The sequence below is a fragment of the Octopus bimaculoides genome, chromosome 5 (genome assembly GCF_046866305.1).
Source record: "Octopus bimaculoides isolate indiv1 chromosome 5, ASM4686630v1, whole genome shotgun sequence".
NCBI lineage: Eukaryota > Metazoa > Mollusca > Cephalopoda > Octopoda > Octopodidae > Octopus > Octopus bimaculoides.
In genome coordinates, this window is record NC_142932.1 from 77,649,288 (window position 1) to 77,721,376 (window position 72,089).

A 72,089-nucleotide genomic window follows, 5' to 3' on the forward strand; every position below is an offset into this window, starting at 1 on the left:
ATATTCCAGTTATTAACATCACATGATTCCATGTGCTCTCCAGCAACATTGTTGAGAACCTTAAACATTAGATGTATGCATGTATGTATGTATGTTGTTATTCAGATTTATTTTTAGATATCTTGCCAATGAAAAAGAGTCGGTTTCTCATCTAGATCTAAGGCTCCTTCATTGGAATTTTAAACAATTTCAACAAGGTTACTCATGCATGTTTTGTGTGTAAGTGTGCAATATTTGTAAGTCAGTGCATGTACAGATTTGTATTTTGTTTTATGTATGTATTCTCATGTACATAGTTGCATGTCTAGACATGTATATATGTATTTAAATGTTAAACTTGTGGTAAGTGTTGCATATTTTTACAGTTCCATTGATGACTTCTATCTATAATCTTCTAATAAACTTTCTTCTTTCCGGTTTTAAGAAGCCTAATTTCTCAAGATTGGTACTGAGGCAGCTTGTTACATATCCTAGAGTCCAAAATAGTTACGGGTATAAATCTGACCTAGTTAGTAAATCTGAACTTGTGAATAGCTGTAAATGCCTCAATATTTTAGCGTAGGTAAGGCAGTGAGCTGCCAGAAACGTTAGCATGCAGGGCGAAATACTTAGCGGTATTTCGTCCATCTTTACTTTCTGAGTTCAAATCCCGCCGAGGTTGACTTTGCTTTCATCCTTTCGGGGTCGATAAATTAAGTACCAGTTGTATACTGGGATTGATCTAATCGACTGGACGGATCTTTTTTAAAACGGGGGCCACATTTTTCATTAACGAAACACTTTGAAACTTGGAACACTGGTAGAATGTGTCATATAAAACATCTTTTTCTCTTAGTCTTCTTAAAAAAAAAAAGAAATCCATAAGTTATTCCATGTTAAAGTTGTCGTATTTCTGTAATTTCAACCAATCACTGACGTCCATTCAGCCGATATACATTAAGGGCCGACTACATAAACAAACGATTCTGAAACAATTAACCCTAACCCTAGGGTTAGGGTTAGGGTTAAAGCAAATTTAAAATGAAAAAAGCAAATAAAACGAAGGTATGGAGATTAAATACGTTTTACATCGCTTAATCAGCCAAAAGAGTAAATATAAACAACTGAATACTTGTCAGTGATTGGTTGAAATTATCGAAATAAGACAATTTTTTACATGAAATAAATTCGAATACAAAAATATTTTTCTGTTCTATAACACAAAATAGATAAGTATACGAAGTTTGAAAGTCTTTCCGTACCAAAAACACTACGTAAAACATTAATGAAAAATGTGGCCTCCGTTTTAAAATAGATCCGACTGGACCCCTCTCCCAAAATTTCGGGCCTTGTGCCTAGAATAGAAAAGAATATTTTAGCGTAGGTATTTTCTTTTTCGCTGATATTTCTCTTTAGGTTGACATCTGGTGGGCAACTAATTTCATTACTCTTCTCTGTCCTGAATCACTATATCTCGTCTCCAAACCACTATGCCTGGTCTACGTGGCACCTTTATTTTTAGATATTGTTTCTGTTGAAGTGAGCGGATCTTCTTGAGTACAGCAATGCATCACATATCTCGGTCCTACGAAAGAGAGGACCAAGATACATGTCGCATTGCTGTATCCAAGAAGACCCACCCACCACAACATGATTAATATCCTAAAACCAAGGTACCACGTAAAATGCCTTGGTGTGGATGCTAGCGCCACGTAAAATGTACGTAGGAAACTATGTAAAGTGTTTGGTGTTAGGAAATTAATCCAGCTGTAGAAACCTAGCCAAAACACTCTATGGAACTTGGGGCAACCCCCAGCCTTGCCAGTTCCTTTCAAGCTGTCCAACTCATGCCAGCATGGAAACCGGACGTTGCTGATGGTGATGATTTTACTGAGGTTGTTACTGAGAAATTCCGCCTATACTCTTTTTATATTACGAGTGGCTATGGTCTCTACCATACAGTGGGTTCTTATCTCTTAGATCACAGGATTATCTTTCCGACAGATCTCATTGTAGAGTGTGTTGGCTACAACATTGTTTCACCAGTAGATATTAATGTGATGACATTTTTGGACAACTCTGAATTATATTTTCGTATACACACACACATATAGGTAAGTTTTCGGTATAAGTCTATGACGTCATGAGTGAGTGTCTGACATTGTCCTTCATCTGCTCGACAGAGCTGAACAGTTAAACACGTTCGTATACACACTCACTCATAACTGACGTCATGTACCAATACCAAAAAATTACCTATGCCTATGTATCTATGTGTGTGTGTGAAGTAGAAAAAATGCTTTGTTTATAATAGTTGACTTTTCCCAAACAGGAAGTGACCTCACATTAATGTCAACTACACCCACTATATTTCATCTGCATTAATTTCTTTTCTAAACATCCTACTCAGCAGAATTTTCTCTTAATTTCATACCAACTATTAAAAGTACTTTAGAAGAAATTGCTCTATCAGAAAAATAAAAAAATTAAAAATTAGCTTGCTGAGTCCACGGATCATTTAGTTGCAATTTTTTTTTAATTACGACCCTCCTCCATACACACTTACATACACATACACACCCATGAGTATGTAAATGTGTGTGTTTGTGCCCATGCGATGTGATGTTCAATTTTGTAGGGGATGATTTAAGGAAATCACAAAATTACAATATTTTCTTGAAATATTTAAATGCAACGCAGTCCCGAAGCCGGAGATAATTTATAATAAATATAGACCCGCCAAGCGCAAGCACTCTTTTAGTCCAACACACGCACAGTGATGTGCACACATTGACACATAGAGGCATACACAATAGCGTAGGCATAACCAACAATAATATTTATTATACATTTTTATTTATTTATAGTTAGTATATTTTCACATTTTCTCAAAAAATATCTACAGATATAAAAAGTAGTAAATAATATTACTGATTAAATTTTTTTTATTTATTTTAGCTTTTTCCGCCCAGCATGCATCATTCCTTGCTTTGCTAACATTCGAAATCAAAATGGCTGATTACGATGATCAGATTTCCGACGGCGAAAAGGTAACATTTTGTTAACATTTTCCTTTTATTTTCATTTAGTATTTATCTTGATAAAGAATAAGAATTTTTATTATATTCCAATCTTTCCCCCCAAATTTTTCAGGTTATAACAGTATTTAGTTGCGTGTAATAGGAATCAAATGACATGGTCTTGGTGGATGTCACACACATTCGTACATATGTATATATATTTATGTATAACATATATATCTGCACATGACTAGCTAGTAAATATTTAATATACACATGAAAAATGGACATGTATATATGTGTGTGTGTGTGTGTCTGTAATATGTACATTCTTATAATACACATACATAACACTTGACCATGTTTACTGTGCGACCCCTCCCTTCATCTTTTAAAAATCCAATTATTTCAGTTCGTTAATTCATATATATATATATATATATATATATATATATTATATAAATTTTTCGTAAGTATTTCAGTGGAATAACCAGTAACATTATTATTATTCTAGTGAATAATAGTTTGATGTTACTCTGTCTTCATTTTATTTCTGCTCAACACCGCCCTCAATCAAATAATGATTAATTAATTCTAACAGGAACCACCTGAAGATTTTAACCCCTCAACCTTCCTAATGTTTTTTTATTCGTTTTGTGCCTTATTTCATATTTTCATTCTTCGTCAATGCACTTTGAAGAGGCATGAATGATACAAGTTCCTATTTCACAGCATTAAAAAAAAAGAATCTGGGCGTCTTCTTGGATGAAGGAAGCTTATTGGCAGTAGAAGTGGTAGAGTGTGTGCTGGTTGGCTGATTCGATGCTTTTACGATATTTCGTTAGCTTCGTACCCTCTGGTTTTGAGTTCATATCCCATCAGAGTCCACTCATTGTTTAGATTCTGTTTGTCTCGAGTAATAAAAGAAGCACCAGTTATATAATAAAATCGATTCGACAACGTCAGCTATGACTCCTGTCCCACCTAAAAATTGGTCGTGTTTCATCAAACGGCAGCAATATATATATTTGGCATTCTTTAACTGCAAAGAACTATCCTATGTAGAACCGAAAAAAAATAAAATAGTTTACAAGGATAGACAACTAGATTCAATTATTATATCGCTTCCCTTTTAACAAATATGGCCTCTCTCCTTTTACTCAAAGTGGTTATATATATAAATATATATATATATATATATATATATATATATATATATATATATATGGTGAAGAGATTGACGTAAACAACCTGCACTTCGATTGTCAGTTTGTATTGTTTCCGTCAAAATATTTTGTAAACAATTCTAATAGGTTTGACTTTTAGATGTCTTTTTTTTTGTTGGCTGCAAGAATGTCACCTACTGCGATTCGTCTCTATTTTGATACACACACATTATATATATATATGTAAAATTTCACTAGTGTTCTTCGCGATTTTTACATCCTGTATTAAAATTGAAAGATTATCATCCTGAAGAGTTGCAGCCCATATTAGACAAGCTGTAGCGATTATTTATAGCTATTTGCTGGTGGCACTAAATATTGTAATACATTAAAAAATAATTTTTTAAATGTAATGATTTATCAGTTCTTTTTCTTCTAAGAGCTAATCAGAGTACAATATTACTCCTGTATAGTAACTTGTGTTTATAAATCGAAACACTTCATTTGAAATTATCCAAGTCACTAAGCATATTGCTTTCTTTTTTTTTTTTTTGTCTAAAAGTGACATTTTATTAGCATTTTCTAACACCATGTTCGCTTAGCACCCACCTTCAAATGCAATACCAACATTTTTAAATGTCTGCTGTGTTTTCGGATATCCTTTGGCTCATCATAAATTTAAGTTGTCGATAGTTGTTGGGCAGTAGGTGTGCACAGTGTTTCTGATCCATAAAGGTTTTTTTATATGATTGGTGCATGTGTGTGTGTGATTAAATAGACAATTTCTTATGTAGATGCTTCCCGGAAACATTTACGAGGGCGATAAAAAAATAAGAGTCTTAAATGATGTTCAAAATCCGGTCACGTACTTTTCATCCATCGCCGCCGATAACTTCACCATTTTATAAAGAAAACTATAAGTTCCATCATCATAGCCACCATATTACCATCGATAAATACCGTTATTAAAGACGAGCCGACCATAGAGCTTTTACATATTTGCTAGAAATATCAAACAGATCTCACTCATCTATACTGATTGTGTGAATAAAAGGGAAGAACATAAATTAAACCTCAGATATTCGGTTTGGGGGTGGGGATGGCATCGGTAATATCTTAGATCACAAGACTGAATAGAATTGACCTGGAGCTTATGAGCAACTACTTTTAATATGAAATCTAAACTGCTGGTACAAAGGTTTAAATTTGATGGAACTGAAAATGTATAGGATTCTATCGACCGAGCAATAATTTTATCGATCTTATAGGCATTGACAAATACAGTCGATTCCAACAGGTTTTGAATTTAGAAACTAGAACGAGTAGAACTTAAAAGAGAGAGAGAGAGAACGAAAAAATACCGCTGTAAGGCATACCATTTGGCACTCTTTCAATAATCAGTATCATTGTAACAAAAGCTTTCCTTTTCGACTAAAGCATTAAGTGAAATATCGGTTAAAGAATTTAGAAAACTATCGATAAGTTTTTGTTGCTGTATTTAAATATAAAACAGAAAAGAGTTTGTTGACCCCCCAGTTTTAAAGGATAAAGAATCAATACGTTTGCCACGCCCTCCGTAGGCATTTTGTTACTAATACGAAAATACGGAAATTGCTATTACTTGTATTGGCTATTACTTGTATAGACATTGTTGTATTAATTGTTAGTGTTTATTACATGAAGGAAATATTTATTTGCAGAATTTTTTTTTTTTTTAGAGGCAAAGTTATTTTTATCTTTCTCAGACCACCATAGCACACACACACGCAGCTACGCAAACATTTATACACACACTCAGCTACGCAAACATTTATATATACACACACACACACGCACAATGTTTCTACACAGTTTTATTATCTGCGAGCTTTGTAGTTTGATGTCCGGTTGAAATTACATTCGCGCAAGGGATAGAGGAAGCATGTAAGAGAGAGAGGAAGCATGTAAGAATTTTGAACATTAATTTCGAAAACTTGTGTATCCGGTAGGCGCAGGCGTAGTTGTGTGGTTGAGAAACATGCTTCCTAATCTTGCTGTCTAAGGTTCAGTCCCGCTGCACATCTTTGGCAAGTGTCTTCCACTTAGCTTCAGGCCAATCAAAGTCTTGTGTGTGAATTTGGTTGATAGAAACTGAATAAAAACCCGTGTCCAACGTCTATCTGTCTGTCTATCTGTCTGTCTATCTGTCTGTCTATCTGTCTGTCTATCTGTCTGTCTATCTGTCTGTCTATCTGTCTGTCTATCTGTTTGTCTATCTATCTATCTGTCTATCTATCTGTCTGTCTAGCTGTCTATCTAGTTTGCTAGCTAGCTATCTAACCTACCTACGTGTCTGTCTGTCCGTCTACCTAGGTACCTAGCTACCTACATAGCTAGCTAGCTATCTACCTACCTAGCCATCTAGCTACCTATCTATATAAAATCTGTCTGTCTAGCTGTCTGTCTAGCTGTCTGTCTAGCTGTCTGTCTAGCTGTCTGTCTAGCTGTCTATCTATCTAGTTTGCTAGCTAGCTATCTAACCTACCTACGTGTCTGTCTGTCCGTCTACCTAGGTACCTAGCTACCTACATAGCTAGCTAGCTATCTACCTACCTAGCCATCTAGCTACCTATCTATATAAAATCTACATAAGATATATAAACATGGTAAATTTAACCATTTCTCCATAGACTGAAAAAAAAATGATCAATCTTAATCAATTTTAGAATCTTATCAGGTTCTCATCAAAGTGGTCCACATCACGTAACCAATCTCAGAATTAACTACCCTGTTGATATACACAACAAATCTAGTAGCCTCACAAAACTGGAGCTTCTAGTTTGCACACCATGTTTAAGACTTTATATGTATATATAATACACACATATATATATATATATATATATATATATATACATACATACATACATACATACATCCACACATCCATACATACATACACACATAAGTGCAGGCGTGACTGTGGTAAGAAGCTTACTTCCCAACAACATGGCACTTTGGACAAGTGTCTACCACTATAGCCTCAGATCAACCAAAGCCTTGTGAATGGATTTAGTAAATGGAAACTGAAAGAAGCCTGTTGTATATATGTGTGTGTGTATGTATATATATATATATATATATATATATATATATATATATATATATATATATATACATATATATATTTGTGCGTCTGTGTCTCTTTGCCATTGCTTGACAACCAATGCTGGTGTGTTTATGTTTGCATAGCTTAGAGGTTCAGGAAGAGAAACCTATAGAATAAGTACTAGGCTTACAAAAAATAAGTCCTGGGGTCAATTTCATCTAAAACCCTTTAAGGCAGTGCTACAGCATGGGTGCTGTCAAATCACTGCAACAAGTAAAAGAATATATATATGTATACACACACACACACACACACACACACACATATAATGTGGACTTCCCTGCCCACCCACCTTTCCTGACTCTCTAGTCCTATTCTCCCTCTTTCCAGCTGGGGAAGCTATATATCTTCTCTTCAGCAAGGCACTTCTTTCTGTCTTTCTATCATACATTCACCTTCTTCAATACTACACCCTTACTCAGTTGAAGGAGTCTTATCTTGTGAGATACTCGATGGCGTCACTAGTGCTGGTGCCACAAAACAAAGCACCCAGTATACTCAGTAAAGTGGTTGGCATTAGGAAGGGCATCCAACCAGTGACACCAAATCAGAGCAGATATTGGAGCTCAGCACAGTCTACTGGCTTGTTGGTTCCTGTCAGACTAACCAGTCCATGCCAGTCTGGAAAATGGATGTTAAATGATGATGATGATATATGTGAGTTTTGTAATCCATTATTACACGCACATACACTAGACCAGTGCTGGGGCAAGGGCTTTTGAATTTTTGTATGGGAGAAACACATCCATGTGTGTGTATATATATATATATATATATATATATATATATATATATATATAACCTCATCATTGGAGGCGCAATGGCCCAGTGATTAGGGCAGCGGACTCACGGTCAAAGGATCGCGGTTTCGATTCCCAGACCGGGCGTTGTGAGTGTTTATTGAGCGAAAACACCTAAAGCTCCACGAGGCTCCGGCAGGGGATGGTGGTGAACCTTGCTGTACTCTTCCAACACAACATTCTCTCACTCTTTCTTCCTGTTTCTGTTATACCTGTATTTCAAAGGGCCAGCCTTGTCACGCTGACTATCCCCGAGAACTACGTTAAGGATACACGTGTCTGTGGAGTGCTCAGCCACTTGCACGTTAATTTCACGAGCAGACCGTTCCGTTGATCAGATCAACTGGAACCCTCGACGTCGTAAGTGACGGAGTGGTCAACAACAAAACCTCATCATTGTTTTAACATTTACTTTCCCATGCTTTCATGGGGCAGACATTGGTTTTAGCAGACTTTCTACAACCAGATGTTCCTGTTCTTAAGCAAGGTAGTATTTTACTCTATTCCAGATGTTTTCACTGCAGATCGCAAATGTTACTGTTGGTATGATGAAATTTTTTTACAATTATCATCTCAACAACTTGTCCAAGGTGCTTTGCAGTGGGACCGAACCCCAAACCATATGGTTGGGAAGCAAACGTTTTAACTGCACAGTCACCCTGTACCTCACAGCCACATCTGTGCTATGTATGATAGATTGTCTGACATGTTTCATGGTCTTATCAGCTTTCAACTAAAGACTGGGTCTTTCGGTTTCTGTGCACTGCTTTTGGGCAGTAATAACTCCTTCATTTCCTCTCCTTAATTGCAGTTAGCCAGTGTATTGATCATGGATGACTTGGTGGGACAGGTTGTGGGACAGCCAGCCGAGAGGTCACTGGTATCTTGCCTCTTCCAGCAACTATTGCATTCATGTCCATCCACTTGCCTTAAATGGTTTAAATCACTTTATTGCATATATATAATAATATGATGGTAAGAACTGTATGTGAAGCAGTGATAACTGTTTAAAATTGACATACAGTTTGTTAGCTTGTAATGCACAGAGTTCAAGTGGTTTTGATGGCTCCAGCAGGCTGATATGTTCAACATATATAAAGTCAGATCCTTCAAGTGCTACTTGAATGATCCATTTGTTAAAAGGGCTTACTAGTCACTCTTTAGATAAAAATGTGCGTGTGTTTATATATTTATATATATAAGCGCAAGTGTGACTGTGTGCTAAGAAGTTTGCATTGTAACCATATAATCTTGGCTTCAGTTCTGCCACATGGTACCTTGTGTGAGTGTCTTTTACTATAGCCCCAGGCCAGCCAAAGCCTTGAGAGTGGATTTGGTGGTTACAAACTGAAAGAAACCGGTCGTGTGTGTACATATATATATATATATATATATATATATATATATATATATATATATATATATTTGTGTGTGTGTTACTGTCTCCTTGCTTTGACTTTATGTGATTGCTGTCAAGGAATGTCACTGACATGCAAGTGGTGTCCTTCATTTCTTATCTTCCTTGAAAAATGTCTGGTCATGAGGAATATTACCTTACTTGGAAACAGCTAAGGGTTGGCAACAGGAATGACATCCAGCTGTAGAAAATCCACCTCAACAAATTCTGTTAGACCCGTACTTGCATGGGTTGCACAATTAAACAACAATGGTTATTAAATATTTTTCTCTATTGACTCTGAGCTGTCTCAGATCTAACCTGTAATGAACACTCTGTTTTAACAATGAGTAACTGTGTATTCAGTTACTACCTGCTGTTAATTTAACAAGTATTTGGCTGAAACATTCCACTGGCACATGCATAATTTAGATCTCAGGTTAAATGGATGTGATACTGTGCAACAAGCCATGCTAGTTGAAGTACAGGTGCAATCCATCTGTTGGGCTTCCACATTGTTTCCATTTATCCAATTTCACTCATGAAATTCGGGGTGACCTGTGAATTCAAACTTTGTATGAACTTTAAATATTTTGGACACATCTAAATTATAAAATTATAGATGCAGTACTCCATCTTCATGATATATATTCTAAGGTATATCAGCTTGATGAATGCTGCTCCTCTTCCTGCAATGAATTGCACCGTTTCATGGTACCTATAAATTTTTACATGAACTGGTTTCTTGGCCACCAATTTTCTAAAGCCCCAGGGAAGTTTAAAAGCCAGTGCTTATCCCTGGCTTCATGGCATTAAGCAAATGATGATAATTATTCTAATCTTGATTTGAATGCTAATCTTTAAAGGCAACATTCCTAGAAAATCATTGGACCATACTTCTGTGAGTTGACTTTTTGTATGTATTAATTTATTTCTCTAATTTAACCCTTTAGAATTTAAAATGGCCATATCTGACCCAAATATTCCACCTTTTTTATGTTCAAAGTAGCTAAATTCTGCCTTTCACATCTACCTTGCTATGTCAGTTTAAAAATAAGCAATCACATCATCAAAATCTCAATGCTATGAAATAATGGAAAATTAATTCTAGACAGTGTAAATAATTAAACATTACATTTAACAGAGTAACCTGAATGCTAAAAGGTTAATGTAATTAAGCTGTCAATTTCACAGCCATATCATGTTGAAAACACCTATTCTCATCCAATCACTGAGATTATGCAACATCAAGCCTAGTTAGTATTTAGATGGATTACTGCTTGTGAGACCCAAGTATTGTAAGCAAAACTTTTAATGGCAGTGCCCATTTTGTTAAAAATAAGTGCAGGTGTGACTGTGTGGTTAAGAAGCTTGCTTCCCAACCACTTGGTTCTGGATTCAATCCAACCGTGCGGCACTTTGGACAAGTGTCTTCTGCTATGGTCCCAGGTTGACCAAAGCCATGCAAATGGATTAGGTAGGTGTAAAACACAAACTGAAAAACACATACTGTATATATGCGTGCGTGCGTTGTGTGTTTTGTTGTCGTCTTGTCTCGATATCATGTGATAGTTGCGAACGAGTGTCACCACCATGCAGCAGTATCCTTCGTTTCCAATCTTATGTGAAAACATGTCCAGCCATGGGGGAAAATTTACCTTATTTGGGAACAGGTGAGGGTTGGTGACAGGAAGTACATTAAGCTATAGAAAATCTACCTCAACAATTTCTAGCCAGCCTATGCAGGCATGTAAAAGTAGACTTAATGTTGATGATGATGGTTTTGTCAAAAAGAAATGGGTGGAATAAAGGTTTTACATTGACTATTCTGAAATATATGTGGCTCTGATTGATCTGATTGATCTGAAATATATGTGGCTCTGATTGATCTGATTGATCTGAAATATATGTGGCTCTGATTGATCTGGGCTGTTGTCGTTATCATCATTGTTTAGTGTCTGCCTTCCATGCTGGCATGAGTTGGACAGTTTGACAGGAGCCAGCACCAGACTTCTGTGTTGGTTTTGGCATGGTTTTTACAGCTGCAGGCCCTTTCTAACACCAAGCACCAGTAGAGTGGACAGAGTGCTTTTTACATGGCATAAGCACAAGGAAGGTCAGTTTTGGCATGGTTTTTACAGCTGGATGCCCTTCCAAACGCCAACCACTTTACGGAGTGGACTGGATGCTTTTTTACATGGCACCAACACTGGTAGGGTCACTAAGTAACTTGCAAGACAAAGATCTTTGAGAGGAGTGGGGCAGGGGTGAGGTATTCTCATAACTATAATGAATTGGTTTTGTTAAAATTACTACAATTTAAATTTGTTTACGTGTTCTAACACCTTGTATTGATATGAAATATTATAAACATTCTGCATCATCAGTTTACTTGTTTCAGTCATTTGACTGCAGCCATGTTGGGGCACTGCCTTGAAGGGTTCAGCCTAACAAGTCAACTTTAATTCTTATTTTTTTTCTTTAACCATTTGGCATTTAAACTGGGCATGTCTGACCCAAATATCCTACTTGCTTTATGTGCAGACTGGCCAGATCTGGTATGTCACACCTATCCTACAATGTCCATTCTAAGAAAAGTTTCATCATCCAAATCTCAAAGCTACAAGATAATGCATGATTAATTCAAAATAATACGAATAAATAAGCATTAAATTTGACAGTAATATCAACACTAAAGGGTTAAAGTCTGGTACTTGTTCTGTCAGTCCCTTTCACCAAACTTCTAAGTTATGGGCAACGTGAACAATCCAGCACAGACTGTCAAACAGTTGGAGGGAACGAATAAAAACACACACATATATGCAGATATATAAATATGTATTTATAATATAATAAATGACTGTGTGGAAAGAAGCTTGCTTCCCAACCACTTGGTTCCAAGTTCAGTCCCACTGCATGGCACCTTGGGCGTCTTCTACTACAGCCTCAAGCCAACCAAAGATTTGTGAGTGTATTTGGTAGACAGAAACTGAAAGAAGACTGTTGTATGTATGTGTGTGTGTACATGCATGTCTTTGTGTCTCTGTTTGTCCCCCCTCACTGCTTGACAACTGGTGTTGGTGTGTTTATATCCCTGTAACTTAGCAGTTTAGCAAAAGAGACTGATAGAATAAGTATTAGGCTTAAAAATAAGTCCCAGGATTGATTTGTTCAATTAAAACCCCTCAAGGTGGTGCTGCAGCAGGGCCACAGTCAAATGACTGAAACAAGTAAAAGAAAATATATGTATACGTAAAATATAGGGTAGTGAGTTTTTTTTAGAAAATTTACTACCAGTGGTCTAGCTTGTATAAAAAGTCAATCGACAACATATTCTCAATATAAAATAGTGTACATTTAAACACAAGAGAAAACTGCCTTCAACAGGCAGTTTTTACACACTAGAAGTTGTCAAAATGACCAAAACCACATTTAAGAGCAATCTTCAAAAGGAATGGAAAATAAAAACTTTTACCTTTTTATTTTCCATTCCTTTTGAAGATTGCTCTTAAATGTGGTTTTGGTTGTTTTGACTACTTCTAGCATGTAAAAACTGCCTGTTGAAGGCAGTTTTCTCTTGTTTAAATGTACACTATTTTATATTAAGTATATATATATATATATATATATATGTGATGAACTTCCATACACTTTCTGTCTACCAAATTCACTGACGAGGTGCTGGTTGACCTAAACCTGAAACCACATAGTTACAGAGTGAGATTCTAAACCACAGAGCCATACCTTGAAGTACAACTATTCTTGAATGAAGCTCTGTCACTAGTTTAAGTATACATGTTGCACAAGTAGGTAAAATTTTTTAAGTTCTCTCCCACAACATTTCTTGTTTGTTTATAGCAAGTTGAAGTGTCCAAGTGTTTGGGAAATTAGGTGGTTTTCATGTTAAGAGCTGTTAATATGTCACTGGATTTCATAAATGTCGAATGGCATTCAATCTACTTAAAATTTTTAACTATGCATTGTGATCCATTGCAGTGTGTGTGTGTGTCATTTTAAGATTTACTTTTCCTTGCTTGCATGAATTGGACAAACTAAGTTGAGGCAGATTTTCTACAGTCGGATGCTGTTCCTGTTGCCAACCCTTACCTATTTCCAAACAAGGTAACATTTTACCCTAATTTGGACATATTTATATGGGACATTGCTAACAAACAGGAGTACTTGTATGATGGATGTTAGTTTGCAATTAGTATGCAATGTCGAAACAAAGAGATAGAAATATACATACAAAGTGGTTGGCATTTGTTAGGGCATCCAGCTGTAAGAACCATGCCAAAACTGACCTCACCTGTGCTGGTACCACGTAAAAAGCATTTGGCTCACTCTGCGGAGTGGTTGGTGTTAGGAAGGGCATCCAGCTGCAAAAAAAAAAAGCATACCAAAACAGACACTGAGGCATGATGCAGGCTCCTGCCTGGCTAGCTCCTGTCAACCTGTCCAACCCATGCCAGCATGGAAGGTGGACATTAAATGATGATGATGAAGAAAGGCATTTGGCCATAGAAAATTAAACCTCATCAAATTCCATCTGACCCATGCAAGCATGGAAAAGTGGATGTTAAAATGATGACGGTGATATATATAATCACATAGATATGCTTTTCAGTTGACACCTCACTCACAAAGTTGGGTTGAGGCTATAGTAGAAGGCATTTGCTCAAGGTGCCCCCACCTCCCACTCCATGTGTGTGTGTATATTAGACAGTGTGTTGTCCAGTGCAATATGGTTTGAGAATCTTTTGTCTGTTTCAGCCATTGGACTGCAGCTATGCTAAGATGCCACTTTGAAGGGCTTTAGTTGAATGAATTGACCCCAATACATTTTTAAAACTTGGTGCTTGTGCTATAGGTCCCTTTGGTTGAACTGCTAAGTCATGTAGACATTAACAAACCAACACTGGCCATCAAAAGGTGATGGGGAGCAAAGACAAAGGCACACACATTGATATACACTTATGTATAAATATGATAGGATTCTTTCAGTTTTCGCGTACCAGATCCACTGACATAGCTTTGGTCTGCCCAGAACTATAGTGGGATTGAATCCAGAACCATCTGGTCGGGAAGCGAGCTTCTTATCACACAGCTATGCCTGCATTGTTTTAAACTGCTACACTAGAAATAACTTGTTTGAACTATTCATCACGGATGTAAGACCATCAGTTAAACCCCTGCCAATATAGACCCTCTATTGGTACACATACAATCTCTTTACCTCTTTTAATAAAACATACTAACAAAGTGTATTTCTTTTTCATTTGCTAAAGCAGACATTGGAGCCCGATGAAGTCATCAGACTCATTGGATCCTGTTGAATTGTCCAACTCATACCAGCAGAAAAGACAAGACGTTAAAGGATGATGATATTAAAGCTGCACTTGTGTATTTTTCAATTAGCCTTGTATTACTCAAATTAATTTTTAACTTATAGAAACGGGCATGGCTGTGTGGTTATGAAGCTTGCTTTTCAATCATGGATTTAGGTTCAGTCCCATTCCATTGCACAGCACCTTGGGCAAGTGTCTTCTACTATAGCCTTAGGCAACCAAAGCTGTGTGAATGGATTTGATAGGTGGAGGCTTAAAGAAGCCTGTTGCGCGTGTATGTGTGTTTATGTGTACCCTTGTTTTGACATTATGTGATGATTGTGAGTGAGAATCACCATCATACAAGTGATGTCATTCAATTCTTATCTTCTGTGAAAACATATCTGGCCAGGGGTTAATATTACCTTGCCTGGAAACAGGTGAAGGTTGGTGAAATGAAGGACATATGATCATAGTAAATCTACCTCAACAAATTCTGTTTATTCCATGCAAGCATGGAAAAGTGGACATTAAAATGATGATGATGAGACTGCTAGTCAAAACGTTTTGCTGGGACATATATACCCACAACTTCAGAAGTTTCTTTCCATCATTGTTTTAAAGATCACTCTGCATACTTCAACACATACAGTGGTTTATTATGTGGAATTGTTTGGCAATCTTATGTGTTGTAACTCCATAGTGCAGTTTGTTCTTGTTGGTGCATAGACCCTGGTTGTAGCTGACCTCTGAAGATCAAAGACATGTTCTTTCTCTCCTTTCTCACTAAACCATGAAATAAAAATTGACCCAATTGCACCATGTTCCCATTATAGTAGGAAAAGCCTAAACCAGTGATTCCCAACATAGGGCATGGGATCCAAATTTTTTTCTTTTTTTTTTTTAGTGGGACGTGGAATTGTGAAAATCTTTTTTTGTTTTCTTAGTCAGTAATGTACTTCTTTTTTATACTCAGTACTTAAAAAAAAGTTACCAGTAGATTCTTTCATATTAAATAATTGTGATAAAATATTAAAAATAAAGTTGTTTTTTTCCAACTGCTGGTGGGGCATTTCTCTGGAAAGTTACAGTGGGGTCTAGGGGAAAATAGGTTCAGGAATGTAACCTCTATCGGATTCCCAATATCAAAAATAGAAAACTGATCACGTTGCAACTTTGTAGTCAAGTGTCTTTATGACTCTTTGTTAATGGTGTCCTATGTAACTGGGATTTGCTTTCGTTTTTAATTGGAAAAAAAAAAAAAAATGGAGTTTTTGGTGATGAAAACTTCATCTGGTAAAATGAACACGACCTAGATTCTTTACAGTTGAGGAAATTGTTAATGATATTTATTCTTTGGATGATGAATTTGCACTTAGAGAGACAATGAGAGCGATTCAGACATTCAAACTGGTGAAAATGATGAGGAAAGTAGTGATTTGAGTGAACAAATACAGTAGTTGAGAGATAGGCCTATCGCTGTTATTCTCCTGAATTTTTTTTTTTTTTTTGTGATTCTTGTCCATTAGTTTGCTTGTCATGAACAAATATGGTAATTGAGAGATAAGCCTATTATTGTTATTCTTCTGAATATTTTTTTGTGATTCTGTCAGCTAGTTTGCCTGCAATTATCATTCTTGAGCTGTGTATGCAACAATTTTTTTTTTTTTTTTTGCTGAGGAGCCCAGGTGGATGTTAAAGTTAGACACAGGTGCCCAGGTCTGGGATGGTTAAGAAAGGCCTTATTGACCTAGACAGGATTTGGTCTTGGAAGGTGAAGGGATGGTAATTGATTGCTATTAAAATAATGTCATTCCTCTGCTGTCTAGATTCTACTATAACCATGAGACTGGCTCTGTGATTAAGAACTGTGCTTCCCAACTAATTGGATTTGGATTCAGTCCCACTGCTTGGCAAGTGTCTTCTATAGCATCAGACTACCAAAACCTCGCAAGTGGATTTGGTAAATGGAACTTGAAGTCCATCATATATATATATCATTAATGTGTCTATAAAATGTATGTATTGGTGTCTTGTCTTGACACATCACATGATGGTTGTACATGAGTGCCACTGTCATATAGGCACTGTGCTTCATTTCTCAATCTTGTGAAAACCATGTCTAGCCATGGGAAAATATTACCTTACTCAACAAGTGAAGATTGGCAACAGAAATGGCATCCAGCTATAAAAAATCTGCCTCAACAAATTCCATCCAACCCATGCAAGGATGGAAATATGGACAGTAAACCAATGATTATACATACATACATACACTGGTGGATGTTATTGATATTAAGACATGGTTGCTCTCATTTCCCATTCCTCAGTTGTATAAGTGAGAGAAATTGATTGTTCTATGTAGTCGAGTTTAAAAGCATTTGTTTTGTTTGTTTCTCTATTTAAAAGTACATCCTTCATCAATCTCTAGCTAATTTCTGTTTCCACTACTGATAACAGTAACTAACTGAGATAATGGAGAAATCCATTTAATTCAATATCTAAGGCTACAGTTTGTTTGTTTTTTAAAACTGATATATATATATATATATATACATACACAAACACATAGATACATGCATTGTCACTATCTTTCTCTCTCTCTCTCTCTCACCACATACTCCCATTATTTCAACTAATTCCTAAACAACAAAGAGATACTTGTTTAGAGAAGTAGCTCTTATACCAATGCTGTTTGTGTCTCTTATGTATGGGTTTGGCTTTTAAATAAGATATATATTTTTCTTTTTACTGTAAGCACTGTAGAGTCATGGCTTCCAGTAAGCTGCATCTGTTATGTAGGTTCACTACCTGGCTAAGCCATTTATTTATTTTTTTTTTTTCATTTACATTCTCTATGCTCCATAGAGATATTGGAGAGAGATGAGTACCTGCCTGTTTGATTTAGCCATAAAGAGAAATTTTCCTATTCTTTTATTCTTTTACTTGTTTGTCATTTGACTGCAGCCATGCTGGAGCACCACCTTGAAGGGTTTAATCGAACAAATTGACTCTAGGACTTTTTGTTTTTTAAACTTATTACTTATTCTATCAGATGATAGTCCAGTGACGAGGAAGTGAAAACTGTAGTGAAGAAGTGGCTCAGAGAACAGTCGACAGAACTTTATGGGGCAGGGATACATGCTCTCATTCGAAAGTGGAACATTGCTATTGAGAGAAACGGTGACTATGTTGAGGAGTAGGGATGTGATCCATCAGAGGACCAGCTTCATTTTGATGTATGATACATGTTCCTGTGTTGGTAATTATACCTGCCCTAAACAAAATAGCATTACTTTTTGACTCACCCTCGTAGTTTCTGGGAGGTAAGTCACAGTATAGATGGGCCTGGTAGTAAAAATGTTGGGGAACAAAAGCCATAGAAGCAAAGGGCAGAAAGAGAAAAGAAACAAGTACTTCTGCAAGCTAGTGATAGTGGACCTTTGTTAATCACTTGAATAGCCAGCTTTTGGATGTGGTCCAAGGTCTTGATACATAGCAAAAGCACAGTCCCAGAGATGTGAATAGTACTTCAGTGTGGGTCTTTCTTGATCTGTATAGAAAGTGATCATGTGATTAGGCCTATATATTTCTTGCTAAAAGAAATCCTAGAATTTGTGATGCATTGTGGAATACTCACTCTGATTTTAGAAATGTCATTCTAGGAAAGAAATTATGTAGTGCCTAGTTAGCACACACTAAATGCCTTGTTATCAGGAAAAAATTAGTTGGTATACAAGTGGTTTGCTCATGCCTGTTGTTGAGTGAATTCAGCAGATAAAGGCCACCTACCAGGTTTAGTAGCCTGGTACAGTAGTTTAAGTGTCCTGTGATTATTCATGCAACATGCTATGGTGATTGTACTACATCCACCCCTGCCAATCACCTTCAAACAGCTGGCATCCAAGTAAAACTGCCTTTAATGCCAACTACTCTGCATGTATGAGAATCCATCATTGAATACTGTTCTAAGAAAACCACAGCAGCAACTTTTCAACTATTATGGAAGATATATTTTATTCTTTTCACTCATTTGACTGCAGCCATGCTGGAGCACTGCCTTGAATGGTTTTTAGTCGAACAAATCGACCTCAAGACTTCTAAAGCTTAATACTTATTCTATTGGTCTATTTGGTGAACCACTAAGTTATGGGGATGTAAACACATCAACACTGGTCATCAAGTGGTGATGGGGGGGGGGGGAACAGACACAGACAAATATGTATGTGTGTGTGTGTATATATATATATATTTATATACACAATGGGCTTTTTCAGTTTCTGCATACCAATTCCATTCACAAGGCCCAAGGCTATAGTGGAAGACACTTGCCCAAGATACCACACAGTGGGACTGAACCTAAAACCATGTGGTTGGGATGCTAGCTTCTTACCACACAGCCAGGATATCTATGCTGCACAATACAGTAATTGCATGAAATTGCCAGAGATTGTAAGATGCAAGATAGTTTCTTTGTGCAGTGAATGTGTCTGTGTGCTGTTGAAAGAGACACGGTTGTCATATTAAAGAAAGAAGTCCCTGCTTCTGGATTCACTGCTATAAGGTTATGAGCATCAGAGTTGCTTTCATTGATATTTTTACTGTTTTACATTTAAAAAAAAAAGCGTTGGGTTAAATGTATTACTGGAACTAATTATGAAATTAATTTTTTTTCATTAGGCTTGTGGATTTGCTCTATGCTTTTTTTTTTTTTTTTTTTTGGTTATAGTTCGCTTGAAGCATTGTGTATTGTTTGTAAAGAATGAAAAGTTTTGAATGGTACAACAATGCACTATAATACAAAAAATGGACTATATACCTGTTGTAATTTAGTTTTCTATAGTCCGATGATATTTCGGAATACAATTCCTTCTTCAGTTTATAGCAGAGACTCCATCTAAGAATATCTGAAGAAGGAATTGTATTCCGAAATATCACCGGACTGTAGACAATTAGATTACAACAGGTATATAGTCCATTTTTGTATTATAGTGCATTGTTGTACCATTCAAAACTTTTCATTCTTTTTTTGGTTATAGTATTTTTCTTGTGTAGTATATTTGAACTTTTGAGTGATAAGCTTAACATGCCACCACCTGTTTCATGGGTGCCTTTAGCAGACTCTGTTGCAAGCAGTGAAACCAGGCTCTTTGTTTCTTTTCAAACTATGTTTTTTCCTGCTAGTACAGAGATATTCAGTCAGGTTGGGCATCAACTATAACAATCTCACCAATCTGAGGTACCTGCATTTCCTGGGCAGTGTTCCTCTACCTTCCTCTAATGCCATTATGAAAAGAGGCATTAACATTTATGAGATTCAATTGTTATTGAATACTGATTAATGATTAATTAGTTTTAAAATATCAATCATAATTAATGCAAAATTTGTATCTGTTTTACTTGTTTCAGTCATTTGACTGCGGCCATGCTGGAGCACCGCCTTTAGTCAAGAAAATCGAACCCAGGACTTATTCTTTGTAAGCCTAGTACTTATTCTATCGGTCTCTTTTTGCTGAAGCGCTAAGTTACGGGGACGTAAACTCACCAGCATCGGTTGTCAAGCGATGGTGGAGGGACACACACACACACACACACACACACACACACACACACACACACACATATACACACACACACACATATATGATGGGCTTCTTTCAGTTTCCGTCTGGATTTTTAATTCAGCCCTGTGCCAAAAACTTAGAGAGAGAGAGAGAGGGGAAATATGATATTGTATTTGATGGCATACGAGACGTCATTGCAAAAAAAAAAAAAAAAAATCATCCTCTTTACTCCTGCTTTAATACACTAAAACTTTTTCTGAATATGTGCTGCTGAAATTGTAGTGTGTATAATATGCTCATGCATCTTTTATACCATCAAGTATTGTAGTTCTGTCACAAGACTATTGGCTGCACATTTGAAAGGAATAGGATTTCAGTGAGACATGGAAGTTTACTTTGAAACTGCACACGACACTACTGTTTTAGTTGGTATTTATAATGACAATTACACTTGTTTTAATGTAAACAGAGTAGCTCAAGTTTAGAGGAAGAGGAAATTTAATTTTCTCCAATATTTGACTATTAACCCATCCTCCTTGCCTCGAAGGATGAAAGATAAAGCTAACCTTAGGAGAATTTCAACTTAGACTATAAAGGATACTAACTAAAAATATTTCCTTTTTGGATTTGGTTTGCAAGATTCTTTATGTGAGTTTGTGTGTTGAAGTATATTCTGTTGTGTCCAGGGAGAGTCATTCTCTTTTAGTGCTTTATAATTTAACACACTCACCAGTTCAAAAGGTTGCATGACGCAACAAAAATTTTAGAAATATAAATAAATGAGTGGAAACTTTACCAGTGAGTGTGTTAAATTATAAGGCACTAAAAGAGAATGACTCTCCCCAGACAACAGAATAACTAAAAATACTTTAACCCTTTAGTATACAGATTACTCAGTCAAATGTAATGCTTATTTCTTCACATCATTTTAAATTAATCATGCATTATCTTGTAGATTTGAGATTTCAAATGACATTGTAGGGTAAGTGTAAGAGGTTGGATCTGGTCACTTTGAACATAAAACTGGTGAAATATTTGGGCCTGATATAGCTGGCTTAAACATGAGATGAGCAGAATATTTGGGCCAGATATGGCCAGTTCAAATACGAAAGGGCTAAAACTTTTTGTTCATTGCTCCACCAATTTTAATTGCTTACATAGGCACAAGGCCACACTGGTTATTTAATTTATTGACTCAAGTTTCAAAAGCAAAGTTAACAGAATTTGAACTCAGAACAATGTAACTAAATGATGAAAGTGTTTTGTCTGCTGGTTAATTGATTCTTTCATATAGGCCCAAGGCCACAGTTTTGAGAGAAGAGAAGCTGTTGTCAACTCAGTGGTGATTAAACTTGGATTGGGTTTAAAATCTGTAATGAAATGTCACTCTTGACTGTCTTTATAAAAAAAATGAGATGGTCAAAACCATGTGATTGAATTTTGAAGAAACTGAAAGAAGTGTTGTGTTTTATCATTATAATCATTTTACCACCAGCTTTTCCTTTTTTGCTATCCCTCACCTGTTACCAAGCAAGGTGATATTTTCCTATCCTTAGACATGTCTCATGGAAGACTGGAAACAAATGTCACTTGTATGACTGACATTTGCTTACAACCATCATATGATGTCAAGATATGGTTGCATACACACACACACACAACAGCTTTTTTGTGTTTCTATCAACCAAATCCACTCACAAGGGTTTTATTGGCCTGAGGTTATAGTAAAAGACACTTGTCCAAAGTGTTGTCCTGTAGAACTGAACCTAAAACCCATGTGGTTCCAAAGGAAACATCTTAACCACAGTTTTGGAGGCATAGGAGTATGTGGCACTGACAACTGGAAATAACTGGACGATATCAGTATTTGTTGCTCTTCACATTTGGGTCGATTTTGTTTCACCGTTGAAGTATGCTATAGTTTTTTTGTTTTTTTTTTAACACTATATGTCTTTAAAGGCATCTCCCCTGGATGAAATACTGAAGCTTTCTAGTGTTTAACAACACACACACTAATTATGTGATATTAATAATGTGTGTGTTTGATGTGTATGTGTTTACACTTCCTCATCTTGACATTGCTGGACAGTTGTAAAAGAGTGACACTATTACACAAGCAAGGTTATTTCTTTCCAATCTCCCATCAAAACATGCCTGTTTCATCATCATCATCATCATCATCATCATGTAGCATCTGCTTTCCATGCTGGCAAGGGTTAGATGGTTTGACTGAAACTGGTAAGCTAGAGAGCTGCACCAAGTTCCAGTCTGATTTGGCACGGTTTCTATGGCTGGATGCCCTTCCTAATGTTTGTGAGGAAATATTACACTGCTTGAAAACAAGTGAGAGTTGGCGATAGGAATGGTGTCCAGCCTTAGAAAATATATGCCTTGAGACATTCTGGCTGACCTATGCAAGCATAGAAAAGTGAATGTTAAAATGATGTGAGTAATGATGAGTCTAACCAAAGATAACAGACTTTACTCATTGCAAATTGTTTATTGGGAGTTTTAAAGCTAAAGATAGCTTTGTTGTGAAATATCTTTATTCACTGGGATTGTTCACTGCCGTGACCTAAGCTATTAAGTTCTGAATAGACTACATCCACTGGGATTGTTTGTTATTAATGATGAACATTCACTACTACCTATCCTAGATCTTGGTCTACATATATTCTTATTAATCAAACTAAGCCAGAATATCTGTAATTGGCAAAAACAGGCTCAGACACACGCAGATAAATAAATTGTAGATGCTTGATGTGTGGTATTGTTTAACCCTTGGTTAACCTAGAATTGAGTAGCCAATGATCAGGCAATCTAGCCATGGTTTCCCTGTCTATTTGTAAACAACATGTCCCAGACTATTCTCAAAATTGTCTTTAAGATGGTAGGGGGTGTGTGTGTGTGTGTGAGTGAGTATTAAACAGGATTTTTTTTTTGTTTTTTTTTTACCATATTTGTTGAAATACATTGCTTTTGTTTCAATTAATTTATAAGATAATGGAGAATTTAGTAAAATAATTTTGTCACTATTGAGCTGCCACGACGAACTTGTCTGGGAGGGAATAGCACCAGATCCTCCCTTGGGTTTAAGTGGAGAGGTGGTCAGCTAAAGATGTGGCTCCTGACAGTCAAAGCAGATATACTCTCTCTTTTACCTTTTTACTTGTTTCAGTCATTTGACTGTGGCCATGCTGGAGCACCGCCTTTAGTCGAGCAAATCGACCCCAGGACTTATTCTTTGTAAGCCTAGTACTTATTCTATTGGTCTCTTTTGCCAAATCGCTAAGTTACGGGGACCTAAACACACCACCATCGGTTGTCAAGCGAATTTGGGGGGACAAACACAAACACAAACACACACACACACACACACACACACACACACACACACACATATATATACATACGACAGGCTTCTTTCAGTTTCCATCTACCAAATCCACTCACAAGGCTTTGGTCGGCCCGAGGCTATATGGAAATTGTTTTTTAAGAATCCATCAGGAAAATGTAATGATGATTACCTCTGGACTTTATGGAGGGGTGCCTGAGGACAGTATTCCCATGACTATACTCCGGAATAGTGGGTGGCAAAAATAGATGGATGGATGGATGAAAATTGAAAATGATGGTGAATGTGGTCAAAACAAAATTATTTATAAAAATTGTATTTGTTTTGACTCTTTAAATTCTGATTTCAGATCCAGCCAATGTCAACCTTAGCTTTAATCTTTCTGGGGTTGATTAAAATATAGTACTAGGCAAATACCAGAGTTGATATAAGCACCTGCCAGCTCCCTCCCAATGTCTGACCTTGTGTTTGTTAGAAACAGTTATTCTTGCAATCATTTTTTTTCTTTTATCTTTTACTTGTTTCAGTTATTCAAGGACACTGGTTTGAAGGGTTTTAGTCAAACAAATTGACCCCCAGTAGTTATTTTTTAAAGTTTGGAACTTGTTCTATTGGTATCTTTTGCTGAACTGCTAAGTTACAGACATAAACATACCATAAATTGTCAAGCAGTGGGGGTGACAAACACACACACACGCATATAGGATTGGCTACCGCATAGTTTCTGTCTACCAAATTCACTCACAAGGCATTAGTTGGCCCAGGGCTAGTAGAAGACACTTAGTTGCAAAACAAGCTTCTTAACTACACAGCCATTCCTGCTTATTAAAATTGTCTAAACTGGCTCTTTGTTCTTAGTTCAGGACCTTTCCGCGGTCAACTTTAACTTCATTCTTCTGGGGTCATTATAATTAAACACTTCACTTCGACCCACAAATTTCTAGCCATGTGTCCTTATTAGAAACAATTATTCTTTTCATGTCCACAACTGTGAACAAAGTTCATAGTGGTCAACTCATTAGGTCTTACATTTGAATCTACAGTATGTGAGTATGTGTTAAATCAATAACAAACACTCCACATCAGTCATGAGCAAACTGTAGTCCATAGGACTTTCTGACTGGCACACCTTACAAAAAAATTACCTTGAATATTTTTTTATTAGTATTGCATTTTGTCTGATGATGAGCTATGTCTCATGTTGCCTACTGCTTGAAAAAAAATGTCCATGCCTGCTCTTTATGGTTGTTTGATTTGCTTGAAATAGTAGCTAGATTTCCCATTAAGTCACACCTCAGTATTTAAAAACAACACAAAATAAAGTAGTCCTAACATCCCTGAAAGGATGTGGTCGTAATTGCTAGCATGTCTGTTTTGATCATAAATCTGTTGGATTAGGTTTGATCTGGGACTAAACAATAACTGCTGACGGTTTAATTATTTCAACAGGACACTTACTCTGCATTGTATCAGTTCATGTTGCCATTGAAGAAATAGATGACAAAAATTACCTGTGAGTGTTTTTCTAGATTGACTGTATCCTATATCTATACAGGAGTGGCACATACATAATTGCATCAAGGCACATGCGTGCCTGTGTTGTAAGAATTTTGCTTCCCGACCATATGGTCTTGGGCTCAGTCTACTGTGTGACACCTTGAGCAAATGTTTTCTACTATAGACCTGGTATAACAAAAGTCTTGTGAGTGTATTTGGCAGACAGAAACTGAAAGAATCCCATTGTACATATATATATATATATATATATGAGTGTGTATGTGTGTATGTGTTACTGTCTTCCCAGTCTTCTGTGAAAATATGTCTGATCATGGGGGAAATGTTACCCCATTAGGAATACTTTGGCCAGACATACATATGTGTAGCACTATTCATGTAACAAGTTTTCTACAACCGGATACCCAGCCAGCTTAAATACCAAAGGGTTAAAAAGACAGCCAAAGGGTTTAAGAAGTGGCTTTTTTTCTAAAGACAAGTTAGAAACTATATATAAATGTATATATTTAAATGTTGAGCTGAATGTCTGGAATCTGACTTTAAGCTAGCTTATCTACCAAAGTGACATGTTTACCAGCACCACCCTTGGAAGATAACCATAATAGTTTCGGAATATTTGTCATCACCACCACCACCACCAACCATCATCATCATTGTAGAAATATTCCTCAGCATGTCATTGTAGTTATCATCACCAAGTTATATATCCATCCTTCTAGTACCACTATGTCTATTATGTAATTGTTATTTAGTTGAACAAATTGGTCCATGCATTTTTCGTACTCTGCCTCCTCTTATCACCTACAGACAGAATGAAAAAGTCATTTCACCTGTCTACTATGACTTGATCTGTTACAGCAGGTATCAAATTTCAATGTGCTACTGTGTCTCAGTGTCGGGAGGAGAAAATGTTATGTGCTTCCCTCAAATTATTGTCAATTAATGGTCCACTTTTCCAAGCTTCCATTGATCAGTTGGAATTTGTTGAAGTTGATTTTCAATGGCTGGATGCTCTTCCTGTCACTTGTATGAAAGTATTGCTCATTTACAATCATTACTTGATGGCAAGACAAGGGTGTAGACTCTCTCTCTCTCTCTCTCTCATACATACCCACACGATGGGCTTCTTTCTGTTTCCATCTACCAAACCCACTCACAAGGTTTTGGTCAGTTGAAGGCTATAGTGGAAAATACTTGCCCAAAATGCCATGCAGTAGGACTAAACTTGAGACCACATGGCTGAGAAGCGAGTTTCTTAACCACATAGCCATGCCTGTATGTTGAATCAAAATGGTACTGGACTCATGATTTGAGTTAACTCCTTATGTATGAAAAGTCACAGCAGCAGTTTATTAGTTAGGTTGTATCTTAGATACACAAGTCTAACTCTCTCAATTATACATTTTAGCATTTAAAAAAGGGTTAGGATTACAACTTTGTTTCTCTTTCTACTAATTCTGGTGACAGCCAATGTAATGAGATAGTGGGAACATGTAGATGCTACTGCTACTGCTCCTACTATTGCCATTCTTGAGCAGATCTATAGCTTGAAGAAAGTCAAGCAAATATTTGAGTGCTATCTTTAAGTGCAGTGCCTATGTCTGCCTTAAGTCAGGTCTGCAACTAGAGTGCATAATATTGTGCAGTAGTATTGTGCATTGGCAAGTTGTGTTGTATAGGAGTGCAGTGGATAATCTTACAACTCAATTACAAAATATACCAATCTTCAATCTGGTTTGACACCACAATTGAGTAGTTGTGGTAATAGTATGCACTACATTTTGATAGCTATCAGAGTATATAGTATGCAGGAAAGCAGTGTATACAACCATAGATTTGTCAATTTGGATACGCCATGCTTCAGTGAAGCTACATTATGCTGTTTATATTACTGTCCTGGTTGGCTTAGTAAATTATAAGGAAATTGTACCTTGTATGTGTGTGTGGTGCAGTGACACAAATTATTGTAAAAACAACGGAATTTGGCTCACTGTGGATCAAGTGTTCTATGTTGATTTTGGGGGCTGCCATGTTTGCAGCTACTCAGTAACAGTAAACTAGCAATACATCATTTTAATTTCATGATAGTCTGTCATCATTAACAGGTATGACTAACTGACTGTCTAACATCCAGGTGTTTGGTAAATTTGGTAAAGCTAAATTTTGTCTCGTATGACACCATGTTGCCCTCTTCCCTTTAGTCTCTCTTTCCTTTCCTATCCTCTTCTTTCTGTCTATAGTAGACTATGATATTGAAGTAGTTCTGATGTTCTATTTGTTGCTACGACTTGCATATTATTAAATTTTTGGTTTATATATATATATATATATATATATATAATAGCTCTGCTTTCCTCATAGTTATATTTATGCTGTATTATTATATCCACCCTATATAATTAAACCAGTCAGAGTAATACTGACCCCCTATCCTCTTCTCTCTCTTTCTCACTCCTACTCCTGTCACTCCATCATTTGTAATTAGAAGTAAAAGTGTTTTGTTGTTAGTCTTCATGTAATGAGCCATGACTTGGAATTTTCTTATTTTGTGTTGAAAGATTGGTGTGTTGGAAATGTAATCAGTCTGTGCTGTGTATGTGTGTTTGTGTGTCTCTTTTGTAGTCTCACATGTACATAGTGTATATTAGTATCTTTTTATGGTCCTACACAAACATGATATCATTTGTAGTCCTACAGGTTCATAGTGTGTGTTAGTATCAAGTGTAGTCTTACATCTACATGACACAGTTTTAGTTGAGTTATTATTAAATATATGTATTGTCTATTATATTTTTCTTTTCATTTTCGCTACAACTACTTTTTAAAGATAAGGATAGTGTGCAGAGTACTGGTTGACTGAATGATTAGCATATTTTAATGACATAGAAAATACACTCTTTTGTTTTTTGCATTGCAAAACAAACAGAAGAAAAAAAGGACTTGGAAATTACCATACATCTTTCATGATGCTAGTTGAGTTGTTGTGGTTTTCTTAGGGTTAACTGATGCCAACCTTTATGAAGATTTAATGGCTGTCAGCAGTGTCGGGTATGGTATGATTATCATTATGGTGTGTGTCACATGAATAATCACAGGACAGTGAAAGGGAAGAGTATTGTGTAGTGTACTACAATAATTCTTGGCATAATAGGTGGCCATTGTGTGGTGATTTTGCTCAATGACAGTGGGTATGAGCATTCTGTTGGCTTACCCTCACTAATAATTTTGTCTGATAATAGGCATTTAGGGCGTACCTACTGGACACTGCCTGATCATATAGATGGAGCTTTGGCAAGTATATAAAGATTTTTTTCCTAAAATTAGATTTTTGAAGTCAGGGTATGTCTTCCACAATGCAGCATCTACCATGCTGCAAAATATGGTACACAGAATTCCCTTGACATGCTATACAAGATTGTGGCATGGTAACATAGAGAAAGTACATCTGGTAGATGACATTTCAAAAATCAATTTATATATATTTATGTGTATGTATGTGTGTATACAAATATATGTATGTATATCCACATATATTTATTTATGTGTTCTCTTTCTTTCCATCTAGCTGAAGATAATATCAAATTTCATCATACATGCTCCTCCTGGAGAGTTCAATGAAGTTTTCAATGGTATGTTAAATATTTTTCTTCAATTCTTTCTTTCTTTCTTTCCTTCAACTACGCATAACCTGTTCACAGCATTGATTCCATATTCCATTTTGCCCTGTCTGTACTCCTACCCCATTCTATTTAATGGGTTTTTGCTATCATTGTTATTTTTGGACTTGTTACTTGAATTTTTACATTTCTCACTTTCCATATATTTTTGAGGGAAAATATGTACTTAACTTTTTCTGAGTGAAATTTACTTGAAATAGTCCAGCAGCTTATCCTCGAAAGATTTGACTTCAAAGTTTTGCATACTCTAGAAATTTGTGTGAAAGTCATTTTTTTTTCTTTAATGTCTTCTTCTCCAGTTTTATAAACTCTTTTACCAGTTACTTGTTGGGGCACAGCCATTTTGCATTTTATATATCAAATTCGATGACTGGCTTCTGTGCTGGTGGCATGTAGAAAGCACCATTCGAGCATGATCGTTACCAGCGTCGCCTTACTGGCACATGAAAAACATTCAAGCGAGGTCGTTACCGGTGCCCCTGGACTGGCTCCTGTGCAGTAGCATGTAAAAAACACAATTTGAGCGTGGCTGTTGCCAGTACTGCCTAACTGGCCCTTGTGCCGGTGGCACATAAAAGCACCCACTACACTCTCTGAGTGGTTGGCGTTAGGAAGGGCATCCAGCTGTAGAAACTCTGCCAGATCAGATTGGAGCCTGGTGCAGCCATCTGGTTTGCCAGTCCTCAGTCAAATCGTCCAACCCATGCCAGCATGGAAAGCGGACATTTAAACAGTGATGATGATATATATATTGTAGTAAATCTGTGAGTTAGCAGCAATTTGTTCTGTGTAGCTGTAAGGAATAAAAATCACACACACAAAATAAAGATTGTGAGACAAGAAGACAAACAAATGATATATGGGTTCAAACAAGCAAAACCACATGGCTGAAAAATGTAAAGTGCAAAAGCAGCAATGAAGGAAGTGCACAGTGAAAATAAACACATCAATTGAAGAAGCAGTATTTCATGTGATACCTCAAGAAAAAGAATGAGAGACAAGGTGAAAAGAAAAAAATGTTACCATATTTTACAACATCTGTATATATGGCACTCTTAGAGTAAAAATGCAAAAATTTAGTATTCTATATTTTTCTTTTTCTGTTGCTTCTCTTATTCCTTCTTTTTGATTAATGATAACACCCAAAAACTTAGATTCACTTTCTTTCATTGCTGTGTTTATTTTCATTATTTTTCTGTTGTTTGCTTGCTTTGTATTTGTGCACTTTTTCAATCATGTGATTTGTTTGTGATGAGAGAGTGTCACACAGCTCTGAGGATATAGCATGATAGTTTGAGCATGTAATATAAGGATATAGTGCGATATAGTTGTCTGTTAAGTATGATATATTTTGACATGAATACATGTATGTGGTGTTGTGCTGCAATCTGTACATGCTTCTATGAAGCAGTCCAAGCATGATGTATACGACATAGTGCAGACATCTGAATGTTTGTATGTTTTATGTTGTGATGGCCTGAACATACTGTGAAAGGGGTAGTTTAACACTCAAGATTTTGAGTGGAATTCCAAATATTTTCAGTGGTCCATAGTGTGGAAATCTGTTTTTTTTTTTTCTGTGAATTAAGTATGATGTGATAGACAGAGCATGGTTGCAGGATTTAGGTATATTCTTGCATGTTGGGATTTATTGTGGTTAGTAGTGTTGCTGTTGAGTCATGATTTAATGTGTGAATATATTGTTAGAATGTGCTTTAGTATCAAGTCTCTTTATACATAAGACTGAGTCTAAAGAGACCTATATTATTTAGTAAAATTGGCAAGAAAAGTGAACTTGTTGTAGGGAGTGAATAACCTCCCCACAGCAAATGGGGGAAATCAGTGTTTTGGACAAAGCCCTTCTTCAGGGGAAAGTTGATGGGAGGATATAAATCTGCAGCCTCTTTAATTTCACTCCTGTCTGTCAACTTTTTTCTGAAGATGGACTCAACTTGAAACATTGGATTTGCTACTCCCCAAGGCAAGTTCACTGTACTCTTTTTGTCAGTTCATCACTATCTTTATATATAAATATATATATATAGAATATATATATATTAAGAGTATGAAGACCGGGAAAGCCCCCGGCCCATCAGGAATCACTGCAGAGATGCTCAAAATATCTGGCAGTGTTGGCTATAGCCTAGTCACCCGTATTACGAACCAGGTGATACACGAAGGAGTCATACCCTATGACTGGTGTAGCAGCATCATAGTCAACTGCTACAAAGGTAAAGGGGACGCTTTAGATACAAATAATTACAGAGGCATCAAGCTGTTAGATCAGGTTATGAAAGTTACAGAGAGGGTCATAGCCCAACTAATTAGGGAGCGAATCAATTTAGATGAGATGCAGTTTGGGTTCGTGCCAGGTAAAAGCACTACTGATGCCTTATTTCTAGTGAGACAGTTGCAAGAGAAATACCTAGCCAAGGATAAACCTCTGTACCTGGCTTTCGTTGACATGGAGAAAGCCTTTGACAGGGTCCCCCGATCCCTTATCTGGTGGTCAATGAGGAAACTTGGGATAGAAGAATGGCTAGTGAGAGCTGTGCGAGCCATGTACAGAGATGCGGCCAGTAAGGTGAGGGTTGGAAATGAGTACAGCAATGAATTCCGGGTAGAGGTAGGGGTCCACCAAGGTTCCGTCCTCAGCCCCCTATTATTTACCATAGTCCTCCAGGCAATCACAGAGGAGTTCAAGACAGGTTGCCCCTGGGAGCTCCTCTATGCTGATGACCTTGCCCTAATTGCGGAGTCACTATCAGAACTAGAGGAGAAGTTTCAGGTGTGGAAGCAAGGTCTAGAATTGAAGGGCCTTAGAGTCAACCTAGCTAAAACCAAAATCCTAATAAGTAGGAAGGTAGATAAAACACAAACCCCTTCAGGTAGATGGCCCTGCTCAGTATGTAGAAAAGGAGTAGGTAGTAACTCTATAAGATGTACCCGGTGCAAGCTATGGACACATAAGAGGTGCAGCAACATCAAAGGCAGGTTAACTAGCAAGTTAGTTTTTGTTTGTGGCAGATGTTCAGGTGCAATAAAGACTGCAAACAAACAGGAAACAACTTCTATCTCATTCCAGGGTGAAAAACTAGAGGTAGTCGATAGCTTCCGCTATCTGGGCGACCAAGTTAGTAGTGGGGGTGGGTGCGCTGAAAGTGTAGCTGCTAGAATAAGAATAGCCTGGGCAAAGTTTAGAGAGCTCTTACCCCTGCTGGCGACAAAGGGACTCTCACTCAGAGTAAAAGGCAGACTGTATGACGCATGCGTACGAACAACCATGCTACATGGCAGTGAAACATGGGCTGTAACTGCTGAGGACATACGTAAGCTCGCAAGGAATGAAGCCAGTATGCTCCGTTGGATGTGTAATGTCAATGTGAATACCCGTCAGAGTGTAAGTATCTTGAGAGAAAAGCTGAACATTAGAAGCATCAGTTGTGGCGTGCAAGAGAGACGATTGCGCTGATATGGACATGTGGTGAGAATGGAGGAGGATAGCTGCGTGAAAAAGTGCCACACCCTAACAGTTGAGGGAACCCGTGGAAGAGGTAGGCCCAGGAAGACCTGGGCTGAGGTGGTGAGGCAAGACCTTCGTACATTGGGCCTCACCGAGGCGATGACTACGGACCGAGACCTTTGGAAATGGGCTGTGCGTGAGAAGACCCGGCAAGCCAAGTAAGATCGTTGCCAGTGCCCCTGGACTGGTTCTTGTGCGGGTGGCACATGAGATGCACCATTTTGAGCGTGGCCGTTGCCAGTACCGCCTGACTGGCTCCTGTAGGATTTTCGAGCGAGATCGTTGCCAGTGCCCCTGGACTGGCTTGTGCGGGTGGCACATAAAAGACACCATTTCGAGCGTGGCCGTTTTCGTGCGGGTGACACGTAAAAGCACCCACTACACTCTCTGAGTGGTTGGCGTTAGGAAGGGCATCCAGCTGTAGAAACTCTGCCAAATCAGACTGGAGCCTGGTGTTGCCATCCGGTTTCACCAGTCCTCAGTCAAATCGTCCAACCCATGCTAGCATGGAAAGCGGACGTTAAACGATGATGATGATGATGATGATATATATATATAGAATAATGAAGGCAGCTATACATAATATAAAACCAAAAAGAAAAATTCAATTGTCACTAATTGTGACTGACGGTGCAGGGTAGCGCCTACATTGCTAGAAATAAGTTAAAAATCCTTAGCCGCAAGAAGCACGTCTGTGCCAGGAGAGATAACTGCTCCACAGTGAGCGAGATCACCATACTAGACTAGTTTGGTTTAAAATTAAAGCTCATTAGTAGTAACTACTCCACCACTGCATGCATACATACATGCATATATATATATATATATATGTATATATGTAGGTAGGTATGTATGTATCCTTGTTAAACTAGCAAAAGGCCTTGTTTAGCTGTTCAAACTTTGAATTGTTAGTACAAGATGCCCTACATAAAAAAAAAACAAGACAAAAGGAAGTGGTCACCGTTTAAATGTTGACTTTGTGATAGTTACTATCAAACAACTATTGACATTGGTATATGTACGAGAAAAGAGGTAAGACAGTTCAAAGCTGAATCATTATTTCTCTTATGTATATTGGCTGTTATTAAATGCTCTCTCTTTCTCTCTCTCACTCTCTCTCTCCCCCTCTCTCTCTCTCTCTCTCACTCTCTCTCTCCCCCTCTCTCTCTCTCTCTCTCTCTCTTTTTCATTTCCTTTCCATTCCTCTTTTAACTTTTTCTTTTACCCTTTTATATCTCTCTCTCTCTCTCTCTCTCTATTGCTATGAATCTCTTTTTTTATACCTACAGACGTTCGTATATTACTGAATGAGGACCAGTTACTTCGGACAGGAGCTTCTGGGTAAGTTATTACAGACAAATGCCCATTCTTTCTCTCAGAGCATCTTTTCCTCCTCCCACTCTGCTATAACTCCCATTCAAACACCTACTACCTTAGGTGAAATCATGTCATCTCTCTGTCTGAGATGAAAGAGGAATCAATTACTATCCTCTACACTACATGTGACATCAGACTGCAGTGTATGATAATGGAGGAATACAGTGGTGTACTTTAGAGTAGTTCTATGTACAGTGTGCCTGTTTATGTTTCGCTATTAGTTATTCATTTAATCTACATGTCTGCTAGCTTTTATATTTCTTTCTCTCTCACCTAAATGATAAAGGTCAAATTTTGTAGTCTCCCATTTTGCTGACATCCGAGTATTGGTTCCTGTCTAGTAGTGGCTAAAATATCACCGTTTACCAAGATTTAGTTCACACTGTTCAGTAGATGTGTTGGAAGCCTCTAGTCCTTTGTTGTATCTGCTTAATTAGTGGTGGGGATGGTATGGGGAGATTTCCTATGTCTTGTCAAAGTAGCACTGAAGTAAACTCAGCTTTTTTTTGTGTGTTGGCTGCACACCAGCTGAAGCCATTAAGGGAAGCTTGTATGTATTCACTCAGCCTATTTGAAATAGCAGCTAAATCTCCCTCATATGACTCTACCATTTTAAAAGGAAGGAAGGATACTTTGATCACTTCCTCACCTTCTCTTCTAAAATATGAGTAACCATGTGGCCCAGAAACCTTTTCTGCTCTGGTCGTGTCTGTCATACTTTGTCTCATCTCTTTGCATAAAGCCAACTGTTTTAGAATTTGTAGTTTTGCAAGCTGCATGGTAACCTCACTGGTGCTGGCACTTTAAAGAAAGCACTCTGTACACATTGTACAGTGGTTGGCATTAGGAAGTGCAGTCAGCCATAGAAACCATTCCAAAATAGATAGCGGAGCCTGATGCAGTCCTTCGACCCTTCAGATCCAATCAAACCATCCAACTCATGCCAGCATGGAATGTGGACATTAAATGATGTTGACAGTATGGTTAAGATTAGATCTGCTTGATTAAGACTTGATTGTGGGGCTGAACAGTGACAAATATGTGTTGGTAGTTGCAGGATGTCCAGACCTCAGTGAGTCCCGTGTCTTCTGACATTTGATCAAAAGCGCACCAAGCAGATCACATCAGAAGAAAGTCTGACATTGTTTCAGGCAGATCCAGCTGGTTTCCTTGAACATTTCCTAAGCCAGGATGAGTCTTGGCTTCATCACTTTGAGCTAGAGACAGAGACACAGTCCATGCAATGGTAACATCTCTCCTCATCTGCTCCAAAGTAGGTCAAGGTTTTTTCATCTGCAAGGAAGGTGATGGCCTGCATGTTTTGAGATGTAAAAGGCATTGTGTTTATTGACTCTCTTCAAAAGGACCACTCCATCGATGGAAAGTACTATGCCAACTTGCTGAGGCAGTTTCAAAAAGCTACCAAGACCAAACACCCAGGAAGATTGATAAAAGCAGTCTTGTTTCATCTGGATAATGTTCCAGCACACATCTTTGGTTTCAGTGGCTGCTGTGCATGACTGAGGCTTTAGCACCTTCCCCATTCTCCTGATTTGGCATGGTCTGACTTTCATCTGTTTCCTAACTTGAAAAAAACACTCAGCTGGAAACCAGTATTGCAGTGATTATGATGTCATATCAGCTGTTGTTGCTTAGTTACTCTTGAAGTCTTTTGAACCATTAGATGTCAGCTGACTTGGAAAGAAACAATGCAGTTGAAATGAATGCATTCAAAACTTCACAGCTCTAGCATCACTCCTTCATAGTAAGCCTATGAACCTTTCAGCCCAACCTTGTATATATTGTTTTTAAACACAGTATATCCATAAAATATTTTATCTCTGATATAAACTGCAGTAACTTGCCTGTCAACTGTGTATATACATTATGATACATAGGTGACTATTTTAATTTAATACTGCTTCAATTGCAAACACCAGATTGTTAAATCGGCAATGATGGTGAGTCCTGATCAATGGGGTTGGGGGTCTACATTGGTAACCTGCAGTTACATCCTTAGTTACCTACCATGTTTCCTCTACAAGCCCAAGTGTAGATAGTGCTACCAATAGCAGTACACATGAAGATGTGCAGAAAGCATGTTTATATTAAAAACCTGCAGAGATGGTGGGTATTACTGATGATAACAATTTCACATAGCATAATTAAAAGTGTTGTAACTATAGTTGGCCAATGTGGTGAACATCTGCAAATGATAGAGACTTTCAGTCTGTAGGGACCAAATGCCAGAACTGATGAAGAAAAATAACAGTACATGGTGCATATGGATTTTTGTATGGGATTTTATCAGATGTTAATCGGACAAAGAGCAGGACCACAGATGTCAGTTAGACAAGGAGCATTAAGTTCACTGTTGTGTGATATATGGAGTGGTTCCAATATTGAAAATACCTCAGAGTGACAGCTGTGTCCAGCATAGTTACGGGTTGACCTTTGGCAAGATATAACACCTGTTCAGCCACCCTGCCAGGGATATGGCAAAGTCATGGGGTTGCCGCATGGTGGATTGTGAAGAGGTAGCGGAAGAGCTCAACTGAGCCACCAGTGCTTCTCACATTGATGCTGAACGGAGGAATCTTAGAAGATCAACAGTCAGGATCAAGCTCTATCTAGAAAGTAACTACAATGCATCCATAGGGGTGGTGTCCTTGGTTGTGTAATCAGCAAATGAAAGATTTATTATGACTCAAGCTCCCGATTCAAATTCATACAAATGGAATTGGATGGCAATGTAGAGTTATGGGAATCTGTGAAAGCAGCACGACCGACAAATGACCATTAAGTTTTTTTTCTTTAATGTTGTTTTCTTATCCCACTATTTCCATTTTGTTTTTTGTTGAATTGTTCCGTTTATAGATGATTCCTGTGTTCCCTGTTAGGCAGCAAATTGTTAAAACATTGGTTAACAGCATTTTGTTTGTTCCAACTGTATGTGCTTGAGTTTAAAACCTGCCCAAGTCAGCTTGCCTACCCATTCAGGATAGTGGATTGGAAGGGGTGAAGAATGTTTTGTGATATTTGTTCTGATTCTTTGCATTCTGAGTTCAAATCCTGACATGGTCTGCTTAAGTGATAGTTAATCTGTCACATGATTTCACACCATCTTTAGTGTTTTTAATACTGATCATTTGCAAGTGGTTTGGCCACGCCCCCAGTTTGCAGATATTGTTCTCCTTCCTGCTTGATGCTGCCTCTCTTCCTGAGTAAGGATAAAAAAGTAGGAATGGCTATGTGATTAAGAAGCTCACTTTGCAACCATGTAGCTTTGGGTTCAGTTCCACTGTGTAACACCTACTATGGCTTTAGGGACATATGCTTTGTGAATGACTTTGGTAGATTGAAATTCTGATGTGTGTATTTATATGTGTGTGTGTTCCCCCTCCCCACCTCTTGACAGCTGGTGTTGGTTTGTTTATGTTCCTGTAACTTAGCTGTTCAGTGAAAGAGACTAATTGGATAAGTACCAGTGGTTGATTTGTTTGACTGAGCCCTTTAATGGAGCTCAGTGTGGCTGCAGTTCAATGAAAGAAACCAGTAAAAAATAGGATTATCATTGTCACTGCTACTTCTACTAGTGTTGTTAAGCTCACTTGTTATTCCTTCCAAAGCACAGAGATCCCTAGAGTCAGCACTCAACCCCAACTCCATTTTCTTGTAGCACTGTGATTTGTATTAATGTTATTACCACTTTGTTTAATCTCTCACTCTCTCTCTCTTAATTTCAGGGCGTTTGCTAAATACAACAAAGACCAGTTCACTCCTTGCCGGATAGAAGGCAGTGAAGAACAAGTGAGTTATTAGTTTCTGTCTCAGATATTGTAATTGTCAGTGGACTCTGGAATTCAATCAATCCATTAACTTTTTTGATACCAACCCTCCAGTGGCTTAATAGTTAGAGCGTTGCACTTGCAATGGTAAAAAAAAAAAAGAAGTAGAAATGAAAACGGTTTTAATTCCTGGACCGAGTGGTGCATTGTGCTCTTGAACAAAACCAAACATTTTGATTCATATTGCTCTGCTATCACTTCGACATCTGGTGTGTGGCACATTATGCACTTGTATAGCCAATGTTGATTTGATGGAGTGAGTGAGCTAATGTACCGCTCAAACATCCAATCAGTATAAACTAACCATAGTATAAACAAGTCGTCTGTACTTGTTGTTCAGTAAAGAGTTGTGCAACACCCCTCTGTCAATTACGACAGGAGAGGACATCATCATCATCATCATCACCAAGCTGTCCAAGACTGACTTTGGTTCCATGATATAAACTCCGTTTTAAAATAATTTAAATTCTTTCCATCAAAATTTCATGTTCATTTAACCACTTAGCTTAATAAGGGCAAAGTTATTTTTGATAAATTTTTCATTATTTTCAAAGAAATATGGCAACAAAAGGGTTAAACTCTCCTCTCATGGTATGGCTAATTCAGTACTTTGTATCTAACTGATATTTGAAACATTAACCTTTCTCAAATCTAAAGAAAGATAAATTTAAAAAAAGATAAAAGAAAAACTAATAATAGATAACTGTTCCAAGTTAAAATAAATATTTGTAAATTTTTATCTCTTGGTATTTTCAGCTGGCTTTGGTATCTTTTGCAATGCACATATCAGTCTTCACTGCTAAATCATTATTATTATTATTATTTGTTTAAATTTCTTCAGAATTGAGAAAGGTTAAACTTTTAAATGACTCTTTTGGAGCAACAAGAATTTAATGGGAGAGGGCTGTTGTGACTTCAGGAATAGGATTTTAATACAAGTGTTGCTTCGTATATATATTGTTTTCGTTTCTTTTTTAAAATATTTATTTACCATTTAATTTTATTTGGTTATAGACATAGGTGTGGCTGTGTGGTTAAGAAGTCTGCTTCCCAATCACATAGTTTTGGGTTCAGTCCCATCACATGGCACCTTGGGCTGACCGAAGCCTTGTGAGTGGATCTGCTAGATAGAAACTGAAAGGAGCCTATTATATATATATATATATATATATATATATATATATATATATATGAATTTTTGATTCCTCATTCTTTTTCCTTGTATAATGTTATTGCATGCATGAGAATTCTTCTTCATCATCTCTTAGTTCCTTATGGAGATGCATAGTACATTACAATTACCAAAATCAATTTTTACAGAATTAAGCAAAATGACATAAAAACGAGATACTTTTTGAAAAGTCACCTGAGAAAATGCATCTTGTCTTAGAGTGTATCACAACTGTTTGTTCAGCATCTCACCTGTGCATGACAGGTCAAAATGATTGTAGTGGTTCTAAATAAATTGTCTTGTGAATTCCATTTTCTCTCTGTCATATTATAAATTAATGAATGACAAGTGTACAAGAGTAATGTAATCAACATCATTAGCTTACAGTTCAGTATATGTGCAACATCCTACAGCTTCTTCAGAACCATAAAGATGAAGTGTATGTTTATGTGTGTATGTTTGTCTTCTTCTCTTGCCATCACATGACAGTTGTAAATAAGTGTCACCGATATACATGCAATGTCAATCATTTCCAGTATTCTATGAAAATATGCCCAGGCATGAGGGAATGTTACCCTGCTTTGGCAACAAGAAAGGCAGCTGGTCATAGAAAATCTACTTCCGTCAATTCTGTCTAACTCCCGCAAGCAAGGAAATGTAGGCATTAAAACAATGGTAATGGGGGTTCATATTTGAATAGACTTTTGCTACATACCAAGTCTCTATTGAATATACTGACTTTTTTTTTTTTTCTTCTTTTTCTACTTTTGCAAATGAAATTTTTTTTCTCTTTTTATTTAGGTTTTGATTACTGAATATGGTGACTTGGGTGCAGGAAGATTTTTGGATCCTCGAACAAAGACCACCTTTAAGTAAGTGTACATCTTATGGTTTTCAGGACTTCAAAAATATATGATTTTTGTGTTGTTGTTGTTGGCACTCCGATGCTTACGAAGTCGAGGGTTCCAGTTGATCCGATCAACGGAACAGACTGCTCGTGAAATTAACGTGCAAGTGGCTGAGCACTCCACAGACACATGTACCCTTAACGTAGTTCTCGGGGATATTCAGCGTGACACAGTGTGACAAGGCTAGCCCTTTGAATTACAGGCACAACAGAAACAGAGAGTAAGAGTGAGAGAAAGTTGTGGTGAAAGAGTACAGCGGGGTTCGCCACCATCCCCTGCCAGAGCCTCGTAGAGCTTTAGGTGTTTTCGCTCAATAAACACTCACAATGCCCGGTCTGGGAATCGAAACCGCGATCCTATGACTGCGAGTTCGCTGCCCTAACCACTGGCCCATTGCGCCTTCACGATTTTTGTGTAGAAATAAGAGAAAAGGTGCATTCAGTGTGTGTGTGATAATCACCACCACTTAACATCTGGTCTCCATGCTAGCATGGGTTGGACAGTTTGACATGGAGTTGGCTAGCAGGGTGCTGTCTGGACTCCAACCGTCAGTCGTGGCATGGTTTCTATGGCTGGCTGCCCTTCTTAACCGCCAACCACTTAAGTGTGCTGGCTGCTTTTTATATGTCACTGACATGGGTGCTTTTTAAGTAGCACTGGCACCTGAAAGAACAAGACTGTATGTGTGGAAGATAGTGATTTTACTTAGCTTGACATATCTTATCAAGAACGGTACATCTCATTCTAATGTTGATATAGTGTAATGATTATCAAATATCAAGGTTGAAATTGTCTCCATCCACAGTTTGTGAGTTCTCTGTATTCATTGTCAGCATCACCATTTAATGTGCACTTTTCTTCTCATGAATGGGTTTGAAGAAATTTATTGAGATACGTTTTTTTTTTTCTGTAGCCAGATGCTCTTCTTGTCACTTGTTTCCAAATAAGAATATATTTACTCTTTGGGCCTGATATGTTTTGTTTTTTTGGAAGACTAGAAACTAGACTACATTGCTTATTTGATGGTGATGTTCGTCTACAACCATTACATCGATTCAAGACAAGTGTACATGCAAACACACACAATGGGCTTCTTTCAGTTTCAATCTACCAAATCCATTCACCTGGCTTTGGCTGTGCCTGGGCTTTAATAAAAGACACCTGTCCACATGGTCGGAAACAAATTTTTCAACCATACAATCACACCTTATGTATTAAAATGAAAATTTATAAATTAACACTTTTTGTTTCAGCTTGTTTTACTATTTTTCTTTATTTTTGAGCTGTGAAAATTTGATTCCATTTTTTTTTTTTAAATGAAATTTATTTTCATTTGTGTTTGCTATCAGATATGACCATTTGCGGAAAGAAGCCAGTGACTTCCAACCTGCTGAAATTGATAAGGTAGCTGAACCGTGGCGTTCTGCTATAGAATCTTCATTTACTCCCTATGTACATAACCACTACAAATATGGCGTCACTTCTGTCTATGGTAGCCACACTGATGGCAATATCACCATCATTGCTTGTGTGGAAAGCCATCAATTCCAACCCAAGAACTTTTGGTAAGTTTTTATTTACTCTTTTACTCTTTTACTTGTTTCAGTCATTTGACTGCGGCCATGCTGGAGCACCGCCTTTAGTCGAGCAAATCGACCCCAGGACTTATTATTTGGAAGCCTGGTACTTATTCTATCGGTCTCTTTTGCCGAACCACTAAGTTACGGGGACATAAACACACCACCATCGGATGTCAAGCGATGGTGGGGGGGACAAACACACATACATATATATATATATATATATATATATATATTACATATATACAACGGGCTTCTTTCAGTTTCCGTCTACCAAATTCACTCACAAGGCTTTAGTTTTTTTTTTTCTTTTTTCTTTCATTTTAATTTTTTTAACATTTTAACGTTTATACTGGCTGAGTGGTGTCCAAGAGATCGAAAATGGCCACTTGGAAGGTCTCCATGACAATGGGAGGATGATTTGGTCAAACATGATTTGGGTCAAGATGGAAAAGAATTGCATGATCAAGGCAAAGCTAGAAGCTCATTGGATCATCGGTGAATAACAGCATCTGATGGTCTGGTTGATTCTGTGATATTGTGAACCTGGCCATATCAAGCCCAAGTATTGTGTTTTGTGTTCAAAACAATCAGATTTCGCCTCTTGCATCTATCTTTACAATGTCACTTTAAAAATAAGCTATCACATAACTGAAATATCAGATCTATGAAACAATGTGAACTTTTAGGTGCAGGCATGGTTGTGTAAGGCGGCGAGCTGGCAGAAACATTAGCACGCTGGGCGAAATGCTTAGCGGTAGTTCGTCTGCTGTTATGTTCTGAGTTCAAATTCTGCCGAAGTCGGCTTTGCCTTTCATCCTTTCGGGATCAATAAATTAAGTACCAGTTACAAACTGGGGTCGATGTAATCGACTTAATCCCTTTGTCTGTCCTTGTTTGTCCCCTCTATGTTTAGCTCCTTGTGGGCAATAAAGAAATAAGCTTGCTTCCCAACCACATGATTCTTGGTCAGTCCCACAGCATGGCATCTTGAGCAAGTGTCTTCTATAGATTTCTTCGACTAAAACCCTTCAAGGTGGTGCCCCAGCATGGTCACAGTCGAATGACTGAAAGAAATAAAAGAATAATAAGCATTACACGTGACAGTAATCTGAATGCTAATGTGTACTTACTAGTATGGTGGATGGCAAAATTAGTAGAGCATTGAGCAAAATGCACTGCATTTTTTAGGTACGGCACTATAGTTTAAATTCCTTTCAGGGCAGATAAAACAAATACCAGTAATATACTGGAGTAAACTCCACACACACACTTCCAAATTTGTGACCTTCAGCTTATGTGAGAAACTGTTATTTAATCTCAAATCATTTGCCATTGTGCAGACCTAGAGTGAAACTTGGTTACTATTTCTGTCAGTTAAAGTAACCATTCACATATTCTTGCATTGGCTCATAGAAGTCATTGCTGTTATTGAGGGCCAAATAGATGGAGCGTTGACGTTACCAAGATTCCAACTTAGAACATAATGGAATGGATCCAAATACTCTTAGGACTTAATCATGCTGCTATTTCTGCAATTCCACTTTAACAATCATCACTTTAATGTCCACTGTTCCATGCTTACATGAAACAGACAGAATTTACTGAGCTGCATTCCCTTCCGTTTGCCAATTTTCATGTTACCAAGCAAGGTAATATTTCCCCATAGCCTGGCATATTTTTCATTGAAGAATAGAAACAAACATCACTTATGCAACAGTGATGCTTGTTCACAACTGTCCTATGATATCAAGACCAGAGTACACACACACACACACACACACACACATTGGGCTTCTTTCAGTTTCTGTCTATCAAATCCATTCACAAGGCTTTGGCTGGCCTGGGGCTATAAAAGTCACTTGCCCAAGGTACCACACAGTGGGGTTGAACCTGAAACCACATGGTTGACTGCTGCTACTACTGCTAATAATGGTTTCAAATTTTGGCACAAAGCCAGCAGTTTTGGGGGAGGGGTTTAGTTGATTACATCAACCCCCAGTGCTCAACTGGTACTTATTTTATTGACCCTGAAAGGATGAAAACAAAGTTGACCTCGGCAGAATTTGAACTCAGAATATAAAGACAGATGAAATGCCACTAAGTGTTTTTTGCCTGGCGTACTGATGATTCTGCTAATAATAATAATGATAATTTCTGATTGTGGTACAAGGTCAGCAGTTTTATGGGGGAGGAGTTAGTACTATAAGCCCAGTATTTGACTGGTACTGTAATTTATTAGCCCATCAAAGGCAGAGTTGATCTCAGCAGGATTTGAACTCAGAATGTAAAATGGCTGAAGAAACATGAAAAAGCATGTCTGATACTCTAACAATTCTGTCAATCCCCTGTCAGCAATGAAATTATGATAAACAGAAATAACCTGAATGTAAGACCTGAGAATAGTCTCCATAATAGGTGCTTTAGGTATAATGAAAAAATTGACAAATACATTACCAAAATCTCGGGACTTAGAAATATGTATAATATACAGAAAATAGCACTGCTAGGCATCACATACATCTTATGTTGAGCACTTTCAATATAGAAAAAGTAACAGTTCAAAATAAACCACAGCACATACCCAAAGCACACAGAGCTACGCTGGGCATTGCAGTGAAAGTACACAAAAATAAAACAACTGAATGATGATGATGATGTTGAGGATTCTATCCATTATAGGCACAAAATTTGAAATTTAGTGGGAAGGGAGGGGTGGTCTAGTCAAGTACATCAGCTGCTGTGATCAACTGGTACTTTGTTTTATTTTCACTGAAAGGATGAGAAACAAAGTTGACTTTGGTGGAATTTCAACTCAGAATATAATAAAGAGCTGCTAGGAATGCCATTTGAGCATTTTGTTCCGGCACAGTAACAATTTGATTCCGCCTGCTTGCTGTCACCTTAATAATAATTATAATAATAGCTTCTAATGTAGCCACTAAATTTGGGTAAGTGTTAGTTGATTATTGATTGTAGTACTTGACTGGTACTTATTTCACAACGATAATGATAAAATCAGCCATGGTTGGATTTGGTCTTAGAATGCAATGGACACGACTAGATATAATAATAATAATAATAATAATAACAATGTAAGTGAGGATGGTGATTATAATTGTTTAATCAGTAATTAGTAATGTTTATTCACTTTATTTACTGAATAAACCTTCTTTCTTATTTTTAAACATCCTGTTGGAAGGTCCTACATTTTCAGACAGTTTGTCTTGCATTAAATATTGGTTTGGCTTCATTTAGAAATAGCAGTCATTGTAACTTGTTTAAAGGCTCTCTGTTCAAGCACAGATGAGTAGCACTAATACCTTTTAGCTCATATATATATATATATATATATATATATATATATATATATATATATATATATATATATATATATAGTGAGAGAATGAACATGTATTCCTTATAGCATCTGTTTCAGTATTTGGTAATTAACGATGCCACACTTGAAATGCAATCCATAGATACAACTTATGTGATATCATTAATTGTTGAATACTGAAACAAATGTAATAACAGAGTATCAAGTTCATGCCTATGTTTTTTTTTTTCCTTTATTTCATTATTGGTGTGCTCTTTATATTTTGTTATAACACTTCTCAGACGAAAAGGAATCCATTGGGGTCACGTAACAATGTGAGCTTAATGTGGTTATTCCTAATAAAAGCCACAATCTGAACAGTAAATTTGTTGCACACTGAACAAATCCATTCCCACTTATATGTGTGTGTGTGTGTATGTGTGGAGTCTTTTGTGATATTTCCCAATGAAATACACTAAAAAGAATCAGACTTAGTGAAATCCCTTCTTTATTGGTTTCAATCATTGGATTGCAGCCATGTTGGACTACACTACCTTCAACAGGTGATCATATTATTCTTAAGTTATTTCCAAGTCTAGTACTTTATCGATATATTTGTTGATCCACTAAGTTACTGGACATAAACAAATGAATATAAACACAGTCACACACACACTCACACTCATCGTCACTATTCCATGCTTGCACAGGTCAGGCAGAGTTTGTTGAGGTGCATTTTCTATGAGTGGATGTCCTTCCTGTCCTGTCTCCAGGCATGTTTATTTCATAGAAGACTAGAAACAAATAACATCACTTGTATAGTGGCAGTGATGCTTGCTTATAGCCATCACACACACACACACACACACACACACACACACATGATGGCTTTCAGTTTCTGTCTACCAAATTCACTCACAAGACTTTAGCTGCTTCAAGGTTTTAGTAGAAGATATTTGCTCAAAGCACCATGCAGTGGGACTAAACCCAAGACATGGTTAGGAAGGAAGCTTCTTAATCACACAGCCATGCCTGTGACTGTGTATAATTTGTTAAATGGTAATTATACAGAAGCCTATCTCTCTCTCTCACACACACACACACACACACACACACACACACACATGATAGGCTTCTGTATAATTTTTGTTTATCCAATTTCTCTCATGCATTATCTAACCGAAGGCTATCAGAAAATGCTTGCTTACACAATACGCCTTGCATTGGGATTGAATTTAAAACTGCATGGTTGCAAAATGAACTTCTGAACCACACCCACATTAATTTTTTTAGCTATTTCATTAAGCTAGGATTGAGTTTTAAATTAAATATAAACACTTTAAAATAGGTGGGGGGTTTTTTGTACCAAAAAACCAGAAGCAGTCTCTGGTTGATTGGTATAAAATGGGTTAAAGTACTTTCAATGTGCTCAACTCAAAAAATACCTAGTGCAAAGTATCAGTAATTCAGTTAATAAATTGTATATCCACATCATGTATTGGTATGATATCCGTGTATAATAAGAAGGCCTTATTTTAAAAGAAATCTGACAAAAGTTGAAAAATCATACTGGATTTTTAAGTCCTGATGAATGCTTTTTGAGTTGGCAACTAATCATTATTCTAATGTTAATTTTCCATGCTTGCATGGGATGGACAGAGTTTATTGTATATTTTCTATGGCCAGATACTCTTCCTGTCTCCAACCTTTGCCTGTTTCCCAGCAAGGTTATATTTCCCCATGACCAGATAATGTTTTTCACAGAAAACTGAAAACAAACAACCTTGCTTGTATGTCAGTGCTACTCATTTACAACCATCATGCGATCTCTAGACATGAGTACTTGAACTCAGACACACGTTTTTAAACACAGTATTTACATGTTATTAATTTTGGTTTTATCAGCTTTTCACAAAGCAAATGATTGGGAAGCTGACTTCTGAACCACAGTCACACTTGTGCCTATAAGCTAGTAATAGTTTTTAAGCATACACATGTTTTTAAAAGATAGGTAGCAAAGGAGAGACAGTGCCCATAAATTATGAAAGCTCTTCCAGGCTAAATGAGATTGATTTGAGCATGTAGGAAAAGCCAATGGGCAATAACAGAATTGCTTAGATTTGTGGTTTGAGTTGGAAAAAATTGGTTGATGTATGTTTAGCTTGCAGGGTCTGATAAATGATACAGTGTGAGTAATGTAAAAAGTAGGCTGAGCTGGATGGAGAGGTTTCTTTGCATTGCATTATTAGAATCACATTGCAATGAACCAGTGGTGTAGTGTGCTGGTGAGTAAAACTGACTGATGATAGTGTAGATAACTGTGGTTCTGTCTCATATAAGAACAGTGCTCCACTAGCTTTTATTCAACCTTTGTAAAGGGTCAGTAACTAATCAGGGAGGAATTTGGTATTTCTTTGCTCTTAAAATTCATAGTATTCTAAATATTATTTCATATTATATGCTTTTACTCTTTACTCTTTTACTTGTTTCAGTCTTTTGACTGTGACCATGCTGGAGCACCGCCTTTAGTCGAGCAAATCGACCCCAGGACTTATTCTTTGGAAGCCTAGTACTTATTCTATCGGTCTCTTAGGCTGAACTGCTAAGTTACAGGGACGTAAACACACCAGCATCGCTTTGGGGGACAAACACAGACACACAAACACATACATATATATACATATATTCGACGGGTTTCTTTCAGTTTCTGTCTACCAAATCCACTCACAAGGCTTTGATCGGCCCGAGGCTATAGCAGAAGACGCTTGCCCAAGATGCCACTCAGTGGGACTGAACCCGGAACCATGTGGTTCGTTAGCAAGCTACTTACCACACAGCCACTCCTACGCCTATATATATTGAACAAATTTATAGTTTACTTTGTATTTCGATTCGTATGCTAATGTAATTAATATCTGTATTTCTAATGTTTTATAGGAATGGGCGCTGGCGCTCTCAGTGGACTGTCACCTTTAATGAGAATGGCGGTAAAGTTGACTTGATAGGTCTTCTCAAAGTGCAGGTAAGCAAGCAACAACTATGAATTTTTGGATGTTGAACAGGGAGGTAATTCTTGCTTTAGCAAGTGTTTAAAGGGAGGTAATCAAAGACGACTTGTTATAATAAAAAGAACAAAATGCGCTTGCATATACAACGTGCGGCAGAAAAAAATTCGTCATTGGTGTGGCGCTAGTGGACATAGACAGGTGGTAACAATGTATTCATGTAGATAATGTTTTACTGCTTTTTTCCCCCCACACATCGTGAATTGGACTGCGTACACTCTGTGATAACTGTTGAAATGTTTAACAAAAATGACGGATTGGGGAGGTTGTGTCGTATCCTGTATATAAGTAGTTATACTTCTTACTCTTTACTCTTTTACTTGTTTCAGTCATTTGACTGCGGCCATGCTGGAGCACCGCCTTTAGTCGAGCAAATCGACCCCAGGACTTATTCTTTGGAAACCTAGTACTTATTCTATCGGTTACTTTTGCCGAACCGCTAAGTTATGGAGGCGTAAACACACCAGCATCGGTTGTCAAGCGATGTTGGGGGGATAAACACACACACACACACACACACACACACACACACACATATATATATTCATATACATATATACGACAGGCTTCTTTCAGTTTCCATCTAACAAATCCACTCACAAGGCTTTGGTTGGCCCGAGGCCATAGTAGAAGACACTTGCCCAAGGTGCCACACAGTGGGACTGAACCCGGAACCATGTGGTTGGTAAGCAAGCTACTTACCACACAGCCACTCCTTGCGCCTAGACCTTTTTTCTTAAAATTAGCAGAACTCAGATTAATAAAGAATTGTAGTAGTGGAGGTTGGCGGGGCTATGCTGGGGACATTAATGATGTTAATGAACAGCAGTTTCTCATTTTTCACTTTTGAAATCATTATTACATAACTAAATAGTTTATAACTTATGACATCAGATAATAAGTTGATGTGGGGATACAATTTGTGATATTCATCAAGAGTCAAAGTGCATATATTAGTAATAGTATCTGTGATAAGTCTGCTCATTGTTAATCTATGAGTCTAAAAACCTTAATTCTCAGTTGGAGTCCATATAAAAGTTTGTTGTTAAAATCTGTGCAATAAATTGGTGAGATTTCTACAACACAAAATATTTTAACACCTTTTTTTATACAGTTCCTTATATCTAATCTAATATATAAAATAGAGATGTGTGTGTATTCACTTTTCACATGAAAATGGCTTCAATTCCATACTTGTGATGAATAATTTGACCTCAGACACATAATTGGGTCTTCGTTTAATTTTTTTTATTATAAATAAAAAAATATTGCTTTATATTCATGATTCACTTCTTTGAAAAGGTTTCTCAATGTCAACTTCTGGCATTGATGTAAAAGCAGCGAAGTCTCTCACTCACTATTTTAATGTTCACTATTTGTGAACAACATAAATTACTGAAAGAAATATTTACGAAGTTCACAAGTTTAAATATTCAGAGCAAGATAGTTTTTAACATGCTTTCATTTATTCAACTTTTTCATTCCATGTTTATCTCATTGTTTTGCAATGTCTTCTCTCTCTCTCTCTTTCTCTGATTTCATTCCGAACTCGCACACTTCATTAATTTCCATAAAAATTAAAAAATTTATTTTCGTTTTGCACACCATGTTCAGCTATGTATTTGTAGTCAGTCGCACATGCGTTTTTGTATGTACGTTTGTATACATTTATGTGTGTGAACGAGTGTGTTGTCATGCATACATCTTTTTTCTCTGTGTGTGTGTGTGTGTGTGTGTGAGGGAAAGTGATGTCTAAGTGGCACTCTCTCTTTCACACACAAACACATACAAGAAAGATGTATGCCTATTTATGTATGTACTTATACATGACAACACACCCCTTCACTCAATCGCTCTCTCTTTCTCTCTCTCGCTCTCTCTCTCTCTCTCACACACACACACATGCGTCCATTTCATCTGATGTTTGATACTGTATGTATATGTGTGTGTGTGTGTGTGTGTGTGCATGCAGCATTCCACAATCACCAGAAAAAAGCAGAGGAATTTTCTTTCTTGATGCTCCTGGTGGCACAGGTAAAACATTTGTAACATTGCTTCTCTCCAAGGGAAGATAACAAAAAAGAATTGCAGTTGCCATACCATTGTCTGGCTTTGCTGCCACCATTCTCCGAGGCGGACAAACAGCTCATTCTGCTTTTAAATTACCACTAAACCTGGTCACAAATGACAGTCTAATTTGTAACATAAGCAAAGATTCAGATTCACCAAAAGTGTTGTGCCAATGCATCATTATCATTTGGGATGATTGCACCATGTCACATAGAGGTGCAATGGAAGCTCTTGGTAAGACCTTACAGGACATCAGAGGCAACAACAAATCTGTGGGAGGAGTTACATTAGTTTTATCAGGAGACTTGTGACAGACATTACCAGTCATTCCGAGACGAACAAGATCTGATGAAATAAAAGCATGCATTGTCTTCACACCTATGGAATAAAGTACTAAAATTCTCTTTCAATACTAATGTGCAAGCTTTATTACATGGAGACTAATGTGCAAAACAGTTTCCAACCTGGCTCCTCCAATTAGGAAATGGAAAAGTACCATTTGATCGGAATGATGTTATCAGTTTGGCTCATATTGCTGTCACGGTGAATTCCCCAGCTGATTTGAAGGACAGGATATTTCCAGACTTTAGTAATAATTATAATTCACATAAATGGTTGTGTGAAAGGGCATTTCTTGCTCTAAAAAATGAGAAAGTAGCAAAGATTAACCATGAATTAATGAATAATATTCCAACAGTCATTAATAAGAACAAATCAGTTGATTCAGTCTTTGATGAAAATCAAGCTGTCCATTACCCAACAGAGTTCCTTAATTTTCTTGAGCTACCTGGAACTCCTCCACATAATTTTTTTATGAAGGTAGGAGTCCCAGTAATGCTTCTAAGAAGTTTAGATCCTCCTACATTATGCAATGGGACAAGGTTGATTGTGAAGACATTACCACCTAATGTGACAGAAGCTACCATCATCAATGGATGTGCCTCTGGGATCTAATTTGTTAAAATACTTAGTGTAACTAGTTCATTGCTCATAAGCTTTAACAACAAAATCTTATATGAGACCTCAAGGGTTATATGGGCACCAGTTGAGAACCACTGATCGAGGGATACCTTTGTTGGCTTGTTGATAATTTACGTTAGTTCTCCCCCCCCCCCCCAGTTTTCTTTTTTTCAACTTCTCAACACTAAATAACATCACAGTTCACCTGCTACTGGACTGTGGCAGTTAACTTACATAAGATTTTGGTGATGACTTATATAAGATTTTGTCAACTTGCAGTTATTTAATATTTCTTTTTTTTTTTTAATTTTATCAGGTCCACTATTATGAAGATGGTAATGTACAGCTTGTTAGCTCCAAAGATGTTAACTTAACTTTAAATGTTACCGTAAGTATATATTTTTTTGTTACATATTTTTTCGTTTGTTTTTGTCACAATTTCTCTCTGCTTCTTTACATTTCTATGGATTTGAAAGGGCTTCTCTCCAATTCTATGTCTTACCATTTGTTGTAGTTCTTTGTTTTAAGTTTCTTTGTAATGTCCTGCATTCTGAGATTCACCTGCACCACCACTTCCCATATATACCTCAGTTTTTCTCTTCTGCAGGTCCCTTTCACTTTAATCTCTTGGCACTTGTATGCATTACTAAGAAGAGACTGTCAGTGCAGTCTCCACCCAGTCACACTATGGAATCTGGTTCTTTATACTCCCAGTTTTTCTTTCAACTCATTTGTTCTTTGTTGTTCATTCACACTTAATTTGTACATCCACATGTACAACTGATTAGATGCCCTTGCCTTCTGTTGTTGATCAAATTGATGCAGATGCCTCTGATGAGAATTTAAAATAAGATTTGAAAATCGATTAAGGTTGATCATCATTTTTATCAATCTAAAGAGAAAGTTAAATTAACCCTATTTATAAAGGTTCTATGAGGGGTGTTGAAAAGTTCCTGGCTCTAAGGGTATCATGAAAGGTCTGGTTGGAGGCCCAACCTTCCAAGTTCTTTTGCAAGGCTTAGAAAAACTGAAGGATCACTGCAATAAGTGTGCATCTGAGAGGGGAATATGTTTAATAAAATCATGATTAACTGACCCTCCTGTATTTTCTTTTACTCAAAGCCAGGAACTTTTCAGCACCCCATCATATATAGGTTACATATGATTGGTGGATCTTTCATGTTCTGTACCTTTCTTCTCCAGATTATTTTGGGTCTATTTTGCTCTTATGTTGAAGCCACTGATCACCAATGTCTGTTGAGTAGATTTAAGACTATAGTAGAAGACACTTGCCCAAGGTGCCACAGAGTGGGACTGAACTTGAAACCATGTAGTTGGGAAGCAAACTTCTGAAGTATGCAGCCACTTCTGTGCCTCTATGAATACTAAATGTGTATCCATACATTTAGTATTCTTGCTGTAGGTGCTCCAAATAATTTAATTTTGTTCAGCCCATTTGCATTCAGGTTTCTTAATGAAATATATTGCTTATTTATTCACATTCTTTGGAATTAATTCTGCATTGTCTTGTAGCTTCAAGATTTCGATGATGTGATTGTATATTTTTAGAATGACATTGTAGGGGAGGTGTGAGAGGTTGAATCTGGTCAGTTTTAGCACCCAGCACACTGTTAAGTGGTTGGTGTTAGGAAGGGCACTCAACTATAGAAACCATGCCACAAGCAATTGGAGTCTGGACAGCTCCCTGCTAGCCAGTTCCATGTCAAACTATTCAACACATTCCAGCACGGAAAGTGGACGTTAAACGAGGATGATGATGATGATGATGATAATGATGACATAGAATATTGGGGCCAGTTGTGGCTGGTTTAAATACTAAAGGGTTAATGAAATATTAAAGCAGCAAATTTGAGTGGTTGGCGTTAGGAAGGGCATCCAGCTGTAGAAACTCTGCCAGATCAGATTGGAGCCTGGTGTTGCCATCCGGTTTCACCAGTCCTCAGTCAAATCGTCCAACCCATGCCAGCATGGAAAGCGGACGTTAAACGATGATGATGATGATAATGAAATACAACTATTAGGTTTTGAAAGAAATATTATTTTTTCTATTTCAGAAAGAAGAAGCATTGGCCAAGGAATTTACACAACTGGTTTCAGAGGCAGAGAATGAGTATCAAGTAAGTTTCATACACACCTGCATGTGTGCGCAATGTTGCTTTTTAATATTATCATACTGAGTAAGGTGGTGAGCTAGCAGAATCATTAGCATGAAGCTTAGTGGCACTTCATCTGTATTTACATTCTGAGTTCAAAATTTTGCTGAGGTCGACTTTGCTTTTGATCCTTTCGGGGTTGATAAAATAAGTACCAGTTAAACACTGGGGGTCGATATAATCAATTTAACGCTTCCTCAAAAATTCTTGCTGGATTAGTGCCAAAATTTGAAACCTATATTATTATAGTAAGGCAATGAGCTGGCAGATTCGTTAGCATGAAGGATAAAATGCTTAGTGGGATTTCGTCCATATTTATATTCTGAGTTCAAAATTCCACTGAAGTTGATAAAGCAAGTACCAGTTGAACACTTGGGTTTATGTAAACTGACTTAACTCCTCCTCCAAACTTGCTGGCCTTGTGTCAAAATATGAAATTATTATTTATTGTACTGTGTTGTTACATTTGTATTGATACTTTTGAAGTAGTAGTTGATGTTATTACTAGTGTCATTATGGATGTCCACTGTAGAATTGGAGTTTGCATGTCCTGTCTGGGAGAGATCATCCCAGGAAAGAAACTCGATCCAGCGTTGAACATGTGTTGTTAGGTCTCATGTAACCAGTGATCTATCAGCACAGACAACTGCCATCTCCTTGTTGGTATTTGCTCCTACTGATACCAGACAGGAATTGGTTAGTTAAGTCAAGATGATAAAGGCTACTAATGATGGACCATACTATGGAACATTGCCCTTTCTGCCTTCTACTATCCAATCACCACAGCTCAAAAGATATTGCAGAGTTACATAAAAATGGAAAAAAAACTGTGTAAAGAAATGAGAAAATGTCATATAACCATCACACTTTGAAGAATCAAAAGATGGCGTGGCAAGGATATAGTTGCATCTTGTGTTCAAATCCTACTCTGGTTACATTTCATTGTGTCAGGGTTTATTTTAAGGTACCTGATAGGTATTAAGGTCTATATGCCCTTTGTAAAAATTTGCAGCCTTTTACTTATATAAGGAATTATTATTACTGCTGCTGTTATTATTGCCTCTTATAATGATGTTCTTGTAGCCAAGCTCTGGGATTATAATGACCAATATATTGAATCCTACTTTGAACACTTCTGTATTATGATGCAGTTAGTCAGTCTTCATCCACAAGATAGTCAGGGTGTCTTGACCACCTGTTACAGCTGGTTATTGTTTACCCTCCTGTTGTAATTGGTCAGTATTGGTCATTATGTACGACTACAGTTACTGTTACTCTAGCAGTTATTGTTTACATTGTTGTAACTGCTGTTTCTGGTGATGTTGTTTAACCCATTAGCATTCAGATCTCTGTCAATTGTATTGCTTATTTATTCACATTGTTTTGAATTAATTATGCATTATCTTGTAGCTTCAAGATTTCAATGGTGTGTTTATATATTTTTAGAATGACATTGTAGGTTAAGTGTGAAAGGTTGGATCTGGTCAGTTTTAACACAATACAAGTAGAATATTTGGGCTGGATGTGGCTGGATTAAATGCTAAAGGGTTAATAGATCTATCCTCATAAAGCAGCGAGCTGGCAGAAATGTTAGCATGCCAGGCGAAATGCTTAGCGGTATTTCGTCTGCTGTTATATTCTGAGTTAAAATTCCGTCGAGGTCGACTTTGCCTTTCATCCTTTCGGGGTCGATAAATTAAGTAGCAGTTATGCACTGGGGTCGATGGAATCGATTTAATCCCTTTGTTTGTTCCCTCTATGTTTAGCCCCTTGTGGGCAATAAAGAAATAAGATCTATCCTCGTTTATCACTGATCTGGAATAACATGGAACACTAGTTGTGAACTGTATTATACTTATCACAAATTGATCAGCAATAATGCAGGTTGATAATCAAAAGATTCTGCTTGAAGTGCAAAAGTATACCTCAGTAATCATCCACAGTACTTAGTACAACTTCGGGTCTCAGAACAAAACCTATTTTTCCCCATACATTGTTATTCATTTATCATTGATTCAGTTAACATGATGGTTTCTTATTTTATTTTTTTTTAATCAAAAACCTGTGATGTACACCAGTCTTGGTGACACTTTTAAAAAAAATTTCTATTTTATTATTATTATTATTATTTTTTGTTGTAATATTAATCAGTGTTTTTCTTTCCTCCTGTTTTGCAGAAAGCCATATCTGAAAACTACCAAACTATGTCTGACACCACCTTTAAAGCTCTCAGACGACAACTTCCTGTGACCCGCAGCAAAATTGACTGGAACAAACTGATCAGTTACAAAATTGGGAGTGAACTGAAGAGCCCTTGAAAGGGTTTTTCTGTTTTAGGTGGTCTTTATTCTTTTTTTTTTTTTTTTTTTTTCTTTCGGTGGCAGAGCAACACCAGCAACTGCTGCAGCAAAAGGAGGAATACATAACTTGATACTGGATGTGTGTAGCCTCAGTTGAACTCCAGAGATTGAATTATGAAGCTACTTTAAAAAACTGCAATTTTTTTTTTTTTTTTTCTGCTGGACTCATGACCTCCATTCCCTCCCTAAAAAAATATATCTAGTGACTACAAATAACAAAAAAAAATAACAAAAAAATGCCTGAATGATAATAACGATAATAATAAATAATAATAATAATAATAATAATAACATAATCTTTCAATATTTCCCCCACCTGGGTAAATTTTATGATGAAGAGAAATATATATATATATATATGAAAATACAATAAAGACAAATATAAAAAAACGAAACATTTTTTTCTTCTTCTTTGTACCTTGGCTCCATGGAATAAAAAGATTTTTGACTATTGTTTTTTGGTTGTCAATCTTTATATTTATAGGTCATGCATATGTGGCTGTGTGGTAAGAAGCTTGCTTCCCAACCACATGTGTTTATGTCCCCCTTAACTTAGGGGTTCAGCAAAAGAGTCTGGTAGAATAAGTACTAGGCTTACAAGTCCTAGGGTCAATTTGTTCGGTTAATGGCAGTGCTCCAGCATGGCCACAGTCAAATGCGTAATATATATATATATATATATATATATATATATATATATAGATAGATAGATACATTTCTTTTATTAGCCACACAGGGCTCAACGAAGATGGGACAAATACAATGTAGAGCTTTTCTTTTTGGGAGGGGGAAGGAAGGAAAAAAAAAAAAAAAAAAAAAAAAAAATTGGTGGTGTCGATCAAAAGGGATCGTAGGAAGGGAAAAAGGGGCAGTTCGATCAAAAGGGATCGAAAAAAAAAGAAAAGGAAAGGCCGATCAATAGGGATCGTGTATCACACAGTAATGTTCTCGTGTAAAAAGAGGGGAGGACAGTTTAGGTTTAGCCGTGGAAGGAAAAGCCTACGGAAAAGACCACGGTAACCTTGGTCAATATTCTCATCGAAGAAAGAAAGAAAGAAAGATAGATAGATAGATAGATAGATAGATAGATAGATAGATAGATAGATAGATAGATAGATAGATAGATAGATAGATAGATAGATAGATAGATAGATAGATAGATAGATAGATAGATAGATAGATAGATAGATAGATAGATAGATAGATAGATAGATAGATAGATAGATAGATAGATAGATAGATAGATAGATAGATAGATAGATAGATAGATAGATAGATAGATAGATAGATAGATAGATAGATAGATAGATAGATAGATAGATAGATAGATAGATAGATAGATAGATAGATAGATAGATAGATAGATAGATAGATAGATAGATAGATAGATAGATAGATAGATAGATAGATAGATAGATAGATAGATAGATAGATACATTTCTTTTATTAGCCACACAGGGCTCAACGAAGATGGGACAAATACAATGTAGAGCTTTTCTTTTTGGGAGGGGGAAGGAAGGAAAAAAAAAAAAAAAAAAAAAAAAAAAAATTGGTGGTGTCGATCAAAAGGGATCGTAGGAAGGGAAAAAGGGGCAGTTCGATCAAAAGGGATCGAAAAAGAAAAAAAAAGAAAAGGAAAGGCCGATCAATAGGGATCGTGTATCACACAGTAATGTTCTCGTGTAAAAAGAGGGGAGGACAGTTTAGGTTTAGCCGTGGAAGGAAAAGCCCACGGAAAAGACCACGGTAACCTTGGTCAATATTCTCATTGAAGAAACTATAACAGTAAGTGACTCTCTTTTGCCTTTTTGTTTTATTTTTTTTCTTGTTCATAGGGTTATGCTCAAGATGGCTCCGTCGTTCACACGTGCCATCCTTGCTACATTCACCCATCTTTTTTTGAAGCATTCACTAGACAAGACTTCCCTTTCTACTCTCAACTTCCTCTTCAGGTGATACTTGAAGAAGTTGATGAGAGATTGCCCAGAGAGGAAAGTCTTTGTCTCTAGACCTTTCAGACGCGTCCACCATACACATTCTTTCGCCATAGCCACAAGTACGATGAAAATAGCTCTTCCTTCCCGTTAGATAGATAGATAGATAGATAGATAGATAGATAGATAGATAGATACATTTCTTTTATTAGCCACACAGGGCTCAACGAAGATGGGACAAATACAATGTAGAGCTTTTCTTTTTGGGAGGGGGAAGGAAGGAAAAAAAAAAAAAAAAAAAAAAAAAAAATTGGTGGTGTCGATCAAAAGGGATCGTAGGAAGGGAAAAAGGGGCAGTTCGATCAAAAGGGATCGAAAAAAAAGAAAAGGAAAGGCCGATCAATAGGGATCGTGTATCACACAGTAATGTTCTCGTGTAAAGAGAGGGGAGGACAGTTTAGGTTTAGCCGTGGAAGGAAAAGCCCACGGAAAAGACCACGGTAACCTTGGTCAATATTCTCATTGAAGAAACTATAACAGTAAGTGACTCTCTTTTGCCTTTTTGTTTTATTTTTTTTTTCTTGTTCATAGGGTTATGCTCAAGATGGCTCCGTCGTTCACACGTGCCATCCTTGCTACATTCACCCATCTTTTTTTGAAGCATTCACTAGACAAGACTTCCCTTTCTACTCTCAACTTCCTCTTCAGGTGATACTTGAAGAAGTTGATGAGAGATTGCCCAGAGAGGAAAGTCTTTGTCTCTAGACCTTTCAGACGCGTCCACCATACACATTCTTTCGCCATAGCCACAAGTACGATGAAAATAGCTCTTCCTTCCCGTTTAAAGGAAGGAGGCGCGACAATATTCACGATAGACTCGGCTGATAGACCGACTCGTCCCACACGCGATAGCAGTTGTTCGACGTAAGCCCACAGATCGGAAATGGTGGGACACTGTACGAGTGCGTGCAGAACGGTTTCGTCGCTCTGCCGGCATCTCGGACAGGTCGGCCCCGTGTTTCTCGAGCCATGCCTGTAGAGCTTATCTCGAACGGGTAGTGCTTCTCGATAGCACTGCCAGGCCAGGGATCTCTGGAAGTTGTCCATAGGTCCCGGCCCGAAGGTCGTCTTAAACAGGCGGGTCAGGTATTCCTCGTCGACGCCCAGGTTCGCCCCGAGATCGTCGTCGTACCTTCCCTCCACTAATCCACTATAGAATGCGTTAGTTGTGATGCAGTCGCTCAAGGTTGACCCGGGTTGTTGGAGTTGCCGAAGAGCAGCGCGACACTCGCGGTGCCATTCGCCCTTCCTCGGCCTCTTCTTGATCCATGACTGCAGTTCGGTCATGGAGACGAGCTGCGGGAAAGCGCGCCGCACAAACGGTGACCACATAGATAGATAGATAGATAGATAGATATAGTACCGGTTCGTTTAAATTACAAGTGAAATTAACCCTTCATATTCTCTCTCTCTCTCGCTCTGTATATATATATATATATATATATATATATATATATAGTTTTAGGGAAAATAACCAATTTTCAAGAACTCATCGATGAAAATCCACTATCACATATAGAAAAATTAATAATTAAAAGCACAATAAATGAGTATAATATAAAGTAAAGTAAATATCATAAGATAAATATAATAAATATAATATTATATTTATTATATTATATTATATTTATCTTATGATATTTACTTTACTTTATATTATACTCATTTATTGTGCTTTTAATTATTAATTTTTCTGTATGTGATAGTGGATTTTCATCGATGAGTTCTTGAAAATTGGTTATTTTCCCTAAAACTATATATTTTATATATACTTTATCTATAAGGCTCAATTTAATTTTAATTTTTTATAAATTGATTTTAATTGAGTTTTTTACCTGTAATTTTGGATTTTGTCCCTAATATTATTATTATTATTTATATATATATATATATATATATATATATATATATATACCAGGAAACTAGCACATTAAATTGATAGTAATTGATATCGAATTTTTACCCTATTAAGTTTATTAACCATAATCACATTTCTCAAAGTTTGTAAATTCAAAGCAGAAATTATTTTCTGCAGAGATATTTCCGGATTCAGCGCGCCAAAACTAAGACTTTTGAATCTTATTCTTTATAATCTATAGAATCACGTGCACGTTTTCACTGGTTGGAGACAACTAGCACGGGATTCTGTTCGGTTATAATAATATCGGTAATGTGTACTGATGATAAATAGATACTTTCATTGGAAAGTGTTGATTTTGATACTATATAGTCTACAGATAACTGAGGTATTTATAATTTTCACTGGTCTCGACCGCCTGTTTTTGCTCCGCTGAATCTTTCTTTGAGAATTTTTTAAGTGATCTTTTTCTAGCATATTGACAGATCACTTACTGGTCGTTTTTATATGCACAAGCATATATATATATATATATATATATATATACATACACACGTGTGCACTCATTATACTCTTGGAGTGGTTGGTGTTAGGAAGGGCATCCAGCCATAGAAGCCATGCCAAATCAGACTGGAGTCTGGTACAGCCCCTCAGCTTACCAGCCCAGATCAAAGCGTCCAACCCATGCCAGCATGGACGATGGACGTCAAATCTAGCAATAGTGATTTCAATTTCTAGACCGCGGGTGCGTTGTGTTCTTAAGCAAAACACTTAATCTCACATTGCCCTTCGACACCTGAAGCGTAGTACACCGTGCACCTGTTCAGACAATGTGGATTTGATGGAAGGAGCTAATGTGTGACACGAACATTTCTTCACTATAAACAAACCATTTGTGCAAGTCGTTCAGCAAAAGCTGGACGCTCGTATATCGCCTTCGGCGGGAGAGTCTATCATATATATACACTTTTGTATTTCAGCCCGAAAGGTTGCAGCCATGCTGGGGCAATGCCAGTATCATCACCTTTTCGATGGCCGTTTCTATGTTTGGCTTTTGGTGCTTTCCTGGAGTTTCTTTCTGTGATGTACGTGCATTTGGGATCTTAGACAAAAGGTCAAGGTGCTTCTTGAAAGCATCTACCCACACTCCGTGCAAACCTTTCAGGTTTTTGGTAAGATATTAAGTAGTTGTGTGCCTTTAAATCCCAAGCTGTTGCAGTACCTGGTCCTTATTCTAGACGGGATTGGTCGGACCTTTGAAACAGTTAAGTGACGTCCTATTTGGGGGCTGGTATAACTCGCGATGCAAAAGTTTGGAACCAGCCTGTTTAGGTTTCATATGTATATCACTGCATATCTCTCCCATTTTCGCTCCAAGAAGTGTCGTAATTCTTTCAGTGTCGCTCAGCTGTTTCATTGATGCAATCTTTCTGGTGTCACACCGCTGAACTGTCTTGAGTTCCGCAACCATAATTGACAGCTGTAGTCGAGACAGCTGAGGACAAGTGTTCTTCGTAGAACCAACATAGTTTCACAGTCCCTTGTGAAAGATTTTCAGAATCCAGCCAGCCATTCGCCTGCACATTGCCACCATCGCGGTGATATGTACATGAAATGAATTATTGCTGCTCATATCAATTCCAGGTTTATCCACTTTTGACCCAATGTATCTTTGTTGCGGCATGTTAGCACAAGCTTGTTGATAGTGGAGGGTTCGGTATTTTTCTGCATTAAATTGCTTGTTTTTTTCAGCCCATTTGTAATATAGTAGCGTTATCTTTCTGTAGAAAATCAGCATTGAAAGAGGATTTTTGACTGCTTTGCACCACTTTAGTGTCGAGGGCATGGCTAGTTAGAGTGGTTACCTGTAGCATGTCTAAGAGGGCCACCACAAACAATAGCAACAGTAGCAGCACTCCTTTCGTTATCAATGTCTCCTTGGAGAGGGCTACAGTCTGACTTCTGTTTTTAAGCTGTGCAGAACCCGCGTAGTTTGTGACCGTGTCCAGAAAATTCACCGTGAACATATTTACTGTAAGAAAGTTGTTGCCTATATAGAAAAATTCACCGTATTGACATTGATAAAGAATATTATATAAGCATTTTTTTAAAAGGAATGGTAAACAGTTTTATAAAGGCATTAAATAAGTAAGTATTTATTCAACATCAAACATTAAAAAAATGTGATGAGGTCATTTAAAACGTATGAAAATTCTAAGCAATGCTGTACAAATTATGTACTTTTTGCTGCGGATTGTATCGAAGCATTTGTCTCTGAAGTCTTGCATTAATATCGCCACACTTTTTCTTCATCTCTGCTGCATCTCCTTGATCTGAATCACACTTTTTCTTTTTTTCCTAAATTCTCTTCCTTTTTTAAATAAGTTATGAGTTTCCAGATACTTGGAAACATGTTAGTAATAGAGCTTTGTATTGCATTGCGAAAGCCTTCTGAACTATCGTTTGTTCTGATCATATTATTCTGAGTTCTTTCGAAAACATTCCACAATTTTATAGGAAATGTTGGCTTCATTATTCACTTTCGCGTACTTTGAACTTGTTCTCCTTCTAAAGAGTGAGTTTCAAAGTAAGATACGAATACTCTGAGCAAATCATCATGGTCAGTCAATTCCACAAATCCAATCGCGCTCTGGAAGAAAGGCTAATACTGTGAAGCGTTTGAGTTTATTGTTAAATTATACGTTTGTTTGACAGCGCAACTTTAAACGATATCCACAATTTTGCGATAAATATTCTTAGTCATATGAAATAAACAACCTTTAATAGTTGTTGTGAATGTGTGAGAGAAAGCATTGATAGTTGCTTTCTCGAAGTCAACCATTAAGGCTTCAGGATTTAATAATTTATGTAAGCCTTTTATGCCACTGAAAAGTCTGCTGTACGTTATTTCGGATTTACCAAGAAGCAAAACAAAAAGATGTGAGATGCTAATACTTCTTATGGCAATATGTAGCGTGAAAATAATATATATATATACAGGGTGCCCCCAAAGTAGGTTTACGGTTATTCAAATATCTCTTTCGCATTCATATATTAGTAGTTTAGATCTTAATTATAAAAAAAATATGAAACCATTATTCTATGCTAATTTAGTTAATTTTGTCAAGCTCCCTTTTCAGTTTGTAAGATAGCAATTTAAATGTAATAAAATGCTTTAAAAGAAAGTTAAAGTGCCTACTATAAATCACGATAAAGTGATTGTTTGTTGCCAACTTAATGTGGCAGTCCCAGGGCAGGAAAGAATGCTGCTGCTATTTAGCCTCAAGAAACACCGTTTCTAGTTGGCTGCGTGACACAAGCGTTCTGTGTCCTTAAGTTTTCAAACAGGTGAGATAAGCACCTCCGCCCAACAAAGCCAGTATGCAGGTTGCATTTAGTGGGGTCATCTAACCCCGCTTGTGTTCCAAACACTAAAATTACAACTATCGTATAAAAACTGCTCGCCAGTTTTAAGAAATTTATATTCTTCCGGGATTATATACCCACTTCTGACGGTGGAGATAGCGAGTGCTTGGTTCTTCTTTTGCCTCCAGCTTCTAATATTGGTTTCAAATTTTGGCACAAGGCCAGAAATTTCAGGGGAGTGGGTAAGTCGATTACATTGGTCCAACTGGTATTTTATCGATTCTGAAAGGATGAAAAGTAAATTCGACCTCGGCTGAATTTCAACTCAAAACGTGAAGGCGGACAAAATGCCGCCAAGCATTTCACCCGGCGCGATAACGATTCTACCAGTTCGTCGCCTTCCTCCAGCCTCTAATATAGTGAGACAAATGTACTAAAGATGGTATCAAAGATAAAGCGTTCTTATCTAAATTTGATGAAATATCTGCAGTTAACAATCGCACAGAGGTTTATGAATTAGCAGCTGATGATTTTTTTTATTTGTTGTCAGCAAAGAATTTGTCCCAAGAAAAAGAATACCTGTATCTTGTATGTAAAGGAGTAATACAAAGATAGTTAATAATTATTGATCTCAAATTTTGGCACAAGACCAGCAAGTTTGGGAGAATGAGTAAGTCGATTGCATCGACCCCAGAGCTGAACTGGTATTCATTTTATCGACCCGAAAAAGGATGGAAGGCAAAGTCGACTTCGGCGGAATTTGAACTCAAAACGTAAAAACAGACGAAATGCTGCTAAGCCTTTGGACCAACGTACTAACAATTTTGTCAGCTCGCCACCGTAAGACAGTTAATAATTATTGAGGACAAATTAAGCTGAAAGGATGATAAGGCCTTATCAGAAAGCTGATTGGCATAGCTTCGGGTAGCGCCTTACCCAGTTCAGAACAAGTAGAAAAAGTGAGATCACCTATTATGGCACAGAGTGACATAGTTTCGTGTAGCGCCAGATATCATTCTGTAAGGAAACATTGAAGGTGAGGGGCCATCTCGCAGAACAGAACGACAAGGCTCTGTGTGGGCTTTTAGATGGTTTTTTTATAACCCAATCGAATTTTTCTAGAAGGTTCGGTCAGACTATTTGACGGGAAGATTTCAGTTCACTTGGTTACACACCAGCCGATCTGATTAGTCAAACTATATTCGTAGAGGCGTTAATACCATTTATGGCGACACACCTTTTCATGACTTAAACTTGCCTATATGGCAGTATGGCAGGCTGTGGGCTTGAGCTAGGAAACCTGACAACAATTGTTCGAAACTCGGCAACAAGGGGGACACATTGATTAACGTTGTCCTAGAAGTATAAACAGACAAGATGGTTGTGTATGGAACGCCTTTAATCATAGTTCTGGTCAATCAAGGATGACCTGAGATCAAGCAATAAAAACAGCACTAATATACTGAAAGTAACTTATTATTGAGGCTGATAGGATTGAGGAAAGACATTTTCCTTTTCGATCAAAGCTCTTATCGAGTCTTTTTATGTTTCACTTGGAAAGGAGAGTGGGAGTGGAGAGGAAAATGCTACTTCCTAGTGAATCTGTGTAAAGGTTGGTGACTGTGACAAAAATGGTTAGGGTGAATGGGCCTACGGTAAGCATGCGCCTATAGATTGAAGAACAACAATTGGGCGAGGGCTCGCACCATTAGTAGTCAAGGTAATCCTGGATCTGTGGGGTTTCTTGATTGGCCTTAGTTGGAGTTTCTTCCTCAATCTTCGTCCTTTCCATTTCTTTCTCTTCTATCTTTTATGTATGTAGTGGAGACGCAATGGCCCAGTGGTTAGGGCAGCGGACTCGCGGTCATAGGATCGCAGTTTCGATTCACAGACCAAGCGTTGTGAGTGTTTATTGAGCGAAAACACCTAAAGCTCCACGAGGCTCCGGCAGGGGATGGTGGCGAACCCTGCTGTACTCTTCCACCACAACTTCCTCTCACTCTTACTTCCTGTTTCTGTTGTGCCTGTAATTCAAAGGGTCAGCCTTGTCACACTGTGTCACACTGAATATCCTCGAGAACTACGTTAAGGGTACACGTGTCTGTGGAGTGCTCAGCCACTTACACGTTAATTTCATGAGCAGGCTGTTCCGTTGATCGGATCAACTGGAACCCTCAACGTCGTAAGATCTTCTCAAGCGACGGAGTGCCAACAACAACAACAATCTTTTATGTGAACTGTGGTATGACGTCAGTGTCTGGGGAGGCTGACCGGAAGGGGAAAAAGGGCAGAGGGAGCCTTGATTGGGATTTGTGCCCTTTTTCGAGCGGGGTTGTGGTCAGGACAAGACGTGTGAAGCGACGGTCTAGGTTTGGGAGAAGCAGCTGCTATTCCTGGTGTACTTTGGGTCGGGGCAAGCTTCAAGGATTGGATACCGCAAGACAGACTCGCAGTCGAGGAAAAGAAAACCGAGGTAAGGCGATTACATCTACTCGTACGCACACACCACAAGCTATTTCGGCCCCACGTGCAGAAATTCGCCGCGATGGCAGCCACCAAGAATAGGATCGCCAGCGATGTGATCAGGCCTTTTAATGGCGAAGGAGATGTGATGGCTTGGATACGAAAAATTAGGCTCGTTGCCAAGCTGTAAGGAATAAGTGATGTGGCGAGTCTCATGGCTCTATACTTGGAAGGGAGCGCCCTGACCCTCTACCTAGAAATGGACGAGGAAGAAAGATTAAGTGCAGAGAACGTCGAACGGAGGTTGAGAGAAGCGTATACGGAGAGCGAGTACGCTGCCTTCGTAAAACTAGGAACGATTAGATGGGGGGGGGGGGGCAGAACAGGTGGATGAGTACGCGGCGGAAGTGCGAAGACTGGCCACGCTGGCTGGGTTTACGGGAGAAGGCCTGGACAGAGCGGTGCGGCTGGCGTTTGTAAATGGATTCCCCGACAACGTAGGGATCCGATTGCAGCACTTGCCTGGCGGGAGAAAGATGGCGCTCAGCGAGCTAGTAGCGCAAGCTCGCGTGTTGACACAGCACGTCGGACGGAAGCCGATAGCGATGGCGGCGACAGAGGCGCGTTCCGACAGACGACAGCCTGAGAACGGCGTGAAGAAGCCTACCGAGCAACGACAGCGGCCGTTCTCGGGCCGGTGTTTCAAATGTCAGGGGCCGCACATGGCGAGGAAAGCGCCGAATCGGGGCCCGTCTGCTATCGATGCAAGAAGACTGGGCACATCGCCCGTGATTGCGACTAGGGAAACGACCGTGGGGAAGTTGCTGCCCCTCAAACTTTCCCCGCAACCAAGTAGAGGCGCTTGTGGAGGCGCTGCCCGTGGTCGAAGTCGAGGTCGAGGGGAAGAAGTTCAAGGCCCTCGTGGACACGGGTTGCACGACTACCCCCGTGACGCCAAGGGTGGCGAAGAAATGGGATGGGACGAGTAGCGTCCGGGCGGTCGACGGTAGAGAGATCCGTTGCAGGGGCAGCTCCAGTCTGGAGATAGCGTTACCGAGCGCGGCGCTGAGGCTACGGGTGATCGTGATCGACTATGTGATAGACGGGGTTGATGTCGTGTTGGGGATGGACGCCATCAACCGTCTTGGTGGCGTTAGGATTGCAGGAGATGAGGTCACGTTCGGAAGCGTGGGGGCATCGTGCGCCGTGAGTCGGGACCGCCAGGGAGAGCAGAGCCCCGTCGAGGACAGCGCCGCTTACACCATCGAAGACAAAGATTTTCAGGCGGCGTTTGATGGTCGGAGGTGGACGATAGAGTGGCGATGGAAGGACGAGCCTCCACTACTAAAGAACAGGGTGAGCTGCTACCAGCATACGTTGAAAGGTCACGCCGGCGTCGTGTTCGACGAGGAGGTAGAGAGATGGATCAAGGAAGGAGTCCTTGTCCCGTGGAAAGAGGAGGTGGTGAGTGGAGTGTTGCCTCTGATGGCGGTGGTGCAACCGACGAAAGGAAAAGTCAGACCGGTGCTGGACTTTAGGGAACTGAACGACCATATATCGTGCCACACGGGAGACGAGGCAACGGACGTTTGCGGTGAGACGTTACGTGTGTGGAGACAGTCGACCAAGGCAGCGACGATCGTCGACTTGAAGTCGGCATATTTGCAGCTCCGTGTGAGTGACAAGCTGTGGCGATACCAGCTGGTGCGGTACAAGGGCCGGACGTAGTGTTTAACCAGGCTGGGTTTCGGGCTGAATTCCGCTCCGAAAATTATGGCGATGGTGCTCAAGTCCGTCCTAGGGAAAGAGGAAAAGATAAGGAAGGCCACCAGTTCCTACATCGACGACATTTTGGTTGACGAGACTGCAGTGCCAGCCACCGAGGTAGTGAGACACCTGGAGAAGTTCGGGCTGATTGCGAAGCCGCCTGAGTCGATGGTGGGGGGAGCTGCGCTGAGGCTGAAGCTACAAAAAGACAGATCGGGCGAGCTGGTGTTCCGGAGAAGAAACGAGATCCCAGAGCTGAGTTCCAGCGTCAGCAGGAGAGAGTTGTTCTCGGTTTGTGGGAAGTTGATCGGACACTATCCGATCGCTGGTTGGTTGTGCATTGCATGTAGTTACATCAAGAGACGATCAGAGGGGGAGAGTTGGAGTGACAAGGTAGGAGAGGCGACGGTGGCGATGATGCGGGAAATCCTGGAGAGAACGAGAGCAGAAGACCCGGTCAGAGGAAACTGGTATGTGCCCAAGACGGAGTGCGGGACGGTTTGGTGTGATGCTAGCAGTATAGCGATAGGGGTTGTGTTGGAGATCGAAGGTGCTGAGGTGGAGGATGCGGCCTGGCTACGGAAAGCGGACGACTTCAACCACATCAATGTCGCCGAACTAGATGCGGTGCTGAAAGGGGTGAACTTGGCCCTGAGATGGGGACTGTGCTCGATCGAGATCCGGACGGATTCGGCCACCGTGGTCGGCTGGGTAGGAACAGTAATTACCAGCGAGAAGAGAGTCCGGACGAAAGGTGCCGCGGAGATGTTGGTGAAACGCCGCCTAGGAATTCTGGGAGAGCTGATCGCCGAGTTCGGACTGAAGCTGAACGTGGTTTTCGTGCCTTCGGAAAGAAACAGGGCGGACGCACAGACCAGGTGAAAAGGGCGTGGCTGGAGGAACCGGAGGAAGCAAGGAAAGGGATAGCGGCAGCGTGTCGGCTGGGTGACTCCGAACTGAAGGAGCTACATGCTATGCACCACTTGGGGGTGGATAGGACCCTGTATCTGGCGAAAATGGTTGATGCTGACGTCACTAGGAGAAACGTTAAGAAAGTGGTCGCGAAATGTGACAGATGCCAGTCCATTGACCCCGCCCCGGGTGGGCATGAGCAGGGGAACCTCTCAGTAGAGGGCAACTGGAGGAAACTGGCTGTGGATGTGACGCACTACCGTCAGGAAATGTATCTCAGCATGGTCGATTGCGGGCCGGGCCGGCTGGCCATTTGGAGGGAGCTGAGGACAGGCATTGCCGATGAGATTGCCCGCATTCTGAACGGGATATTCTTGGAGAGGGGTCCTGAGGTAGAACTGCTAATGGACAACGGGGCGGCGTTTCGTTCGGAAGCGTTGGGAGAGATGTTTGACCGGTGGAAGGTGCGACGATTATTTAGAGCGGCGCATAGGCCGAGTGGCAACGGAATCGTTGAGAGGCACCATCGGACGATCAAGGCCATGGCTGAAAGGGGGCACATTTCGCCTCTGGAAGCGGTCTACTGGTACAACATGTCTCCCCGATCCGGACAAGCGGAAGAGTCTGTGCCGCACAGAGCGGTGTTCAAATATGAATGGAGGCATCCCAGTAAGACGCCGGAGTTCTGCGAGGAAGAGAAGGGACCCGCCGGCGTGAAAGTAAGGGAGGAAGTTTGGGTCAAGCCGCCGAAGGCACGCTGCACATCACAATGGGGCAGGGGAACAGTGACAGCGGTCAATTCCAGAAACAACGTATCTGTGGATGGAATGCCGCGTCACGTGCTGGATCTGCGCAGGATAGCCACTTCGTCGGATGAAGAGTGCGATGGAAACGAGCCACCTAGCTTGAGAAGATCTCGACATGTAAGGCGCCCGCCCGGTTGGATGGCGGACTTCGAATTGGAGTAGGGGTGAACGTGATCTTTAAGATCAGGGTGGCGTGTGGTATGACGTCAGTGTCTGGGGAGGCTGACCGGTAGGGCGAGTTGACCGGAAGGGGAAAAAGGGCAGAGGGAGCCTCGATCGGGATTCGTGCCCTTTTTCAAGCGGGGTTGTGGTCAGGACAAGACGTGTGAAGCGACAGTCTAGGTTTGGGAGAAGCAGCTGCTATTCCTGGTGTACTTTGGGTCGGGGCAAGCTTTAAGGATTGGATACCGCAAGACAGACTCGCAGTCGAGGAAAGGAAAACCGAGGTAAGGTGATTACATCTACTCGTACGCACACACCACATAAACTCCAACATAAATTGTAGACTGTCCTTGTGATGCACCACATGTCTGTGTTCCTGTGACGAATAAAAGACATTATTATTATTACTATAGAAGGGTGGTGGATTGGTAGAAACATTAAAACGACAAATAATATGCCTTGTATTATTTATACCGGATCTTTACATTCTAAGTTCAAATTCTGTCGAGGCCATCTTTGCCTGTCATCTTTCCAAGGCCGGTAACATTCAGTAACAGTCAAACAGACTTGAGTCTGTTTAAATGACTATCTCCCTTCCCTATCGCAAAATTACTGGCACGTACCTAAATTACAGATATTTATTATTCACAAGAGATTTCATTGAGAAATTTATTAGAAATACGCTGAACTCAAGTTTAAATCGACTTTTCTGATCTTAAGAGTTAGCATTGTTTTAGTTTCGCATTCAATGCTTTAGAAGAGAAAACATGGCAGTCGTTTAAAGAGCACAAATATGTGAACAATTGTATTTTGGAGTTGCTTGTAAGTTGATTTAAGTACAATTATATTAAATGTTTTAATAAAATCGTTCGGAAGTACTGATTAATAATAGTTTCAGAATATTAATTTTCACTGCAGCGTATTCAGTTTTGGCTTAATGGACCATACGGCTTTTGTCTGTATGATAGTAGTCTCAACCCACTTAACCTTCAAGCAAATTAAATAACCGGTTTCACTCATCGGTTTCACGATCCATTCAATAAAATCTACTCAGAGACGGGTCTTCCTTCTTTCTCCCTCTTATTTATCTCCCACATTTTATATCACCTCTCCCTCTCTTTTGCTCCTTTCAATTCGTTTATACATACGTATATGCTCTCTCTCTCTCTCTTTCTCTCTTCACGTATTCCTTTTCAAAAGGGCGTTAGACTACAAAGGAGAGAAGTAAAAGAGGGCCGCAAAGAACATGAAACAAAATACAGAAACAAAGAAACAAATAACACAATCAAACAATGAAAGAAAAGGAAAATAAGGAAAACATTAGAAAACGAAGAAATTAAGGAAAGAAGGAAAAAAGAAAGGAAGGGAAAACAATAGGAACAAAAAATTACAAACAAATGAACAAGAAATAATTCACAAGGCCTGAAATTTCGAGGTTAGAGGTTAGTTGATTACATCGTCCCCTGTGCTCAACTGGTACTTATTTTATCAAACCCGAAAGGACAAAAAAGCAACGTCGACCTCGGCGGATTTTTGAATTCAGAACGTGAAGGCGTACGAAATGTTGCTAAATATTGTGTCCGGCGTGCCAACGATTCTGTTAGCTCACCGCCATCTTAATACTAATAATAATCCTTTCTACTATAGGCGCAAGGCCTGAAATTTTGGGGGAGGGGGCTGGTCTATTTCATCGACTCCAGTCTTCCACTGGTACTTATGTCATCGACCCCGAAAGAATGAAAGGCAAAGTCGACCTCGGCGGAATTTGAACTCAAAACACAAAGGACGGACGAAATGCCGCTAAGCATTTTTTGCCCGGCGCGCTAACGATTCTTTTCTACTCTAGGCAGAATGCCCGAAATTTTGGGGGAGGGGGCCAGTCGATTAAATCAGCCCTAGTACGCAACTGGTACTTAATTTATCGACCCCGAAAGGATGAAAGGCAAAGTCGACCTCAGCGGAATTTGAACTCAGAACATAAAGACAGACGAAATACCGCTAAGCATTTCACCCGGCGTGCTAACGTTTGTGCCAATTCACCGCTTACAAAATATGACGAAGGCGGCGGCGGCGCAACGAAGACGACAACGAAGAAGAAGAAGAAGAAGAGGATGACAACGAAGTGGGAACACAAATAAAGAAACGAAAATATATAAGAATGCATTTTCCATTTTTTTCCCCGTCACATTTTGAATAGTTTCACCAGATTCTTATTTTTGTCTTTTAAAATTTCCCAGCTTCTATCCACTTCGAAAGTCAATTTATCATTTGCCTTCAAACTTATTTTTGCAAATCCACGCGCTTCACTGAACAAATTTTTGATCGCCTGCTCAGGCAAAACGGTTTCCCGCCCTTAATGTCTCCACCAAATCAAACGTTGTTTGTTTAAAATAGAAACTGGGAATGTATGTATGTATGTATGTATCACCTCTAACTCTCTGCTACATATGTCTACACATATATATATACATATATGCGTATATATACATACTTAACACACACACGTACACACACACTTATAATTATAAGCACACATATATCTACATCTGTGTGTGCATCTCTGTGTGTGTATACGTATGCATATATATACATGTATATATATGTGTGTATGCATAAATGTGTGTGTGTGTATATATATATATGCATAGAAATGTATATGTGAGTGTATATTTATATGTACTATGTAGATTTGTGTGCGTGTGTGTCCGTGTCCGTGTTCGTGCCTGTGTGTGTGTGTCCGTATGCATGTGTGTCTGTGCGCGTGCGCGCTGTAATGACACACGCATATAGATACATATACACGCTTTACAGATGTATGTGTTCAAACACAGATAAAGATATATATATATACACATCGATGGGTACGCATGAGTGATCATATTTTTGGTAATCTATCCATGCAAAAACTTGTTCGCCACTCTTAATGTCCCAAACATATAAAAAGTTATGAAATATATAAATACAAACATATTTATACATATATGTATATATATGTATGTATGTATGTATGTATGTATGTATGCATATGTGTGTGTGTGTGTGTGGTGTACGCACGTATATATATATATATATATATATACATAGGTATGTATGTGTGAATATGATTATGTGCTACGTAGATTTGTGTGCGTGTGTGCGTCCGTGTATCCGTATATCCGTGGGTATGTGTATGTGTGTCTGTGTTTCTGTGTCCGTCTGTGTGTCCGCCCGTGTGTGTGTGTGTGTGTGTGTAAAATATGCAGATGCACTGTACACACGTTTATTATTTCTGTCATTGTTTACAGTTCTTGTATAATATACAGTCACACATAAACGCATACATACGTGTATAGACGTGTTGTGTTGTGCGCGTTTTATATGCGATGGGGAAAGATACAGACAGCGTGCGTGTGCGCGTAGTGTGCATGATAGAGAAATAGAGAGAGGGAGAGAGAGAAAGCAAGAGAAAGAGAGAGAGAA

General features: G+C 38.5%; 1 protein-coding gene across 1 annotated transcript; it reads left to right on the forward strand.

Annotated features, from left to right (window-relative positions):
• The first annotated feature begins 2,136 nt into the window (after window positions 1-2,136).
• LOC106875702 (F-actin-capping protein subunit alpha-2) lies at window positions 2,137-55,755 on the forward strand. The gene is made up of 11 exons (XM_014923948.3): window positions 2,137-2,845; window positions 2,938-3,029; window positions 28,836-28,899; window positions 33,760-33,811; window positions 37,594-37,657; window positions 39,668-39,738; window positions 41,124-41,339; window positions 47,611-47,695; window positions 51,085-51,156; window positions 52,844-52,906; window positions 55,120-55,755. The coding sequence occupies exons 2-11, from the start codon at window positions 2,991-2,993 to the stop codon at window positions 55,258-55,260; spliced, it is 867 nt and encodes a 288-aa protein (XP_014779434.1). The 5' UTR covers window positions 2,137-2,845; window positions 2,938-2,990; the 3' UTR covers window positions 55,261-55,755.
• Window positions 55,756-72,089: the final 16,334 nt, after the last annotated feature.

Bases quoted from the DNA above. Each gene is read 5' to 3' on its own strand.
- LOC106875702 (XM_014923948.3), top strand. From the start codon at position 2,991: ATGGCTGATTACGATGATCAGATTTCCGACGGCGAAAAG. The intron at 33,812-37,593 runs GTAAGTTATTAC...TCTTAATTTCAG, and splicing joins CTTCGGACAGGAGCTTCTGG to GGCGTTTGCTAAATACAACA. The intron at 51,157-52,843 runs GTAAGTATATAT...TTTCTATTTCAG, and splicing joins ACTTAACTTTAAATGTTACC to AAAGAAGAAGCATTGGCCAA.